Genomic DNA, 71,086 nt, shown 5'->3' with positions numbered 1-71,086 from the left:
GGTCGGCCTGCTCCGTCTCTGCCGCTTGCCAGCTATGCCTCGGCCGGCGCAGGGGGCGGAACCACGCATGCGCGGCACTCCCGGGCAGGGAAAGTCCTCGACTTACGACCGGTTGGGTAGTCCTCGACTTACGACCGGTTTAGTCCTCGACTTATGACCGGTTGGGGTCACGGCATTAAAAAGGTTGAGAACCACTGCTGTAGGGGGAAATGGATGACTTGTCTTGTTCATGGTCAATTTCCACCTGAGGAAATGGAGAGCCTCGATTGAATAACTTCACTGTACATGGAGGGCCAGTTTGTTGAAGAAAAAGAATGTTTTTCAAGTAAAAATACTACGTTGAACACATTATAATTGCACGTATTCTCAGTCTGCCAATCCTTGACTATGATATATTTTTAGCTAATTAATTTGCAGGGTCCTGTCAATTTGTCTTCACTAGTTGCAGTAATGCATTTGTCCCTAACAGATTGTTGGTGTTGGAGAAGCCTGGAAGACAAAACAATTTTCTATCTTCAAAATCCTGTATTAAACCCAGTCAGATCCTCAAGGAGGAATCTGTTCTTTGTCAGAACTGCCAGGAACATCAATGTAGAGATTTCACTCGTGTTATGACAAACCTGGATATTTGTATTTGTCAACTGGATAGGGGGGAAATATAGAATAAAAGTCTGCCAGTGAGATCAATCCTGGAGAATCTCCTGAGAACGAATGTGGTTGTTCTACAGGAAAAAAAATCCATCGAACTGAGCATGAAAGTATGCTCCCTTCAATTCCATACCTTGGGTGGAGATGTGCTAAAGCAGGAGGGATACTATTTTAAAGATAACAAAACAACTGTGGGTCAGAGACTTTTCCAAACAAGAATAGAAAGAAATACCTATAACTAGAGCCAGGTTATCAGAGATAAAAATGAGTATATTAACTTTAAGTAGATTCACAACTCCTTCTTTTATATTATCTTCCTTTAGTGATAGAATTTTGTTTGATATAGGAGATCTCTGAAAGAAATCTAGTTTTTATAAATATGTTTACTTATAAACAAGAAATGAAAAAGCAAAAATAAACTCATTAATTTTTTAAAAAGATTAAGAACCAATGGGTGAAATTTTAGTGGCAGTGGATTAATTAGCATATTTGAAGAAATCCAAAAGTAAGTTTCAAATTGTCCTACTCACATAGTTTCTGAATAGATAAGGTAGGGGTGGGAATGCAATTGTCACAAGAGTCTGGAAAAAAATATTTGTTTTGGCTGTTGGAATTCAAATTACTTTTAATCTGATTTATTGCAGAATACTAGGATATGTTCCAAGGTGCATAAAAGCAAACAATACCTTACTATTGTATATAAAGCAATCAAATGTCCAAATAAATATAAGTCAGAATAACAAAACAACAAACCAATGAAGCTTGCCTAACAGTTTATAATGCTTGGACAAATAAGGAAATTCTCACTTTTTTAAAAAAAAAAAAAATTTCATATGGCTATCCATCTCAAGAGTGACTCTGGATGGTGTACAATAAAACTATAAATATAAAACTAATATATTAATAAATATTAATATATATATTTCAGAAAATTTTAAAAATCATGGTTAAAGGCTAATGGAGGACAGCAGATGTCAACAATAATGGAGCTACCTCAGTGCCTGACTGGCCCCTGGTCTCTCCAGGCCTGATGGCATAACCGATTTTGATGGACTTCGAAAAGTCAATAGGGATGGAAACAGTCTCACTATAGGGGAGGGCAATGATATTCTATAAAGTGAGGATCATGGCAGAAAAGGCATGTCTTCTGGCTGGAATGTAGTCAGGATTCTGTTCTCTGAGCAGAAGTCACACGTCCAGGAGGACCCACCACCACCACACATACATGTTATGAACTGGGTCTGTTTGAGATAGTGAAACCCCATTCAGCACCAAAGATGTTAAAGTCCCAAATCTGGAAGGCCCTAAAACCCAAAAGTAAGTAAGTAATTCAGTGGCTAATATACTAGACTGGATGAGGAAGACCCAGATTTAAGTCTTCCATTCAACCAGAAGGTCAGAGAATGAGCCTGAAACAATCTCTTTGATCAATCTTTTTCTTTGGGTTGTTATGTGGATAAAATGAGATAACAACTCTCCCCATGTATGTTTATAAATGAAAGGTGGTGTAAAAATAAAGGTTCTACTGTAATATGTGACTTGCCATGTCCAACAGTATATATATGCAATAAATAGTCCATCTTTAGAGTCACTTCAGCAAAATGCCACTGCTGGTGGCATCAAAAGACATCAAAATACAAACCACTTCAGAAACACAAGGCACAACATAGGAGAGAACAAACCCATCAGGACAAGATTCAGCAGTCCATCTGCATTTGAAAGACAAATGTCATTATTTTGAAGACAGCAAAGTCCACATTCAGGACAGAGGACCACTGGTTTAAAAGAAGATCAAAGAGGCCATCTACTTAAGAATGGAGAGCCCTCTATCAACAGAGGGGTAGGGATACAACAGCATCCATCTCCTATTTACAACACAGTCCATTTGCACTATTCAGATGACCCTGAGGGCACAGATAAACCTCCAAATAGCCTCAAGGACTCTCAGAAAGAGTGCTAACAAGCAGATGACTGCAAGGAATATAAATCCTTCCATCTTCCTCTGTTCAGTGAGAACTGAAGATGCTCCTTGGATGAGAAGCAAAATGTCTTCAAGGAAAAATAAAGTCCAGTTGCCTTTTGAAAAAGCACCTTTGGGNTGACCCTGAGGGCACAGATAAACCTCCAAATAGCCTCAAGGACTCTCAGAAAGAGTGCTAACAAGCAGATGACTGCAAGGAATATAAATCCTTCCATCTTCCTCTGTTCAGTGAGAACTGAAGATGCTCCTTGGATGAGAAGCAAAATGTCTTCAAGGAAAAATAAAGTCCAGTTGCCTTTTGAAAAAGCACCTTTGGGACAACCATGACCTGGATGACTGAGAATCTCCATGGACAAAATACAAGCCACCTATTAGATCCCTTAGCTTGCTGTTAAAAACCAAGGCAGATAATAGTAAAAGGATAAAGAAGAAAGACTAAAATATACCAGTGAATGTCTGAGCTATCTACACTTTACACCCAAACAACTAAAACTAGACCAGATAATATAGTGTGGACCTTCGCAGAGATTGCAGAATAGCAGTGATTTCACCCTTAAAGTATTTTGGAAGATTGTCACAACAGACCTCAGAGAGCCCCAGCTTTTTCTATTACAACCCAATTGTAAAATTCTGGATGTATCAAATATTTTATTCTTACATAACATATTGATTCCAAAGTCCAAGATATCTCATTTTCCTTTTGTTACTTAAACTAAGCCATGGTTTGTTTAACTATAGTTTGTTAATTTAACTACAACTGGCTAGGGTCACACAATACTGTATGCTGTTATATGTTCATGTACCAGAAGTACGAATCATATGTTGCATTAGTGAAATATGTGAATGTTAATTAGCAACAAAAAAAGCACCTTTACTGGCCAAGAATCCTTGTGACTAAAATGGCTGCTTCTTATTTTTGGATCAATTTTTTTTATCTAATATACAACTTCGTGTGATATCTCTTATGCAATATATTAGTTGGGTTCTTTTCAGTTTGGGAGGACTATAAATTTGGAGGTGAAATTCTAAACTTCTGAAGTTACATATGATCCTGAAGTTAGTGTAAACATTAACATCTCTTGAGCTATGCTCACATGACATATAATCACAAATTAGCCACATGTGTGGGGTATAAGCCTAGAAAAGTTGGGTTAATTGAATAAATCATAGCTAGATTAATCACAGGTAAGCTCATCATGTAAAGCAGGGGTCTTCAAACTTGGCCCTTTTATGATTTGCGGACTTCAACTCCCAGAATTCCTCAGCCAGGCATGCTGGCTGAGGAATTCTGGGAGTTGAAGTCCACAAGTCATAAAAGGGCCAAGTTTGAAGACCGCTGATGTAAACTCAGCCTTTTCACCTAGAATAAGTTCCAAATAGCATCCCAAAGCATTTAAGAATGGGAGGTTGACTTCAATTCTCCAACAGCATGTTTGATATCAGAAACAGGGCAGTAGTCTGGCTGAGAGGAACCAGCCCCTGAACCTTGTAAGCTGCTGTGTCAAGATGGAAACCCGTAATCACAGAAATTCTACTTATACTTTGCTCCAGTGGCATGTATGTATAAGCAGGGCAGTTTAAAAACATTTCTTATTTTATGTGTGTATAGTAGGGGAGTGAACATGAATCTTCAGAATTTTCATACATGAAAACTGTGTCAGGATTAAACGTCAGGGCACCAGTATCCTGTGGTACTGGAACTGTACCAATTTCTATTGGTTATGTTTTCTCTTTCCAAAACAATCTTGCATTTCCTAACTCCACTGTCTGAACCTGCAGCTCTCTACCGTAGTAGGTTTCATGGGTTATATTTTAGCAAACTACATCATCTTAATGCTTAATTTCTCAGACTCAACAACTTTAAAATATAGGGATTTCAACTCCCAGAAATCCCCAGCCAGCCCTAGATGAAGTCCACACATCTTAAAGTTGCTGAGATTTAGAAATATTGTCAAGGCTTCTAATGAGTTTTCTAATCCCTATAAAAGAACTATTTACCTAACAGGTTATTGTTCTATCAGCAAACATGTTTTTGGAAAATTGAGAATGGTTTAATAATAGGAACCAGTAGGTGTCTCTCTAGAGTTTCTTTTTTCTGCTCTGGAAAATCATGGGAGGGGAGGAGGAGGAGAATGTTTCACATTTTAGGCATTGTGTGATATATAGAGAGTTTTTTTTAATACCGTTATGTCCTGCAGAAATCTGCAAATGAATAGAAGTTTTTTTCTTCCTCAAAATTTTATCCTACAATTCCTGATCTTCAGGGATATGATGCAGCTGAGGCGGCAGAACTCTGAATAGCCTCACAATTTCCGTCTTGTGCAGAAACAGGATGCTTAAAGAGCTTTCAGTTCCTGTGTAACATTGCATCTAAATACTGCCTAAATACTGCCTAGCGTATAGTTCCAATATTGGGGCTAATTCAAATATATGCCATACACTGTCAGCAAAGGTAAAAATGGGAAGACGTTCCAGGAATTCTTATAAATGAATGAATCCAAATATAGACTGCCTATCCTTTTCAATTGGTCTGCTTGCCTCAAGTTTCATAATGTTTGTTGATGTTTTCTTTTGGATCTCCTCAAAAACCCTGGTCCACATGCCTTAATTTATTTTAGATTTTTCTAATTAATAAATGGGAAGCTAGCTTGCCAAAAGGGAAAGCTTTTATTTCACCTTTATTTCCCAAATGGCTTATAAGGAATCTTTTAAACTAAAAATGCTGATTAATTTTCATAAGCCATGAAAAGCATATTGACCCATGTTTGGTATAGTGGTGGAGGGATGTGTCCGCTAGCCCAGAAAAATGATAATGCTACAACATATTGGTGGAAAGAGAAAGTGGGGTGAGGAAAGGTCATTGCATTTTACATTAAATGGGCATTTTGTGATTGGCCTTACATTCCATAACAACTGCTTTGTGAAAACACCCGTGATACACTCTCAAAATTCCAAAGGCATCCATTGTGCTCTGAAGGATATTTTTTCCTCTCAGCTCAGCCTATTTCACTTCCCTGTGCCTGCTTCATTCCTCTATGCTGTCCTTAAGCTCTCAAAGGATTATAGTGGCAGCATATAAGTATATAAACACAATTTTAAAAACAAGCAAGTTTAGGATGCATCTAAGTGTGTGCTTCAGGATACTACAAACAAAAAACATAATACAGGTCTGTTTTGATTTTAAATAAGAAAGAAGAAAAGATAGGTATGGACAAAATGAATGAGAGTAAAGCAACGCAAGAATTATTCATATTTTTACAGAAGTCTGAATCTCTGTTCTTGGTATGTCTCTGAACTCCATCTGTGGGGAAAGGGGAATAGACAAAAATTTTAAATATCAGTTAATGACTAAAGGGTGACATAATCTGGACATCCTATGTATTACCGTGATTAACCTCATCAATATACATGACTGCCCAAGGAATCAACATGACAACAACTTTACTATTAGTGCACTGTCTATTTTATAACAGTAATGTAAGTCAATAGCTTCTAGATGACCTTGATTGACTTTAAAAGAAAAATAAGCAAAATGAGATCTGGCTAAATGATTGATGGGAGATCACAAGGAAATTCCAAGGATGTAGTCTGGTGAGCTGAAAGAAGTTGGAAGAAGATAAAATAAATCACTTCCACATTGTTTGTAAGAAAACAGTATGGACATGTAGTCATCAGGAATTCTGTCTGATGAGAGATTCTTTATGGATCTCTTCTAGACATGAAAAAATGATAAATTACTCTGACTCACAGAACAATTGTGTGCCCATCCCCACTCCCACAGATTTTGCCACTTTGTAACTCCAAACATTCAATTGTTTAAAGGCAATTGTAAACTTTCCACAAAACCTGTGGAGCAATTATACCTTGAAATCTGTTTTTGTAGGTCTATTCAGCAACAGATATATAATATTTAAGCACACATTCATATATGCAATACTGTTCCCATATCAATCTTTCATCAACAAATTCACTATTTGCACATATCTGTAATCTTTAATTAGAGGAGCACTTCATTAAAAAGCAGGAATGTTTTATTAATTTCCAATGTGTTATTTTTATTCCAGTATTTTGTTTTGTTGACTTCAACTATAAAAATTCAGAATAGTTATGAGTCAAGAAACATGGAGCATATACCTGAAGGCACATATCACGTTTAGTACCAAAAATTATGAGCAAAGAATGACTTGGATTACAAGATGTTTGCTGTTGGTCTGACTTATACATATCTGTATAAGTCACATCTGACTTATACAGTTAAGTTGTGCTAAAACAAGGCAAGTTGAATTACTTTAGTAATCTACGAACAAAAATCTGACAAGCGTGCAACCACTCCCATCTTTTCAATCTATTACCTATTTTTCAACGGTACTTTAATATGGGTTAACAACTTCCTCTTTGCTATGCCCCCATATGGAACTTGAAATAACTGCTTTTTTCATCAGATAGAATAGAAAATGCTTCCTTGGGAAAGACTCTTCAAACACATTATTTCTGCTTGTTGAAATCCGTACATACAGCTTATACATTGTTTAAAAACTTACAATTTGTAAGAGTGTCAGACTTTCACAATTCTAGCTTCTGTAGTTTTCCCACCGATGAACAGCAAGGCTACAGGAGAACATAGCTTCAGTCTTGTTTAATTGCAAAATCTTGTGTACTTTCTCAGGAGTTGATTGTTGAATAATTGCTTTACAAAGCAGGCCATTGCTTCTGAACAAATGTACACTGTGTATAGAGTACAAAAGAATGTCAAGCCATATTTGGAAAAATGTGTGGGTGTTTGTTTTGATTTGTAACTTCTAAATAGAATGAGCTGCATTATAGCCAAGGAGACTGAGGTCAAGAAGGATAAATAGTTGCAATTCATGGAATTATAGTCTCATTCCATGTATCTGGATAATGTTATACTAAAAGAAATTTTAAAAGTTGGCTACATTTGAGAGTACTGTTCTGCATCCCCTCCCTTCTGGTAGGATCACACTATCCCTGGGGACAAAAAAAAGAGTACTCACCTTTAAAAGAAGCTATTTTTGAAAGGTTTGGGTAGTGAATTACACTGGAAGGGTGGAGGGTTTGCTATCCCTGCTAAAGCTCGGGAAATTTAGAGATGCCTATAAGGTCTGGCCAGTTGCTAATTCCATTGATGAATGTTCCAACATACTCCGACTATTGATTGACAATTAACTTTTTCACAGTTATCTTAGTGTATTTCATGCAACTTTGCAAAAGACAGAGAAACAGAGAGAGAGAGAGAATGCAACAAAACAATTGGAGAGGGTGGGATGCACTTTTCTAAAGGGGATTCTGGGATGTGCTCCCAGTAACAACCACATTTTTTTCAAACTGTAAATAATGTTCCAGAATGCATGGAGAAATGAAGAAAGCTTTTCCAGGAATCATTAAGTTGCGACACACATGTCCATGGACAAGCAGTATATATTTCCCCTCTTCTTTTCTTTCCCTATACAGAGAAGGAAACAATTAATTGAAATGAGGTAATGAATCTGAGGCTCCCAAATGGGAAATATCAGAAAGCTATCCCAATTTTATGGAGATGTAAGTTCTCAGATCTTGATTTCCTGGCAATACTTCCATGATGGCTTCTTTCCCTGATTTGAAGAAAGGCACTGGCCTGTAAACCAGTGAATTAATAAGAGGCAATGGAATGTGGTGACTGTTTCCTGCTCAGCTTATAATGAGCTGTGTTCTACGCATCAAACACAATTCCTCTTTCAGTGAGTTGATGCCTAGTTCTATGCAAACTCTTTTACTTTGACAAAGTATTACATTTAATTGAATACTTTAAAGCTGGGAGGGAGAGAGGAAGGGAGGGAGGCAGGGAGGGAGGTAACTAGATTTATTTTTGCAGCATTTATTTTATATTTTTCAGTCAGCTCAAAAATATATGCATTTCCCATTCTCAAGAGAATTTTCCATTACTGGCCAGCCGAGACAGCTGCAAATATACTTAGTAATTTTAAGTAATAAACATCATAATTTGGTTTTTGATTTTCTCTACAACAATCAAAATAGTCAAAATATGTGCTCAGAACTAATTTCCCCCCAAACAATTTAAAAACAATAACTTGAGAAGTAATGGGTTTTTTTCACTTCATTTTATTTAATCAAACTCTACTATAAAACTAAAAGTCCATGTCTTTATGTCTGCACACACAAAAGATGGGTGAATCATTTGACTAAGTTAAAAGGATAGGAGTAGGACAGACAAGACTTCAATCCACATGGGATTATCTGATAAACAACTAATTGGGGGCAAAGGAGACTGCAGAAGTCAGTAGATAAGGTTTAATCCTTTATTGCATCTGTATTTTGTCTGCTAAACTTTTAAGTATGTAATCTTTGATAAATCAAAGTATATTTCCATCTTAAAGCATCTCAGTTAGCTAAAGGAATAAATATGGACATAAATAGGGACACGCTTATTTGGTCTGTATGCTGCCTTTCCATTTGAAATGAACACCAAAGGTGAGTTGCAGTTTAAAACAATTAAAATAAGTATCTTTAAATAAAAATGATCGCCTTTTAAAGGCTTAACTTAAGAGGTATGTCTTCTTTAAAGGCAGAGTGAACGGGGAGCATCAAAGAGAATGCATTATTAGAAAGACGCAGGAGAAGGTGCCTTGGGTGAGGTTTTTTGAGAGTGAACATATTTAAAGGCTTCCCTCTTGCTGAAGATCTCTATTCCTGAGGTCCCTAACAGGAGGGGTGATTCTTCAGACAATGAGATCCAAGCTTTATAAGGCTTCAGAGGTCAGACCAACACTTTATGATGCCCAAACAGCATTTGGCAAGCTGTTAATTGCTTAGAACTGGTTAGCAGCTTAGATCCTAGACTTTGCAGCAGGTGAAACTTCCAAACACTTCCAGGGGGAAACCCTTGAAAGCACCCTACGATAACCAAGACAAGAAACAACTGAACATGAACAACTATTGCCAAATCCAACTGACTTGATATATTAGGATTAGTTGTGGAAATAACCTCCTTGCCACAACCACCACTGTTGCAAAAAATTTGATGACCATAAGATAGTGGCATGCTGTGACATCTAATACTGTCTTTATTTCTCAGGTCTGGAGATTAGGTAAGTCCATAAAATATTTGTCTTTTTGATGATTTAAGTTGGGTTTGTTTTTGGACACCATTATTACTTTCATTTTTGTTGAGTGTGTTTGATTTTATCTCTATGTGTGCTGCATAGACTCACAATTGTCAGATAGGCAGCTATGTAAATTGTTTTGATTTAATTAACTAATGTTTATTTCCAAATATTTATAGAGGACTTTATTGAATATAAAATAACTTAGTGAATGATTCACTGTATGGTATTTATACTGTGTATTCATTTCACTGGATGATGCTGAAAGTGGTCAATAAATTAATGTGATTCCAGCACAAAGATTAAACACATACAACTTACAATAATCATTTCCTTCCTCATTACAAACAATATAGTTTGTAATGTATACCTCCGAGACCGCCTTCTGCCACAGATTACCTCCCACCGGCCGATACGCTCCCACAGAGAGGGCCTCCTCAGGGTGCCGCCAACCAGACAGTGTCGGTTGGCGACCCCCAGGGTGAGAGCCTTCTCTGTCGGAGCGCCCACCCTCTGGAACGAGCTGCCCCCAGAGATCCGGGTGATTCCGGATCTCCCCTCCTTCCGCCGCGCCCTCAAGACCTGGCTGTTTCAGCAGGCAGGACTGGCCTAGGGGATATTTTAATTGGTTTTAACAAAATTTTAATAGAGCGGCCAATTCAAATATTTATTTTTAATTATTTTAGATTTGTATTGGGTATTTATGTGGTATTGTTTTAAACTGGCTGTGAGCCGCCCTGAGTCCTCCGGGAGAAGGGCGGGGTATAAATGAAATAAATAAATAAATAAATAGTGGATATTTAAAACTGTGTGCTTAATGCATTTTTAAGGATTTGATTATTTTGGGAGGACAGTTTACTGTCATACTATAACAAATAAATGCACAGGATCTCAAGATTACATAGTCAAAGTTGTTCTTTCATTGAGTCATAGATCTTTGCAGATTATGGTAGAAAAAGTCTGTCTGGCTGGAGAATTCTGAGAGTTGAAATCCAGAGATTTAAAGTTATTAAGATTTATCACAATACACACAATACATACAATAAGGTTATATCCAGCCTTAATACTTAAAATATTTTCTTTGAATTTAGGGAGTTCTGATTCCCAATTTTTTAACCATAATAACCACATGATTCCCAACCTCTGCTCTAAATTACACTGTTGAAATGAACAAAGACTGGAATAAAATTTATTACACTTTCTTGCAGAAGATTCATCAGCACTGGTCACTTTCTGATAGGCAGAACAAATGCCTGGGCTGAGAATTCTTTAATTTTAAGTGCGTGTCTTATTAGATACCAGAGTAGATTTCTCATGACTGGTAAGCTACCCAATATATGCTGTCTAAGATGATGGGTGCCCTTTTGTCTTCTTCCATGCAAGTTTCCTACACCATTCCAAAATCACCTATTGTTTCGCCATCAGCCAGTACATTTCTGGTTATGTTGAGGTACACACACACACACACACACACACTTTCTACAGTATTGGTAGAATGAATGTTTTGCAGCTTATGGACACTTGAGTGGAACTTGCCTCATCATGGTTCTAAATAACTAAATTTTCACCTTATGGTTCTAGAGATTCAGCTGCCATGGAGCCTTGACCTCTTACATTTCTCCCCTTTATAAGTAACAGCTACATGTGCAAGGAGGAAAATTACCTGGAAACGCAACCTGCATGAACTGAGGACTGAAGGGAGAACAGAAAGTGAACGCCATTCTTTACACCAGTGGTTCTCAACCTTTTTAATGCCGCGACCCCCAAGCGGTCGTAAGTCGAGGACTAAACCGGTCGTAAGTCGAGGACTACCCAACCGGTTGTAAGTCGAGGACTTTCCCTGCCCGGGAGCGCCGTGCATGCGTGGTTCCGCCCCCTGCGCCGGCCGAGGCGTAGCTGGCAAGCGGCAGAAACAGAGCAGGCCGACCACCAGCTGGCCCAGCTCAAGGGAGGTAAGGCACCTGCCGGAAAAGGGGAAAAAAATGGCGGACAGCCTTGCTTGGCGACCCCCGTGAAATGGTTGATCGACCCCAAATGGGGTCGCGACCCATAGGCTGAGAACCGCTGCTTTACACAATTCTACCTGTCAGCTGGAAGGAAGAAAGGGTTTGTTTGTCCTGTTTCTCATTTGTTTTTAGATTGGTGACCAAGGTGACAGTACCTTGGCTTCGAACCACTGATCAGGCTTTATTATGCACCCATTTCAGATGAAAGCGATTCTGGGCAGTGTGCACAGCGCTTAATTAAAAAAACAATAGTCAAATACTTTTCAAATACAACACTGTACGGTTGTCAAAGTGCCTCAAGTCTAAGCAGAGCACTTTTTCTACAATGGGATGCTTTTCCAGATGTGTTTTTTTTTTCTAAAAAGAAGGATGAAGCAAATCCCCAGGGGATGAATGATCATCCTAACCTGATCCGTTACACGGCTCATAATAGGGACGGTTACTTTATATATTGCAACCATTCACGCTCACGCGAGGCGAGTAAGAAACAGAAGGGCTCGTCTTACAGAACGTGACCATTGGAGCTCGTGGAAGAAGGCGGGAAAAGAGGACTGGGAAAGGGGAGGAAGCTAAGCGATCCCACGCTTCAAGCCTCTCTTTTATGGCTTGGGGTGAGGTGGGGGGGGGTGGGGGGAGGGAAGCCGAGGCAAGTCCTCGCCTTGCTATAGGGTAGCTTTCCCTCAACCCTCTATTGATTGGTCGGCTCCCCATTCTAGCGAGCGTGTCCCCCTCCTCTCTTTCCTTCGCAGCCCCGGCGGGGTTTAAAACTTGCAGCGCGTCCCGCCGCCTGTCGCCCTTGAGGGGACTCGAGAAAGCGCGGGATCATGACGGGGCTGAGTTTGTGGGCGCTGCTGGCGCTGCTGGCGCCGGGGGGCTGCTCCCCTCGCGAGGGCTTCCTCTTCCCTTTCGGCTCGGCTCGGGGCGACGAGGCGTTGGAAGCGGGGGACGATGTCAGCTCCGCGCCCCTCTTGCTCGACACGCCGCTGCACTTCTACGGCTCTAGCGTCCACTCCCTCTATGTAAGTGCCCGGGAGGTGAAAGGAAGGGATCGGGCTGGAGAGAGAGAGAGAGCTGGAAGAGGAAGGGAAGGAGGGGCCACGGCGAATGGATCCGGGCATGGACGAGATCCTGATCGGTTGTGGGGGGGGGGGNGGGGGGGGGGAAGCCGAGGCAAGTCCTCGCCTTGCTATAGGGTAGCTTTCCCTCAACCCTCTATTGATTGGTCGGCTCCCCATTCTAGCGAGCGTGTCCCCCTCCTCTCTTTCCTTCGCAGCCCCGGCGGGGTTTAAAACTTGCAGCGCGTCCCGCCGCCTCTCGCCCTTGAGGGGACTCGAGAAAGCGCGGGATCATGACGGGGCTGAGTTTGTGGGCGCTGCTGGCGCTGCTGGCGCCGGGGGGCTGCTCCCCTCGCGAGGGCTTCCTCTTCCCTTTCGGCTCGGCTCGGGGCGACGAGGCGTTGGAAGCGGGGGACGATGTCAGCTCCGCGCCCCTCTTGCTCGACACGCCGCTGCGCTTCTACGGCTCTAGCGTCCACTCCCTCTATGTAAGTGCCCGGGAGGTGAAAGGAAGGGATCGGGCTGGAGAGAGAGAGAGAGCTGGAAGAGGAAGGGAAGGAGGGGCCACGGCGAATGGATCCGGGCAAGGACGAGATCCTGATCGGTTGTGGGGGGGGGAGATCCTGGAATGTGATTTCCAAACAAGGAGCGCGTCAGGATAGAGAAAGGAGCGGGGGGGGGAGAGAAAGAGTGAACCGGAGTTGCTGTCACTACGTGTGGAAGTGTCTGCTGCTGCTGCTCGGGCCGCCAGCCAAGGAGGAGGAAGCTTGCTTTGATAAGCGGCTGCTTCATCCCTAAAAGGGAGAATTGCTGGCTTGGATGAAAGCATCGGGCTGGAAACTAGGAAGCTGAAATTCTTGTCCCGCTTTGGGCCGAAGCCAACTGGGTGATCCCTGGGCAGTCACTTTGCTAGTCAGCCCTAGCCAGCAGACCGTGCCAAACCCATTGCTGAAAAACTTTCCCAAGAAAACTGCAGGGACGAGTCCCAGGAGGGTTTCCAGGAGTCAAAAAAAACTGCCTGGAAACTGAAAAGTCTGAGAAATTGAAATCTTCCATGTTATCTTCCAGAAAGCTAGATAGATGTCTATCTCAACTCAAGAGAGACTTTTCCTTTGCTTGTTCCTTGAGTGAGATTCTCTTGATCCTGTTGTTGCAGAGGCATGACTGCAGTTGGATTGTGCCTTAGGCAAGGCACTCTGTCTATATTCAGGGCAATGTTATTCTTCCATCTGAATTGATTGTAATTCTGCATGATTACAAACTGATTCCCCGGGACAAAATCTGGAGTATGGATTTGTAAATAAGCATTCCTAATAAAGAACCAACTTCTACAGTCTTTGTAGTTATCCTCCATCGGGCTATTCTAAACTGAATGGGGTCCCCTGAATTTCTGTGAACCTGGGGTGATCTGATATAAGTAGAGTCTTTTCTATAAAATGTCAATGCCCGAGAAGTTGTATGGGATATCGGAAGACGAAATTATGCAGAAGGAAAGCAAGGAGATGTTTTGGGTGCGGTGGGAAGGATTTGTTCAGAGTTGTTTTGGCAATTAGGATAGACTCTTACTAATTCCAAACAAAATAGAAAGCAGATGGTCTTTGTTTTTTTCCAAGATTTACAATCCTAACTAGAAAAGGCATTGTTACTATCATTTCAGCTGTTGAATCCACTGGACTTGCAGGTCATGCAAATAAAATAATGATCATTGCACGTCAGGACAAAAACGCAGACCCTGTTCTGTTCTAAATATTTACATTCCTTTCTTAGTACTGTTCAAGCCACGGATCTAATCCATGATTACTCTTTCATGTTGATTACTGGTTTGATTTGATCTGATCTTGGTTTTTCTCAGCATGGTAGGGATTGGAACAATGATAAGGTTAGGTCATCTTGCTTTTCTTATTGTACTTAAAACTATGCATTGAAAGTTTTCAGAATATGTGGGTTGTGTTATATTTGGGCACATTTCTGATCTGTTCAAACAGCCAAATCCCATAAAATGCTTTCAAATGTGTGGTAACACCTATTGACTATGACTGTTCTTAAAAAACTTAAGCAGAGATGCACCTGGTTAATATTTGGATGGGAAGCCATTAGGAAATCCTAGGTTTGTAGGCTGGAGTTGGAAAAAAAATCCCCAGAAGTAGTTAAGCTCTTTCCATATTGCTGCCATATGGATGTATTGCTGAAGTCACCAGAAATTCAGCTTGATGATAAGGAAACTTTACAGTAGCAAGCAATGAAAGGCATTTATTTAGAGGTTGTGTATGTCATTTTCATAAAGCTGTGTCATTCATTCGTTCATTCATTTTTGGGCTAAATCTTCAGGAAATCTAAGGTTTACATCAGAGGTGTCAAACACTGGCAACCTTAAGACTTGTGGACCTCAACTCCAGAATTTCCCAGCCATCCATGCTAGTTGGGGAATTCTGGGAGTTGAAGTCCACAAGTCTTAAAGTTGCCAAGGTTAGACACCCTTGGTTACACTATTCTTCAAAGTAGTTTGGTAGACCCAACATGCCTGTATGTAAGTTAAATGTATCAGCCCCTCCTCTACTGGGAAGACTGTAAATCTTCCCAGGAGAGGAGGGGCTGATACATTACATACTGTATACCGGTCAAGACAGGGAAACGTTTTTGTTTTTTATGATAGTGGTTGCATTGCAGTTGAAGAATTATCTGCCAAAATTTGCTCACCAGGCATTTTCAGTACTTTTACATGCCATCAGATGAAGAATTCTTTTTTTTGCCTTACATTTCAATTGTTGAGGCTTTATGTTATTCCACGTTTTCATGTTGATTTATATTCTTAAATTATTCTTGGTTCTTTGAGTCCCTGTAATTTTGTGAGATATGCTGACCATTTATAAATCTGTTTTTTTAAATCTAGAAAAAAATAGAAATAGCGTATAAAATTATTGCAGGTCACAGCATTGCTGTAAAGCTCTCAACAGTTACCGGTACTACACATTATGTAGATACTGCATTGATATACAGGGAAGCTCCTAGAAGTTACAGTGAGTGATTCCTGGGGTAGAAGCTGCCTATGTACGCATGCAACAGCTGTTTGGCTTTAAGACCATAGAGCAGTTTGCCAGAATCCATTAATTCCAAAAGACAGGAGGAAGTAATAACAACTTTAAGGGTATACAAATTATTTATCTCTTTTTTCTGGTGGTAATTTATCAGCTATTGTGTACAGCTTCATTCTTGTTTCAACAAAGATTCTAATCTAGCTAAGCTATATCTTAGAGTCTTCTGCTGAGTGTGTACAAGCTAAATATTGAAAATATTAGGGGTGTGATTTACTGTTGATACTAGTTGGGGAGTCTCACAAAATGTTCTCCTGGTGTTTAGTGGGAAACACAAGCAGGATAATGTTGTTGAACTTGGAAGACCTACTTGGGAGTTTCTATAGCATGTGATTGATAATTTTAGGCCACACAATGCTGGGCTAGAGGGACTTTTCATTTCATTGGATATACTTCTGATGTTTGTGAATAATGATTTTCAATCTACATGTAAGCAGACAGCAACAACTAAAATCTCAGCTTTGGGTTTCTCGCCTGTGTTCTACTTAGTTAGCATGGGATACAATCAGACCAAAGTATCTATTAAACAGAGTATAGCAGACACAGTGCACCAAATGGACCTAGCTAGGACCCCAAATTCTATTTATTGTGAATCCAACAAGTACTTTGTCTCCCTTTTGGCATACCTTATTAAACTCAAAATACCTAAACACTGAAGGGCCTTTACTCTGGCACAGTGTCATGCCCTCCCCTCAAGATGTGGTCAAAGACCAATACAGAAAGATTCCTTACCCAGAGAGACAATGCCCCTGAGACTCTGGACACACAGAAACAACAGAGCATGTGCTCCTCCAGTGCATGTATTGCAGAGAAATTCATACTAGCTTCATCTCACCATTACTGCATAAATACCTAGGCTGTACGGGACAATTTTATGCCATCCTGCTGCTTTCAGCTCCTGCCCACCTAACAGTGTGAAAGCATGCAAATGCAAGTAGATTAATAGGTACCACTTCTGTGGGAAAGTAACAACGTTCTGTGTGTCTTTAGTATATAGCCTTGCTGGCCACATGACCATGGAATTGTCTTCTGAGAACACTGGCTTCCTTGGCCAAGAAACAGAGATAAGCACCGTGCCTTAGAGTTGGACACAACTGACAGATACTACTCCTGCTACAACGTACAAGGGTCTGTGCAGTATTGCTCAAAATTCATTAGATGATGACCTGTGCTATAAACTAAATTTAATGAGCACCTAGTTTTCCATATTAAGAATATTCTGTAACCTGCAGGCCACATTTTAAGAATTGCTGTGCTACAACTGAGTCCGCAAGGAGTCCGCAAGGAGTCCGCAAGGAGAAGGGCGGGATATAAATATAATAAACTATAACTATAACTATAACTGCAAGATGCATATCCATGTATAGAGGAACAGTGCTGAACTGATTAACTAATTAATCAGTCCTAGTAGCCAATCTCTCTATATCTCTCAAAGTCCAACTCCGGCCAACTCTGCAGGATGATCCTTCAAAAATATAATGTAGGAGATAATGTAAGAAGGACTTTCTCCTTTGCAGGTTATTGATGGCCTGTGGAAGTCTACCATTTGATCCTCCTCATGTTCCCTAGCCAGAGCCACCACCAATGCTCACTTAGCAGTCAGCTAGCCAGAGTCTGCTCACTACCTCACTTTTGCAATGGTTTCGTTCCGATCTTCAGAGAATGTTGACTGCTAAGTTGCCTCTTTTATATTAGCTATATGAGATTTAGATCATCAGGTGCCATCAATACTGAATTCCCTCCCTATCCGAGAGATCCAGGAGTCAATGTCAAATACTGGACAATTGTGTGTTGTGAACTGGCACTGAACCAGTAATGTGAAGCTGACTCCTGCAAAGAGGGGTCCTGTGAATTTGTGCTTCCCAGGTATTGGTATTGGGTAAATATTCTGTTCTGAATGGTATTCTTATTTAGGACAAGTACAAGGAAATTTTAGTTGATTATCTTGTTTCTGGAGGTTCCTACACATGAATAATCTGCTACACTAATTTTTCCTAATTAAGAGCCTCCATTTTAATACCTTAGTAGTAATGATAACAAAATTAACAATTTATCTTCTAGATTATTGGAATATGCGTTATGTGAAACAGCCCTTGAGGATTACACTAAAAGAAGCTAGTGCAAAATATAGCAGCTGGATACTCTCAGGATTAACTCATAAAACATAGATTCTAAAGGAGTTGGTTGCACTGCAGCAAGTTCAGAATTTTACAGATGGCATGTAAAGCACTGAATGAATTATGTTCTGGATTCTTGAGAGAATGGAGTTCTCTGTCTGCACATGCCTGTCCTGCTTCCTCCTACATTAAGATGTATTGAAGAGGCTCATTTATTTGGGCCACTATTGGGAATCATAAATTACACAGGGACACAGGAAGATAACAGATATGGAATATATTTGTTCTGAGTAAATCTTCGCCTTTATTCCTATTGGTCACTGATATAAAGTAGAATTTTCTAGAAGCCTTCCTCAGAAATCACTCCAGTGGAAACTTCTTGGGATCACTTATATTTTCTACAAAAGTAATAGTGTGTATTAGAATTGGTCTTTGGGTCAATAGATTTTAGAAAATCTATTCAGAATAATTGTTTTTCATTGTCACTGGAATTAAGTGGGACAATGGATATCATTACAAACAAACATGCATTCCAGAACAAGTTGTCAGTATATGGCAATATTTTATTTAATTGTTAATACATTAAATAACTATCCATCTGTAAAGCCCCTGCTCTGGAAATGCTCCTGTTCATGGAAAATGCAGATGAAGGGGGGAGTTCATTTCTCTGTTAAAGGGATAGCATTGTATTCAACTAAACAGGTTTTGAAAGCATTATATATTTCAAAATGTTACCTGCATTTTCAGCTACATTAACATTTTATAAGAATCTGTTCATTGTGAAAACAAACAGGAAACTGCTGTGCACTGAATGAGATAGCTGACCCATATAATCACTGTTATTTGTTCTGGTAAGCAGTAACTCTTCATAATTTGAGATAAAAACCTCTCCCCATCCTGTCTGCCCTGATTCTTGCAAGCTTTTTAATTGCCAAGTTTTAATTACAAGTTCTGCTGCATACAAAGTTATGGCCCTTCTGCCATAACCAAAGCTGCCATAGCTTCTTGATATTACAGTAATGAGATGTGGCTCATGTATATAGTAATGTCCCTCTACTGTGTGAGATGATTGACATTCATATGAAGAATATCATTGTTTGAAACACTGGACTTTCCCCCCTCAAATCTCTCTTTATCCTCTTGCTGCTTTTTACAAATTCTTCTAGCTAACTGAGGCAGAACTATGCATAATGTCTGCAAGAGATGTGTTTACTTATAAATGTAACTTACAGTAGTGCTTAAAAGTTTATGAACCCTTTTGAATGTTCAATATTTCTGCATAAATATGACCTAAAATGTGACCTGTTTTCTACACAAGCCCTAAAACTAGAGCATCCAATAAACAAATCAAAAACATCTTATTTGTCCATTTATTTATTGAGGAAAATGATCCAGGAAACAACTTGAAGACTAGCAGGGTTGGCACCATAAAGACATTAGAGGTAATGTTGTTCCATAAAGCAGAGACATCAACAAATGAGACATGCTTCACATCTATATACATGACATAGAATGGAATGAGAGAAATGTGAACATCTGTAGTTTGACTGGTTGTGCATTAAGATGAATTTAAATCTATTACGATCAAATCCAATTTATTACTCATCACATTGTTCTTTCAGGCCAGAAAAAAATGCAGCTGCTTTACTGCTTCAAAAGAAGCTGCTCACTTATTAAAAAATACCCCTTTCAAAATTTTTGAAGAGCCTTCAAAATATGTTGGTTTGTTTGTTTATTTTTACTTATTAAATTTATTGGCCATCCATCTTATTACATTGCAACTCTGACTTGCTTACAATGTTAAAAAAATAAAACTACAAAACCTATACACAAAACAAATACTATAAAAATACAAATACTCAATGTCTGTAAGTACACGAGTAATAACTGCTAAAATCATGATTGTATCTTTTTGATTGTAAAATTAAGTTTCAATATCTTAGTTCTTTTTGTGCTGCAGAATTTGGATTTGTGGCCTGGGTACAGAATTTTTATTTATTTATTTATTTTGTTTCTGGCACCACAGGACTCTGGGTGGACCACTATATAAAGCAGAAATTAGGTAACAGCAGCATATATTTAAAAAATACAATAAGAGAAATGACACATAAAATTGTGACTTTCTAAACATTATAGTTGGCCCTTTCCTTGTTCGATATGATCTCTTTCCACACCAGTGAATATTCTTTTGAAGAATCAGATTGAAGCATTTGACCAGCGACAGCACTTAGATTTTGACAGTAGAAAGCTTTGATAGTTATTTTCTTATCAGAAGCAAATTCTGCAATAGCAAATCTCATTTCAAAGCACAATTATTCTTTTGTGGCTAATCAGTATCTGATGATGAATAGGCAGAAGTTAATGTTTCAGTCTTTAGCTTTGATAAAACATAGTATTATATTAATGTTCTTGTTCTTCAGTCATATCTGATGAAAAGATGGATGAATATTAATTATTTTAGCTAGTTTACACAATTATAGCAAATTCTTTCTTAAATGTTTATTTGGTGGCATAAAATTATCTGTTTTACAACTTGTCAAATTTCTGAGTTTTTATTATTTGATCAACTTGAGTAAATTTTGTGATTTCGGATTAAATGGTTACACAAGTTGAGGAAGCTATATACTTAAGGGAAAATATGATCTTGTGAGCTGTTATGAATAATCGGCAAGCTAATTTTGGAATTGTGGGATCTATTTATTCCTATCTTCAGTTTGAAGTTAAGAAATCATTGCAAAATTCCCTTATGATGTCACTTCTACAATAATATGACCCCATCATAAATCAGCTAGACATGTGTAACAACAAGTGTTTCTGTTACTTACTAAATATTTCTACTCATTGATATCAGTGTTTTTAGAATGCTTTTTATAAATATCCTTGAATCAAAAATGCTGGTTTTTGAAAGATGTACCATTTGGTTATCTTACCAGACAACCTAACTGGTTTTTATCTGTTTGCATCCTGTATATATTTATCCAGAAGCATTACAGCTGCATCTGTTTGAGAAGGTTCTTCTCAGCCCTTCTGGGAAAGTATGACTATAGCAATTATCTTATCTTGGCAAGGAAATGCCGGAATTGTAAAGTAAATAGCAAATATGGAATCTGTTCTGTTTTCTTTTGACATCCTTGTAAGGTTTGTGCCTCATAGCCAAGTAGCAGAATATTGAAAAAACAAGCCTGTTAAATTAACATCTCTAGTGCGATATACACACAAAGCTAAGGAAAATAGTGGGATGGATTGTGCTGGGGGAGGTAGACATAGTGTGACCCAGAGGTCCCCAACCTTTTGGGCACCAAGGACCAGTTCCGTGGAGAAAGGTTTTTCCATGGACTGGAGAGTATGTGGTTTTCTGTGTTGCCTGCGTACCATGGAGTGGGCTTTGCTTGTTTGTGTGGACCAGTTGCTGATATGCTGTGGCCCGGTACTGGTCCACGGATTGGGGGTTGGGGACCCCTGGTGTGACCTATTTATGCTAAGTAAAAAACAGCACAACAAAGGCCAGGGTTCCACTCTAACCAACAGGAAAGCACACAAAATAAAAAATGTAAAAACAGGGATTTCTGGGAAGAGAAGGGAACAATCACATCACATCAAAGCAAATGAAGGCGAGGATTGCTTTAGCAGGATGTGTCAAAAGGTTCTCAATGGTTGGTGAGATAAAATGCCAGTTGTGTCATGCAGTTGCTTAAAAAAAAAGTAGAAATATTTTTAGGATTTGTTAACAGAAACATAGTGTCCATATCATGAATGCTTAAAATAATCAAGATGAATCAGAAATACTTAACTCATAGACTCCACCCTTCCTTTCATACCTTCATAGCTGAACCTGAGAAGTCTAAAGAGAAACCATAAAAGTGTCTTTTAACTAAGACACTTTAAACTAAATAAATCAACTTATAATCTAGTACACGATCCAAAGTCCTCTGAAATTAAAGTTTCCCTCAAACATATTTCATATCTCCTAAAAGCTCAGAATTTTGTAATATCTGAAAAGCGCTGGAGTTCCACTCTGATCAGATCAATGCTGAACTTTGTAGAATATAATTATTACATTCTACTCTTAACTGCAATTGTATTAAAGGATTTTATTTAATTTGACTTAGAGTAGATCCATACTGGTTTCTATTATTTGAGTCTAGCTATATATTTCCTGACTGCTTTATACATTTAATACTATAAGTGAAGTTGCTACCTAAGATACTGTAGTATCATACAAAAAATAAAAATAAAAGTGTTGTTGAGTGTTGTATCAACTAAATTAAAAAATCCATATTATGATAACCTTGTATCTTTATGCCAACCTGGAGAATACATTAAGATGTACAACTGCTTTTGACTCCTTCATCAAGCTAGATGATAAAAAGAACGTTGTCTGAATTACAGCAAAATGTGTCTGTTATGGCCCTAAGTTTTAATAAGGATTGCAGACATTCAAGTTAGGCTGTGCCAATGCTGTGATGGTTTCAGGCTGTATCTTGGACTGCCTTGAGAGCTCCAGCACCAATGGATGATCCCTTCATTTTGGAAAATACACAATCTGCCTTCAGATCTAGTAAATACACAATTTTCTTAGAAGTTTATATATTTATAAATGTATATAAAATACATTTTTATGTTTTCAAAATGGGAGGTAAGCATTGCTTGATTGCATTGTATTTGAGCATATTTTTTCTTTTAATTAGGTTCTTACTAATGGCATCATAGCAGTGAGTAAGCCATCAAGAGAAGATGACTATCTTGGTCAATTTCCTCTTAGTTTTGGAGGTCTTGCTCCCTTTTACGCTGACTTGGATACTACAGGTGGACATGGAAATGTGTATTACAGGGAAGATTCTTCCCCTGAGATCCTCCAACTTGCTGCCAAGTACATCAAAAGGGGCTTTCCAAATGCTACCTTTGATCCAGAGAGTGTTGTCATTGTTACCTGGGATTCTGTGGCTCCTTATGTAGGATCTAGACAAGATGCTACTTTACAGGTGAAGGTAAGCGAGTGACAGCCTACCACTGAAAAAAAATGCATTCAATGACTGTATTTTTAATGCTGAAACTCTAGATTATTCTGTTCATGTTTACTGAGAATTAATTCCCATTGAAACCACCTGGTTTTATCTCCTAGCAAATGGATTTAGGAGTGCAGCCTTAAAGTGGAATTTTATACATATTTCTCCAGAAAACAAGGCTCTCTTCATCTAAATGTGTTTTAATTAATTTAATTTTAATTACAATTTTATTCTGGCATTTGAATAATGTTTATTATTCAATAAATAATTGTTTATTAACAACCTGCCTCCAGAAGCGGTGAATGCGCCAACACTGGAAGTTTTTAAGAAAAAACTGGACAGCCATTTGTCCGAAATGGTATAGGGTTTCCTACCTGAGCAGGGGGTTGGACTAGATGACCTCCAAGGTCCCTTCCAACTTTATCATCATCATTATTATTATCATTATTTCTTTATTGCTCTGAGATATTTTGGAAGCAGAATAAAACAGTTTAATAAATAATGACTTATGAAAGGGAGTTTGTTGATCTGAAAAGTGGACCCTGCATCTGCAGGCAAATGCTAGGATAAAGGAGAAATTTAATAAATAATTAGTGGGACTCATTAACCACATCTAGGGATACATTCTAAGAATAACTAAAGAGACATGCTAAAAAAAAAATACAATTGTAAAAAATGACTCCTAGGCTAAATTTAGTCACATTTAGGGTCTTAGGACATATTCATTTCTGAATTATATGACTTTGTGATATTAGAGAAATACTTGCTTTGGCACGAACAATTTAATGTTTCTTCTGAAAATTCTAAATTTTCTAGCTTTCTTTCTTTAAAATCTTGATTCTGTATTCCAGCTTTTCTTAACTTGGAGCTTTCAGAAACTCCCAGAATTTCGAGCCTGCATTGGAATATGGAATTCCATGCTCACTAGGAATTCTGGGACTTGAAATTCAGTGGAACTGGAGCATAATAAGTTGGATAAGCTTATTGTATTCCGCAATAAATAATTAAGCAAGCTGACTTGTTTTATGGAATGTATATCATTCAGGTGTTTAATTATTATTATTTTTTAATTTTTTGCAAATGCAATTTAAATCTTCCCCACAGAGAAACACATTCCAGGCTGTTTTAGCGTCTTCTGATTCTAGTTCCTATGCGGTTTTCCTTTATCCAGAAGATGGCCTGCAGTTCTATAGTACACATTCCAAAAATGATAACACAGTTGTTCCAGCAACTGTTGGCTTCAGTCAACCTTCTACATATTATTTCCTATGGGTAAAAGCTGGATCGTACAATATAATTGCTAATGATGAAGAGATCCTTAGGAATCTGTGCAAGTATGTTGTTTTTATTATTTTTTCCAAAACAATTTTGTATTTTCTAGTAATTCTATAAATCTTGTTAGTGTTCTTCTATAAATAATATGTTACTCTTTTAAGTTGTAACACATGAAGGACTCAGAAATTGTAGATGGAGAGATAGCTGTGAATTTATAATGTGCCTAATCTTTTTCCTATTGTAAGAGACAGTTTTTTAAAGAATAGGCTAATGGACAACTAAGACAAGAAGAGGATAGAGGAGGAAGGGGTATGTGTGTGTGTGATTATATTAGATGTTCTTACATACATTACTTAGAAGTTACAGAACTTGTTCACAGTTAATACAATGCGAGTAGCTTTTCATATTGGAAACTGCAATATGACTCAGACCTCACCTGAAGCAATGCGCTGCTATAATAAGTGCCAGTATGGACCTTATGCAAGTTTATTGGGATAAAAGTTACAAGAGAACAAAATATATTTAGTTAGAAACTTTATACACAACTTGGATTATTTTTTTTTAATAAAAAAGCAATGCAAATTGATAGTTTTTCTTCATTCAAAGAGAGAAAGGCTTATAACATTTCCCAGTTGAAATGCTCCTTATCATTCTGGGAACTTCCGTTGCTCTTCCTCAGACAACACCAGTTCCAGGAAATAGAACAACAGTTGTAAGTTTCCAGCTTTTATTCTGCAGCTTGGAAGGCATGATTCTGAAATGAAAATATATATTAAATGGAAATGGATTTCCTATTCTCCACAATTCAGGTCTGTGGTGTGCTCTGTATATGTGTGTATGCTGTATGGATATATTTACTTTTTCTAAGGTCATAAGTACCCCTTAAATATTATTTAGTCTTGTCCAGCAACTCTTACCCTCAGATCTCCCCATTTAGGGTTGAACCAAACAGTTCATGAGGATTACCTTACCCCAGCTATTCTTATAATTTGTGGTGTGGAACATAATTTTTTTAAAAAAATAAAAAAAATATTTACAATGCTTGAGCATGCCTTGCTTAATGTATAGTTCAATTTTTTTTTGTTTCGGTTTTTAGGGCCAGCAATTTGGGACAACCTGGAGTTTGGGCATTTGAGATTGGTGGCTCAAATGATATCCTATCGGCCAAAGGTACTCATTCTCCTGCCAGTGTAGAATACAACGACTATGAGCAATTCCAGGATGTGACCATAGACCCTTCCATTCTCCAACAAGATCCCATTGAAATAAGCCATCCAGAAGTCTCCTATGAAGTTTCTGACAGAGGAGATAATTTTCAGACTGGATACATCTTACCTCAGCCAGCAATAGAAGATGATTTTCAGCTTCCATACCAAACTTTAACTGATCAACCTCCAGTTAAACTTCCACCCCCGACAGGGAAAAATCCACCTCTACAGTTTCCAATTCATCAATTTCCCAACCAGCATGCTCAGATTATTGAAGTAGAAGAAGATGATGAAACTGGAATTGGTAAGATCACCTAGCAAAATCTCTATTGATTATCTTTTGTAAATACTTTAGGCTGTTTCGTGAGATACAAAAGTATTTACAGCGTGTCCATTGTATGATGAACAACAGATATGAAGGAATCTCTCTCCCCACCCCCGGTTTCTAAATATGCATGGGCATAGGAAGTGTTAAAGGTCTCACAGCATATTTCTTTCACTTGCAAACATGCTAACTTTGCATCTTATAAAAAAGTCCTCATTTGGGTGTTGATGAACAAAACATGTCTCCTATATGAGCTGCCTTTAGTACATATTTACTAATTAGGCTAAGAGAGGCAACCTGCAGTTCAAAAACTGAATTCTTCCTCCTAAACATTAGGAATTGGCCATACTTGTTTATGCAAAGTACATTGTCACTGACTTACATCTTGTGGCCCTTAGCTGCCTAAGAAAATAACCCTTCTCCCCACACTGCAAATTCAAAAGTTGTTCAGGATATAGGGAATGGCTTTGAAGGCCAGGATGAAGAACCACTATCAAGACAATGGTCAGACAAGCTTGAACCCATTCCAGGAAGTCAGTTTGGGTAAATGTTTCAAAGAGGCCCCTCCGTGGTTCACGCAAATATAAAGTGAAGGAGGGGGAAGTACATTTAAACTTGCAAGATTTTGTTACTGAGACTGTTACAATAAAAGTAGTCCTGACCTAAATGGTTTTGTTTTTTTTTAGTCTAGTCTACCTTGTAGGGCTTATAAAACTTTTGCCATCCTTGTATCAGATAGAGAAAATATCATTGTTAACTGAAGGGAGAGAGCTGGAATATTCAATAGTGCACTGTGAACAATTTGTATTCTTCTTTGTGGTTAAAGTCTATTGAAACAATTCTGACATGAACATCAGAGTTGGGGCATGTCATAGAGATGTACCCTTGTCAAACATATGTATTCTAATTTTGGATGTATTTCTTATTGCTCAATGGAGGCAATATTGAAGATTAAAATTCATAATGAAAAAATACCAACACCACCTAACAATTCAAAATATGGTAAAACATTTTTAAAAGCTTGGAGAAGGAAGGCTAGATGAAGCTGCTGAAGGGACGACTGTCTGGGAGAAAGAGAAAGTCTGGTGCCTGGGATGAAAAAAGCATCTTGCTATCCACAAGTGAAAAATTGTAAAATTGGATTTTGCCATCTATCTGTTTCTTCTGGCTCTACCAGGCTGAATTTCTATTCTGTTTCACAACCAGCAGAGGTTCGGGTGCCAGAGAATTAAATGTGGCAATAGTAATTCAGGAGACATTACCTTTACAATAAGAAAGATATTCCTATATTATGTGGTTCTGCATTCTGACCATTTTGTAGCTAACAAATGGGGAGATAAAAGACACCATAACTGGCTTAAAATTCTGTGAGCCTAACCTACAGAAAGCACTGTATTTTTCCCCCCTATCTACAGTGTTCCGTTACAATACAGATGTCCAGCAAAGCTGTGCAAACAACCGCCATCAGTGTTCAGTTCATGCTGTTTGCAAAGACTACCCAAGTGGCTTTTGTTGCAGTTGTATTGTTGGCTACAAAGGAAATGGCAGGCAATGTGTAGCTGAAGGTAAACTGTTGGTTTCCAAGTTAAATATCTATAATATAGCACAGCATTTTTCTGAAGTCTCTTTTCTTTGGCAAATGTAAATGTTATTCTTTTGGAGCAGACTAGGCACTGTGCAAAATCTCATACAATATTCAATCCAGGATATAGTAGGATATAGTAGAGAACTCTGAAATACTTAACTTTCTGAAAGGATTAAAGAAAATGTTATTAGCTACTACAGTGTTTCATAATAATGCATAATTATTTTTAAAATTGTTAATCTGAAAAAGGGATTAATTCCACATTTTCCTGGTTTTCTTAAAGTTGTTATTATTATTATTATTATTATTATTATTATTAATAATAATAATAATAATAATAATAATAATAATAATAATAATAATAATAAAGTTGGAAGGGACTTTGGAGGTCATCGAGTCCAACCCCCTGCCCAGGCAGGAACCCTACACCATTTCAGACAAACGGCTGTCCAGTCTCTTCTTAAAAACTATTAAAAGAACACAACTTGCTAGTTGGTTAATAGCAATAGCAATAGTATTTAGACTTATAAACCGCTTCATAGTGCTTTATAGCACTCTTGGGGCAGTTTACAATGTCAGCATATTGCCCCCAACAATCTGTATCCTCATTTTAATGATTTCAGAAGGATGGAAGGCTGAATCAACCTTGAAGCCCCTCACATTAACCAAGGTCTACAATACTACAGGAATACAATATTTACATTTTACTGTTTTATTTTACTAGGTTCTCCTCAGCGAGTCAATGGAAAAGTCAAAGGACGGATCTTTGTTGGAAACAACCCAGTACCAGTTGTATTTGAGAACACTGACCTCCACTCATATGTTGTGATGAACCATGGGCGTGCATACACGGCCATTAGCACAATTCCAGAGACTTTGGGTTTCTCCTTGCTTCCTCTCGCTTCCATTGGGGGTATCATTGGATGGATGTTTGCCGTGGAACAGGAAGGTTACCAAAATGGATTCAGTGTTACTGGTAATTTTTAACATTTCTTCTTAAAATTATGTATTACTTATGTTATAATATTTGTTATGATTTCTACATTCCCATTGAGGAGGTTTTGTAAGCTTGTTTTGTAAGTTTATTATTTTCAGAAGAAGACAAGCAGCAAAATCACACCATAATATATTGTCTTTTCTTTCATGAACTATTTTTGCATCTTTCCCCCCATCCTATTAATAAAAATATAATAATCATAATATACTGGGAGGGGGGAAATCACAAAATATAAAAACTGGCAAATAAAAATGAACCAACTGTAGCAAAACAAAATAAAAATACTGTCAATAGTAATAGGCATCTTGGGTGCAGACCCAAAACATCAGGAGCACTACTCAAACTCCATCAGATTGACAAAATCACCATCAGCCAATTGCAAAAGGCAGCTTTACTTTGGAACAGCTTACAACCAGTGATGACACCTTTAATGACATCAAACAACATCTGTCTATCCCAGGTCCTTGGGAAGGATTCAGTAGGTGGATAAAATGCCAAATCCAGTCTAAACATCTGGCTGATTATGCAACAAGCCACACAATAAAAAAAGCAAGGAGACACCAAAAGCAGAAAATGAGATTGTGGACGCCAAGGATGAGCAAGAAAAATAGACCATAGGTTGTGTGGTTTGTTTAAACAATTGTTAAAAAAAATTCTTAGAATTCAGACATAGTTTTTTTAAACTATAGCTTGTTAACAAACTCACAGTTAGCTGGGTATATACATAATACTAAACCAAAAGCAAGCAGTCCACATAAGGTTTGGCTGGCTAGGTGAACCTAGGCTAAAGGTTAATATTTCAACATAGAAGATGACTCTTCCAACAGATAAATAAAACGTAATTTATCTTCTAGGTGGCGAGTTTACAAGGCAAGCAGAAGTTACATTCCTCAGCAACAATGAAAAGCTGATCATTAAGCAGAAGTTCAGTGGGATTGATGAACATGGGCATCTTACAATCAGCACGGAACTTGAAGGCAAAGTACCTGAGATCCCTTTTGGCTCATCCGTCCATATAGAACCCTACACTGAGATCTATCATTCTTCTAGTTCAGGTAAGTTAAATATATTTGCACGCTTATTGCTTGGAAAGCCTGCAGCCAAATCGATTAATGCAGGATGAAATCATCTATTCAGGCTCTGGTCTCCTTTAACCAAAGGAGGTATATCACACCACTTATGAAACTAATTGACATTAAGTGGCTAGAACTCAGATCAACACATGCAAAATATAGGTGTTCAAAGCTAACTTCTCATCACTTCCCCCTTCACAGCAGCTCTTTCAGCTTGTCCTTCAGGAAACAGTCTTAAGGAGTGTTGAAGAAAGGAGATAACTGATGTTGATTCATGACAACCATTTTTAATTCAAAGATTTTGCTAACTAGTCAGGCATTTAGTAGTTTCAGAACTCTTGGTAGAGTTGTTGGATTGGGGGAGCGTGGGGGTTGCTGGGTGGAAATGGGATAGGTAAGTCAGTTTCTGCCAACTCCGTTAAACATGTATTTTGTTTCATTGTTTCCCCCCCTCATATGTATGTATTGTATCTGCAGGCCAGCACAATGCATCATGTACAGTATAATTATATCATTGGTATCATGTATCTTAGATTTGTAGCAACATACTTGAAATTTTCTAATTTATTGCAGTGTTTTAGCCAACAAATTACCTTTATATTTGGCTAAAAAAAATCTCATCAAAATGATTAGTTTCCAGCCATATGCTCAAAATGAGGGATTATCTTGATTGACATTTTGAGTGACATGCTAAGGACTACACTCCACAAATACAGTTATTTCAGCACAGTTTGTATTTAATAGTTTCCCCTTTTTCTCTCATGAACCCTTTCAATTTGGTTGGCAGCCTTTGTAGAGATTACGAAAACTTCAATCAAAGCTTTGGGAGAGCCACATTTTTTTTTATTTTCCCAGCTTATATTTCAGGAAACCTTATGCAGTCATTTATAATTACCAATAAAGAAGATACTTCACATTGTTTTTACTATATTTAAATGTAAACATCCATTGTGTAGATTATACTTTACTGAAAAGACTTTGCTAGATAAATCTTTCTGTAATGAAATTGTTCAGTGCTCAAGTCTTATTAATTTGCACTCAGATAAATGAGGATGTGACTTGCTAGGCTGACCAGATGTGGGCTGCAAAAATCCAGATAACCTCTAAATGACAACAGAGTGTTGAGTTCTCTGTGCTTCTTGGTTGACAGCTAGTAGTTGCCCCAATTTTTGTAGTCTAACTCTGTAAGACCAATTGATTAATTGTTCAGTGTTGTTTATGATTTCATAGACTTTAAGAGCTTGCTCTCAAACAAATCCATTTGTTTGATGGATGGAATTTAAGATTGCAAAACAAGAAATGATACAAAAATTGAATTGTGTGATGCAATGGGAAATATTTTTGATTTATTATGAAATCTGATGGAAAAAAATGGATCATTTTAAGATTTTAAGATTTAAATACTGAGATTGGGAAACACTGCTCTCAGGAGATTTGCTGCTTTCCTTCAGCCTAATTCAACATTTTGAACAAGACAGCTGTAGTCTTTAGTTACACAATATAAAAAGTTAGATTTTTCAATCTTTCAAAGTTAACATCTTCAGTTGAAGAAAAGTAAATTGAATATAAATTAAACATAAGCTGATTGATATTGTACGAGACTTGGCTTAAACTATTGCATAAATATATAAAAAGATAAAATAAACAATAGCCTTTTATGAAGGAATGAATTGAACCCCTCCAAAATAGTATTCAATTCATAGTGGAGAAACAGTGAAACCATTTCTGTTATTCACATTCCTCCCCTGTGACTCCTAAAAAGCTGTTCTAAAGAAGCAAAATAGCTCCAAAGCAGCATGAAATGTGACTAAAGATCACAAAGGCATGAGAAAATAAATAAGTCCCCCACCCCATTTCCTCTGTAAGTAGGAAAATGTCTTTTGGAGTCTTCTGTGAATGAATTATCAAGAGTCAGCCCCATTATTCTAGGGCTAAATTATTTATATTTTAATATTGTTGTGTTAAATGAAATATATTCAAGTATGGCTAATTTATATTTATTAATACGAATGTATTTCATTATTTCAGTTATCACATCATCTTCTACCAGAGAGTACACTGTGACGGAGCCAGAAAGAAATGGAGTATCACCAACATATACAGTTTCTTATCAATGGCGACAAACGATTTCATTTGATGAATGCATCTATGATGATTCTCATCATTCTGGGTCAGCCACTCAGCAGCTATCAGTGGACAGTGTCTTTGTCTTATACAACAAAGAGGAGCAGATTTTGCGATATGCGATGAGCAATTCAATTGGCCCAATTGGTACGTTTGGTGACAATTAGCCTGGTTTACTTCCACTGCCTTTGCATAGAAGCCTGTCTTTGATTTTACATTTGTGGATTTTCAGACGGAACAGTCCATATGAAAGAGCCCTTCGCTTTGCTGATCCACCATCCTGCTTCCAACAACATCTCCAGGATGCAATAACTGAAAGCAGCAGTCAGCCACCTGCTGTTCATTTCTAAAAACCCTTTCTGACATATTGACTTTGATCCTAGAAGTTCCATTAACAGTTCTATTCTTTATGAATTTCACAAATCTTTGCTTAAAGCAGGGGTCTTCAAACTTGGCCCTTTTATGACTTGTGGATTTCAACTCCCAGAATTCCTCAACCAGTGTGCCTGGCTGAGGAATTCTGGGAGTTGAAGTCCACAAGTCATAAAAGGGCCAAGTTTGAAGACCACTGGCTTAAAGTAACTTAAGCTAGTGACCATCACTGTGTAAATGTGCCAATGAATTCCATACATACTTTAGTGAAGAATTACTTTCTTGTGCCTGCCTTGAGCTACCTGTGCCATCTGGTATCAATGAAGGACCCTGAGTGCTAGTAATATAAGAAAAAAGTATTCACTATCCATCCTCCATATATCAATTCACACATTGTTATTATTTGTTCCTTTAGTGATATTTTTTGTAGCTAGAAAACCCAAACATTCAACCTTTCTTCAAAAGGAGAATTTTTTTTTCTTCTGTTCTCTGATATTCATTTCAGAATGGGGTGATTCATGAATAGCGCTATTGATTACCTGATCTTCTAAGAACAGACATAAAAGCAATTTGTTTTTTTAAAGGATCTATTACACTGACAATACAAACCTATATATAGCTATTCGAAAGTAAGCTTCAGTGATTTCAGTAAGGCTTATTTCCATGTAAGTGCATATGGATTACTTTCTTAAATGAGAAATACCTTACTGTTTGGGTATAGCTAAAGAATATTTTCTTTGTGAATATTTGCTATATGATTTATTAACATTCTACCATGAAATTTCATAAGTAAGATAACTCATTTATTAAATGTCTGCTTAAGATCACTTATGAAGTGATCACTCATTCCATAGCACAATTTGACTAGAATGATATACTATTATTAAAATGATTGCATTTTAAAATGATTAAAATTGTTAAGAAGCCAGGCTGAGTTATGACTGGAAGATAGGTAGGCAGGCAGGCAGGCAGGCAGGCAGGCAGGCAGGCAGGCAGACAGATAGATAGATAGATAGATATCACATTCTAAAAGCTGGATTTCAAATTTCAAAGCTGGATGATAAATCATCCATACGGGTTAGGTAACAAAACTGATCTGCAGAAAAGCTGAGTAGAAATACAGTATGCTGTTTGTGAATACAGCTATAATTCACTCTTATTATGTCATAGTTATTATTTATTAAATTTATATTCATAGTTATTCTGAATTGAGAGAAATGCTTAGAGTTTCTATATGTAGAAATAATATATGGGCCTAGAAGAACTTAGAGCTTCTGTTCATTACCTTTAAGATACATTTCCACAGTTTGTCTGTGGAAACATGAGGAGTATAAACATTTTTTACTGAGTATTTAAAAGCTATGCTGTCCAGATTTTACAGACCCATCAGCATCTTATTGACCTGGAAACCATTCAATTTTAACTTAAGCCACGTTTTCAAGAGCACAAATATAGATAATGTTTTCAGACAATCTTCTTTAAAAGTATCTTCTATGGTCTTTTGGCAGATGGTTCGGGTGATGTAAGCCGCAATCCTTGTTACACAGGCAGCCATGGCTGTGATATTAATGCAGTTTGTCGTCCAGGAACAGGCAATCAATTTACCTGTGAATGCTCGGTGGGTTTCCGGGGAGATGGACGGACATGTTATGGTAGGAATTTTATTTTTAATAGAAAATAAAGTATTCACTTTCAGAATCTATGTTTTGCTGTTTGATATACTATTTGTTATAAACTTGCTATACATGACAAATTCTGGTATATTTCCCTCTTGTATATGTGTGCCAACAGAAAGACACCTGACTTCATCAGCAGAAATAGCAGTATGATCAAATTGTACTCTATTCAGTATCTTTTTATAGCATTTCTGCTTGCCCTGAAGTTCTGCAAATTAGGGCAGAACTATATGTGAAGTATACACATATAGGTTATTTGTATCATCTGATTTGTTCCTGCTGGGATTTTTTTTTTAACTAGAAGGGGGCAAGACCCAGATTGGGAATGTAGAGCCAAAGAAGACATTTTTAATCCTTTGTTCCAATTGGAAATGGTCTTTTGCACATAGCCATAAGGAAAGTAATCCAAATGGGAACCACAATAAAAATGCTGATAAAGCTTGATTCCTACCTATCAACTGCAGAAATGGCAGATGCAGGGCGGGACCCAAGCCAATCCATACAATTAATACTACCTTGACGTTAGCTCGTAGTTTCTCAGAGCCAAATTAAAGGTGATTTGTAATAATAGCTATTACGCCAATTGTTGATGTTTTAAGAAAACAAAAATGCTGTTGTGGGAGGTTGTGTATCAAAGCTGAGGGGTGGCAGTACAGAATTGCTGCTGACCTGCTTGAGTTATGTTTATGTTTAAAATTTTTCACAACAACTACACAGCAATCTGAAGATAATTTTGAACAGCAAGGCAGCTAGGGATTAGCTATATCCCTCCACAATTTATTTATCTTCTGCAAGCCTGCAATCTTCTGAGGTATTTTGGGTTTAAAAATAAACACCCATCCCCTCTTGTGCAGACCTTGATGTTGCCGTGATACTAAATTACTGTGCTGTAAGAATCAGATGGAATAAAAACACACCAATATCCTAATCTGGCAAAATCAGATACTAGGTTCTTCATCACTTACGTCTTGACAAGTCATTTGCCTGGTGCTTCTAATCTCTGTTGTAACAGGTTTGCTTGGAAGACAGAGATGGCCTTTCAGCTGAACTAAAGCTAAACACAGATATGTCATGTTCTTCCTTTAAAGAATTGTGAGTGACAGTCGTATAATAATGTTGCTTTTCTACACAGATGTAGATGAATGCCAGGAGCAGCCAACTGTGTGTGGCAGTAATGCTGTGTGTAATAATCAGCCAGGAACTTTCCGATGTGAATGTTTAGAGGGTTATCAGTTTTCAGATGATGGGCGAACATGCATAGGTGAGTTTACTTCAAAACCTCCTTTATTGTTTTGGGAAATCCAGAACAGTTTAAGAGATTACTACAATGAGTCCTTGACTTACAACCATTAGTTTAATGACTGTTCGAAGTTATGATGCCTTGGAAAAAGTGGCTTATGACTTGAACTCGCGTTTATGACACTCATGGTCACATAATTCCAATTCAGGCATTTGGCAACTGGCTTGCGTTTACAACTGGTTGCAGCATCCTGTGATCACATGATTGTGATTTGCAAACTTTTTGCCAATTTTCAGCAAAAAAAACCCGCCCATTGGGAAAACTGCATGCACTTAATGAATACCCGATTCATTCAACAACTGCTGTAAAAATTGTCGCACAATTGGGTTCAACTTGATGAACAACAGAAATTCTGGTCCCAGTTGTAGGTCACTTGGCAACAGATGCTTCAGCCAGGAGCTCCCCAAATGAGAGGGAGAAGATAGCCAAGGTTAGCCGGAAGTGGTGGGTGGTGGAGTGTAGGGTGACCAAAAGGGCAGAGGAGGGAAGAGATGGGAGGTGGGCGAACTGAAGTGGAGATGAGCATGGCAGGGTAGGAGAAACATAAGGTCCTCGCCTAACAATGGTCTGCAATCCTGACTTATTGGCCACAACCGGGACTAATGGAATAGCTTTTGCTAGGCAGTGCAGTCACATGATGTTTTGCCTAATGTCCGTTTTGCTTAGCAATGAAAATTTTAGTCCCAATTATGGTTATTAAGCAAGGACTACCTGTACAATAAAAGTAGTCTTCACCTCTATGGCATTGGTTTCCTGATCTGGTGTACCATGTACCTTTCATTATATAATTCCATCCTTCCATGCTTGCACTTATAGATAAGTAGATAAGAGGCAGAAATTTTATTGTGACACATATTATGAGATACCTCCCCCTTGCTCCCCTTATGGATGACTATGGTCTTTGGTCTGCTGTCATTTATGTGTAAAAATACCCCATCCTGCTATGTGGCTCTGGGTCATTTCCACAGTGCTAGAAAAGATGAGGACCCTTGGCAAAGAGCAGGTAGGAGATTTTTACAGCTAAATAATAGAAAATGGAAGGTGCTCAATCAACAAAAGCATGTAAAAAAGTAGAGCCAATACATGTGCCCTTTTTTGACTTTTTAAGTGGGGAAAATTAATATAGTCTTGGATTGCATAGCTAGTGACATGTGTTCTGTCATTTATTCACTAATAGAAAAGCATCCAGATGAGATCCCAGCAGAATCTTTTTAACCTTTACAGAATAAATTATTTGCTGTATTAAAAATGTCCTAATGAAGCATATTGAGGAAAGAGGAGAGACATAAAACTGTGGCTGAGTTAAGACTAAACTTGTAATAAAGGGAAACTGAATAGTTTATAGTGAAGGCATGTAATTTAATAAGGTTTCTAAAGTTTTAATCTGATAATTTTTTTATTGTCTGCCAAACAGCTGTATTAAACATTTCCTTTCTTATATTTTAGTAGCTTCAACATCTGTTTGGAAGAAAGTTTAGTGCTTGGCTGTAGCTCGGCATGTCTTTAATTTGTTTTTTCTTTCTCCCTGTCAAATGCAATTGTTTAGTTAACTGTATCTCTAGTAAAGGAGAAGGGAGTAAAAAAAAATCCTTTGAAATCTGGAGATAGTTTTGGGATTTAATGCAGATTCCACTGAGCTACAGTAGATGCAGTATGAGACAACTTGTATTCTGTATATAGATAATTCTTGACTTAAAGACTGTAATTGACCCCGGAAGTCATTACAGTTGTTAAGCAGGTCACTATCTGGCCTCACCTGATTTTACAACCTTTTTCGGTGTGGCTCTTAAGTGAATCCATTTTATCCAATGACAGCTTTTTGGCCAAAAACTGAGAGTAAATGCTAGGAACTAGCAAAAAATGTAGAAAGGTATGATCCTGTGACCATGGGATGCTGCAAACAGCCATAAAGATGAACTGGTTGCCCAGTGCCCAAAAGGCAATCATGTGATCTATGTCTGCAGATGTCAGCACTTCAAAGTTGGGTTGTAAGAATCCATTGTAACATTGAACAATTGCTAAATGACCAGTCATAAGTTGAGGACTCTCTGTACAGTATATGTCTAAAGAGGGAGAAAGGGATATAACATCCTATACATCCATTTATGCCTCTCAGGGCACCAAATAATTTGGGCCTTAAAATGACTCAGCTTTTGTTATTATCATTATTTGAGGAGCAACAAATAACTGCACATAGTTTAAAAAGTACTTCTTGTAAATTGAAGTGTTTTATACTGTCAAGCCCTATTCAGCAGGACATGATCAAGAATTTAGAATAGAATAGAATAGAATAGAATAGAGTAGAATTGGAAGGGACCTTGGAGATCTTCTAGTCCAACCCCCTGCTCAGGCAGGAAACCCTATACCCTTTCAGACAAATGGTTGTCCAATCTCTTCTTTAAAAACTGCCAGACTTTAATCAGGAATTTTAGTATAGGAATTAGGAATTTGGTACAGACTCCTAGAAATGCAATAGGAACTTCCAGCCCTCTTCTACCACTAAGGTAGAAGGTAACACTACTACTACTACTACTACTACTACTACTACTACTACTACTACTACTAATAATAATAATAATAATAATAATAATAATAATAATAATAAAGTTGGAAGGGACCTTGGAGGTCATCGAGTCCAACCCCCTGCTCAGGCAGGAACCCTACACCATTTCAGACAAATGGCTGTCCAGTCTCTTCTTAAAAACTTCCAGTGTTGGAGCCTGTACCCTGGACTGAACTGTCATTAATTTGATAGCCCTCTATTACACTGCAATATCTATTAGTTACTGATGTCCAGAGTTCCTCCCACTTCTTACTCAGCGTCTTCACTCTCTTCACACATAGTTTTCCTCTTTTCATTTAAAGCTGATTTGCTTTGTTCCCAGAGTTATATCCATCTACTCTGTAAGGGGAAAAATGTTTCCAATTTTTCCAGCAGTTGTATCAGAAAAGTATGACCTTGAGACTGTCCAGACGAAAGATAAGATCGGTATAAGGAACAGATCTTCTATCCTTAGCTTATGCAAAAGTGAATGAGCAGCTGCGTCAAATAATGAGAAAAACAAAGAAGGAAAAATATTTGAAGAGGAAAGGATCCAAGTGTCCATCAAAAGATGCTATTATTATAGTCAGAGAAGAGACAGAGGATGAAAGTTGTGCAATGACTGAATGTAGCATTTTAAAGTGTAAACAAAAAAGCACAAGGAAATACATCTTAATTAAGAACTCAAAGGAATAAAAGAAAATAGCTAAAAAGAAAGAGAGCTGTTTTATAAGAAAATCAGAAGAAAATTTACAAAATAGGATTATTAAAGAGAAAGTATAGAAGAAATGAAAAAGAGTTTGCAAATGAATGCAAAAAAAGCAGAAGGACAATATTGAAACCATTTAGAAATAGCTTTATAGAATGACATAAATATTGTGTAGTGGGTTCCGTAGGCAATAACCAGACCGGCATGGTACAACAGTATTTATTAACTCAGAACAGAACTGTCTAAAACCAGCAACATGCCTGCAATTTATACTTTCCGCCTCTAGGGCATCAGCCAATCACAACGTTAGCTTGCTCCCACCTAAACTTGAATTCTGAATCTTCCCTCCAAAACAGTTGGAGTTTCGTTAGTTGCATAATACATTAAGATTCGTTCTTAATACATAACAATAAACATTTGCAGAGACAGTGTGCGTAAGTTCAGAACCTATTCCATCACAAGGTGGACTTAACTAGAGGCAGCACCTGCTGTCATGTAGGAAAACCCATGGTGCAAGTGAAAATGCCCATTAAACTGTTTAAAGCTGCAAGAGAAAAGGCAGTCAACGAGCTAACTGTGTCAAAAGATTTCAGACAAAACCGGGTGGTTCTGAGGTTGGTGTCTATTCAATACCAAAGTAAGAACTTGCAAAAGAATGTGCAAATCACTCATTCCTAATACAGGCAACATTTTGCTTAAGATCTTACAAAGGAAAATAGAACCATGTGTAGAGCTACTTACCGCTGACAGCAGATCAGATAGTTAAAATAAAATATGTAATGGAGAATATATGAAATAATGATTTACTATTTATACTTAGCAACAATAAAGAATGAGAATATAGATAGATAGAATCCCAAAGTAAAGTGAGATTAATTATGAGAAGATATGAAAGTTAAAGATATTTTAAGAAAGCAAAAACAAAAAACAAAAAAACCCACCCCTGAATAGTTGAAGCAGTGGTTTCTGAGTAGTAAAGAAGAAAGATGGATGCCTTTGAATTATGTCCCTGAAGTTGGTACCATTGGCTGCACAAAGTAGTCAATCAAATGGTCTTGGATTAAATAGAGACTGACTGTTTCAAGCAGAAACTCACAGATTTTGGGGATATGATTTGAGTGATTGACACAACAAACTATTATGCTTGCTCATGTTGAGGGAAGTAGAGAAAGAGAAACACACTGGATTAAAGGTTGAGGAATCAAGGTCCCTGGATGACTTTGGAAATACTGTGGGCTATAACAAGTGGAGATTGTATCATTTGTCCATCTATTCACGAGGAATCAGGCCCAATAGATTCATAGCTCTGAAGGAAAGGAAAACAGTTAGATATCCTTTGCATTATTGTGTAGGAAACTCATACAATTTTGTCTTATTTGGAGAATACGTCAAATTTTACCAGAAGTCATGGAGAATTGCAGGAGAGAAATCTGTGTTATATGCACTGTATATTTTCCTTGTGTACAGCCAACATTGGACATAGCCTTATTTGTTGCCAGTATCATACAAAATATTTTGGAAATAATAATTGATTTAATTATTAATTAATTATAGGATATATTTATGTGCTTAATTATTTTAATTGGAAAATTGTTTTCATAGTAGAAGAAATTAAGTGAGGTTCAATGTGCCTTTGGATATTTTACAACATGGACGAAGATTTTCAGAATGTTAAAAAGAATGTTAATGACATGTTCCTTAAATATATCATTTTATGAATAGTATAGTTTCTCTCATGTTTTAGAGATCATTTAATTCCCAAATGAGTATACTTAGTGATGACTATTCAGTTTGGTAATGTTCTGTATTTGTTTAAAACTCATTAATCTGCCAACGTTTTTATAACTCACTGAGTTGCAGATACAATCAGTTGCCAAATAGTAATTCTGGGTCAGCGGTGGCTTAAATTTTAGTAAGATAGTAAATCATTCTTTGTATAAGCAACCAGAGTTTGCAATGAGGCCTTTCATGGTTTTATTGTTTCTCCACATGGAGCCATTGCTAACCAGCAATTATGTAAAAAAAGTGCTGCATTTGAAGCTATGATTATGTACTGAATTATACATAGTTGATTAATTTCTAGGATCTAAATGTTGTACACAGTAGTGCAGAATTTCAAGAACATATTCCACTCTGTAGCTGCTGCCATAAAATATATTTGAGCAAAAATAGGTTGTAAACTTGTGCTGTATACTGTGTGCATATCTATCTGTCTGTCTTCCCCAGATGTAAAACAGGAGCTGGTAGTAAACTCCACTGGAATGGTTTTGAGTAAATGCTAATATGAGTACAAACACAAACACACACACACACACACAAATTACTATTTTATTTGGGTTTTTTTCTCTTTGTTCAAGATATAACTTTTATAATGTAAGATAAAGCTGACATTGTCCTTTCCCCCCATTCATTTTCAAGCAGAAATAGGATACTGTCTAAGAATTCATGCCTAGATGTCATGGGAAAAGGAAGGTGGGAGAGATAATTTAGAAAGTAAGATGAAAAATTCTTCATAACACATTATGAATGGCAAATGTTGAATTCTCTGAGATCTCTGGTCCTTGTTAATGACAAATCAGTAGGCTAGAAGTATGAGACAAACAAAATTTGCCAAGCTTCTTTTTCTCTATGTCTGGAAATTGCCATCTTGACTATTGTCTCAAACAGCAAAATGTATGGAATTGCGTTGAATTGTAGAGAAGTAAATTTGTATAACATAATGAACTAAAAAGATGGAAAATGCCACCATGATTGTGAGAATCTTTGCTTGAGAAAAAGCAGAATGCAGGAAATGTGGTCAGGGTTTGCTAAAAAGAAGCAGCTAAACCAATGAAACCAAAAGATGACTCTAGCATCTATATATAAACTGCAAGACTGATAGGAAGGAAACCAAAATATATTTGATAAACACAAGAAAATAAATAAATACAGAGTACTGATGACATGGGCACTAGCTAGATGTCATACACACGGTACTCCTCTAAGTAACAATTTGGCTACCCAGTATTTTTATGATTTCTCCCAAATTTTGCAACATTCTAAGGTATAAAATCAATAATACCTTGAAATCCTAGTATGGAAAGATTATTTTTAAAAAATCTGCTCAGTTTTTTCTCAATTCTCACCATCTCCTCAGAATATATTTTTTTGTTGTTGAAAAATAAAAAGCTTAAACTTTAATATTCTTTGCATATGCATATCTGATTTACAGCTGTTGACCGTGAAGTGAATCATTGTTTGATGGGTTCACACACCTGTGATATCCCCCAACGTGCCCGCTGCATCTACTCTGGTGGATCTTCTTATATCTGTGCGTGTATTCCGGGATTTTCTGGAGATGGACGCTCCTGCATAGGTGAGGGTTAGCATTGTTCCCTTTCCTCTTTGTCCTTCTTGATCTTTATGCAAATCTGTTACACAGTAAATGTGTGCAATTCCTTTTATCATAGTAATTTTTAGGTGCTGAAGAAAATAACTTTTTTGGAAGTGAAATTGACCGAAAGAAGCTTTTTTTTTATTGCTGGGGTCAAATATTCTACAATACATATTTTTTAAAAGTTATTTTTTTCATATTAATTTTTTGAAAGCAAATGTGAACAGTATTGTGCAATGAGAATTTGTATGAAAATATTATTAATTACAAATATACCTTCAGAAATCCTAAAAAGGCAGAAATAACCAATTATTAACAGTATGCACTTATCAAAAGTTGACAGATTCCATCTAGAATACTCAAGATTTGCAGGCAAATAGCAATTGTTTATTTCAGTATTAACAATGATAAAATAATCTGATTGTGAAATATTATGCTATTACTAGAAATGCATATTTTATGTTGATGGAAGATATTAAATGTTTCTCTGATATTTGATTCCCATTGAATTTCCTGTGCCATTTATAATTTATTTATTTATATATGAGATGCATGGGATACTGATATGTTCCAACTTCGTATTTTTTTTCTATTTAAATTGTTCATTAAATTGTTAATTGTTCATTCAAATAGTTACAACTATCTTGGAACCATTTAGCATGCTCACAATCTATATGCATAAATGTTGCTTGTGAATGATCAAACAAATAGTTATTATTTGACTCAGCAGGAACTTGCCTTGATTCATCACACAGAAAAGAGGATGGGGTTGCAGACTCAAATATTTTGCAGAGGATTTACAATAAGATACTGAATGGAAGAGTCTTAAATCCCATATTCCTTTTCTCTACCCTTACAAAAATAGATGTAGATGAATGTCAACAGAACCGCTGCCATCCAGATGCTGTCTGCTACAACAGCCCAGGGTCCTTCAGCTGCCAGTGCAAAGCAGGTTATTATGGAGATGGCTTCCACTGTGTACCACAAGGTAAACTTTTGGAATGATATGTAAAATATTCTTAGAGAGCAAACACTAAAGAGTAGTTCCATGGAATAGTAGATGGGCAGCAATTATGTTTTGCATTCAGTGACTAATCAAGCTTTGATCAAGCTATAATTATTTGATACTGCTTTTTGCTTTTCAAATCTGTTGTTGTTCCTTGTAGTTAAGGAAGGGATAAGACAGCCATCCAACTCTTGACATATATATAGCTGTAAGATAGAACTACAAGGTCATATTCTATACTTGTATTATCTATTTTTTTTACAGGTTTTTTTATCAGTATTACAGCTGAAGTATTTTAAGACAGCTTTCTGCATCTTTAAATTTAAGCAAAAATATTTATTCCACAATGCAGAAATTGTTTTTATTTAACAAATTCATTTTTTAAAGAAGCTGCAGAATTTTGCATAACTTCGGGACATACCCAGCTTGCCAGTAAAAAAGGTACTGATGTAAGAGTAGCGCTCTAAAAAAGTACTAAGTACTAAGAGTATCTATAATTCATTATATCTTCACACTCCGCTGTTTTATTTCAAAAAGAAAAAAATGTCTGAATTCTGTCACCCCTTTCCCTTCATAGGCTTTATTTACCATACAGAAACAAACGCAGACACTCTGGCTAGAGGCTATTATCAATAAGCATCATTCACCAACTGTTAAAGTCTGTTATCCTTCACAAAGGAAATGAATTGCTGATAAAAATTGGCAACAGATTGGTAATGCTTTGTAACAGAAGTAAAAGTGAATGGATTACAAGTACAACCTCCTAATATTGAAGTGTTAATTAACTTTTCTTTGAACTTCTCTTCAAAATATCACTTTAAACTGACATGTTACTTCCCAGAGCTATCTTAAAAAAAATGACTCATCTTACAGCAATCTGCCTCAACCCAATGCCCTCCAGAAGGGTTGGACTACATCTGTAGAATACACAGCTATGCTGCTGGGATCTTTTCATCTAAATACCTTTAGGGGACACATAGTTAAAAACATAGGAACAGCCTTACTGGATCTCTATCTCTCTTGAGTATCTTTGTAGCCTAATACTCAAATGTTTTCTGCATTCAATTTATTCAAATACATTATTTATAGCTGTGGGGAAAAATGACCATTGGTTTGATTCTGCTCCCTCAAAACTCAAAATAACACAATGATAGCTACTTGAAAACACTATTCCTGCAGAAAAAGACAAGGATTAAGACATAAGCAAGGTACTGGCTGGATTGGGTCTCTGGCCCATCTAGTTCTGTAATCTGTTCTTACAGTGGCCAAATAATTGCACAAGGTAGCCAGCAGATGGCCTTCAGAAGCCATCACACTACTACGAAAGGTAGTAACCACTGATCCCCATGACTTCCTTGTGTAGTGAATCCAAAGTTTAAAGACATATTGTGTCAAGAAAAAAAAAGAAGTTTGTATCTTTTCACTGAAATTCTAAACACAGTGATTAGTCTGAATCACCAACCATTTCTGATGCAATCTGTATGGGTTCCAGTTGACTTTGAAGAACTCGCGTGGGTAGAATATGGGCTTGGGTAACTGACCCAATAGAAATAAAATTAAAGAATTTTTTGCATTTTTTTCTTCTTTTTATTACAGAAGTAGAAAAGACCAAATGTCAAAGAGAACAAGAACAAATTCTGGCTTTGAGCCCAAGAGGACCTAGGCCAATTGGCCAATTTATTCCCCAGTGTGATATCTATGGGAATTACTTGCCAACCCAGTGCCATCCTAGCACTGGCTATTGCTGGTGTGTGGATAGAGATGGTAATGAGATGGATGGCACTAGAAGTGGCCCAGGTATCCAGCCTCCATGTAAGTTGCTTCTAAGTTAATAAGTTAGTGCAATATTTTTTCTTCATTTAGATTTTTCCTATTCTTACTTTCAATTTAACTAAGAAGATTGATATGAATGAACTCGAGATATTTGCAGTTATTTGTATATCAAAGTTCTATGATTAAATGAAAGATATATTTATACTATAAATGTGATTTGAATTATCTGGTTTTATATTAGGTTTGTGTTTCCAATGAAAGAAACTGTTTTGGACACATTTTCCGGTCAACACTGCATTTTACCCTAGTTCAGTGTTTCTCAATCTTAGCAACTTTTAAGATGCGTGGACTTCAACTCTCAGAATTCCTCTGGGAATGGAAGTCTACACATCTTAAAGTTGCCAAGGTTGAGAAACACTGCCCTAGTTGGCAACAGAAAGTGAAAGCATAGGCCCCTGGTATAAACCCACAATGATGAAACATGTATCGACACATCACATACCAAACTGATTCTTTGGACTTGCTTCCTGATGCCAGACACAAATATATACCGTAACTCATGTGGTTTGTATTGAGATATCACAACGTACGTTTCATCACTTGATTCCCTATGTTTCTCCCATGGATGTCTAAGGAGTGTACATTGCTTGGGGAAGTTCTTGGTTTTTCTGGTTTGTTCAATGATTTTAACATTGTTAAATTGTTAACAATTTAACATGCATGATTGGAATCACAGGAACGTAACTTTTGACCTAAAGTGTATTGCTGTATATGTATGTGTGTATAAATAAATCATCAAGTGTAAGAGAAATAAAATAAGTTTTCAACATTGTACATGAATGTGTGGATTGGCTACCTTTGCTTTTTAATAGCTGCATCTCTTAAGCAAGAAGTGTAGTATGCAATGAACATTTATATGCTATAGGTTTGTATGTGTGCATGTTTGATGATGCATGCATACAATGGTGTAATCATGATTAAGTTTTGCATTTAGAATCTGATCACTTTTTGTGGAGGAGACATGCATTGCAATCTGAGACTAGGGCAGGTAAGGTCATTGGACCTAAATCTCAAATAACAATGCACCAAACTGTAATCTCTTATGCATGTATTTTAGTGATATCTTAAATGTGTTAAATTGCCAGGCTTGTACAGAATCAGTAAGATTACCTGGCCTTGTAGATACGGCAAGTCTTGTGTCTGAGTAACCTGATAATGTATGTTTTATATTATTGGTCAATAAGGTCTGGGCACAGTTGCTCCTCCTGTTACAATGGGACCCACGGTAAAACCAGATGCAATTCCCTTGCCTCCAGGAAGCCACTTACTCATTGCTCAAAGTGGGAAGATTGACCATGTCCCTATGGAGGGGAATGTTATGAAGAAATCAGATGCAAAAGCTTTGCTGCACGTGCCGGTAAGTACATGATACATTTTTTAAAATGTTTTCTCTATAACCTATTGTTTTTATTCTAATCTTCAAAACCATATATTCTTTTTTTTCCCCACAAAAAGTCAATAAGAAGTTTCCAATCATCCTTAAATTTAGACAATGTGTCTGGTACATTTTTTGAACCCTGACCTTAAAAAATAAATTGTGGCATGTATTTTTTATTTGTAATTTGTGGTTAAAGGTAGGGATATCTAAAGGAATAAAATGTTCCTGAAGCATTGTATTTTGTAAGGTTCCTTGCTTCTGAGATAATCAGGCCCAACTTTTAGAAACAAACATACTTTATGTGGAGCTAATTTTTATTGGCTTTCTAAGCAAGTCAGGATCTCCTGTAAAATTTCCATTGTTTGGGACTTTTGGATTTTAACTGCCATTGTAGATATCTATAAAAATTTATGGGACATATAAGCTTCTTCCCAATTGCTTCCTTTCTTGGTGCACTTACGTTTCTACTGTTAATGTGATAATTTCCTGATAATTTCCAGTAAAGTGGTCAGTGTCTATATTCTGTCAAAGATTTCTTTTTCATCTCTTCTCTGTGTCTGACCTGAGTTAAGTATTTCACTATTCTCCCATTTTCTTCTGCAATTACTCTGTGTTTCTTGGTATGTAGTAGGGTCTTAATCTTTTAAAATAGTTCAGATCCTCTGAATGGGTAGCTTAGCAATGCATTTGTTTGAAAAGGTAATAGAAATCATTGATCCTGCATGTTCAACCAATGCTGCATTTTTCTCCTTAATTCCTATTACTCCTATTACATTCATGCCACATTTGTACATATCTTTTTTTTTCAAAGTTGAGAGGCTAATTAAATATTAAATTTAAATTTAGTTGACTGCAGTGTTGTTTCAGTGACAAAAGGTGTTAGAATGACAAATTTGGATACGGAGAAGACAAGACAAACAATATAAAGATAGTAACATCTGGTCAACTAAAGGATAGAATCAAACTAGAATTTCATCAAGCACAGAGATTGAGGGGAATGGATGTTTATGCTCAAATTAATATTAATTAGAATAGTTATTCTTTCATGACTCTGTGTAATATATTTTGATTCTTCCAGAAGCCTAATCTATCTATAATTGGTATTTGGCACTTAAATATGTGAACCTGCCCTGTAGAGGGTCAGACAATTGACTTCACACATTCTGGCAGATGGCGACACCCTAAGGCCCCATCATGAGATTTTTTTTCAAAGCTCAGATGAGGTCCTTTTTAACTACACAGAGCAGAAATTTGGGGCTTCTGCATGCAACTGAATTGCAATCTTTCCCTAAAAGAAAAAAAAAATGTTGAATATTATGTCTGTAAGTGATTCAGTGACATTTTGTTTCCTTTGGTGAAAGCTGTAGGCTTGGATTTTAGAAATGGGAATGGAATAAATATAGCCCAGTGTGAATTTCCAAATATCAAATTGGGAAAGACTGAAATAATTATTAGATAGAATAGTCCTACTGTGCTATTACGGTATTCAGTTTTTTAGCTGGGATTACAGAAGTCCCAAGCTTTAAATGACAATCTATTCCTTTTCTATTGCTGCAATGCAATTTGCTTCTGATCTTGGGTATCACCTTAAGCCAGAAGGCAGCACTTAACCCACCTGGACTGATCCCTAAATGGTAAAGAAAATCAGACTTGATTAGAACTAGGACGTAAGGCTTTACTTTTGAATTTCCTCATTACTATTGATTGTAGAATTTTCAAGCCACTAAATTCTTAGCCATTTCTTTAGCATTACAAATGTGATATAATAGTTTGTAATAGTTTGTCTAAAATGCAGGATAAAGTTGTTATTGGAGTTGCTTATGACTGCTTGGAGAAGATGGTTTATTGGACAGATATCAGCAGCCCATCCATCAGTAGAGCAAGCCTTGGTGGAGGAGAGCCAGTAGCCATCATAAAGACAGGTAGGAATTATAGATTTCCTTCCTCACCATGTCATAATGAACCCAATGTATATTTCCAAATGGAAAAAAGATGGAAGATGATTTTCGGCAGTTAACACTGAAGTCTTCAACATAACCTCTCACATTGTCTTGAAAAAAAAACATCAGCCCTATGGGGTACATTTGAAATTAGAGCACAGATAGAAAATTGCAGTACTTGTCTCTTTTTGCTGAAAAATTGCTCGACATTCTGCTGCATCAAAAAGCTTTTTAGTTGCAGAAAAATACCTAATCAATTATTTCGAATCTCTAGATTCACTTGGTCTATTACTACTACTATCCAAGTTCTCATACAGGCAACCAGACCTAGGATACTTAGGAAAGATACTTTAGTGTAGAATGATATTAATGCTATCTATTCAAAGAATGTATTGATTGTTATGTTTATTAGGTACAGTCAAGAAATATGAAAAATTGTGTAGATTTGAATGGACATGTTGATAATGTTGATAAACCAGACTGTTTTGATCCTGATGGTACAGATGAATGTTGGGATAACATTGTTCCCAAATCAGTAAATACCGATTTGATTTGCTATTTTTAAAAATATTTTGGAATAAAACGCTATTATGTATTGTATTTTTCAACTTGTGATAGTTTTCAACGTTACTTATTTTAGTATAACGGGCAAATGAAGACATGTATAATTTATTTCATTAAAGCGATGTGTATTAAGCTAATTTTGTTATAATATTTTGCATATCCTTTTGATTGCATCTGTTGCTACAGGGGCTTATTTTATTATCCGTCATTTGTATGTACAGTGCACTCTCTTTATATATAACTTAGAAGCAAGTATCCCCGAGCTCAGTGAGATTTACTGCCCTAGAATGGAGGTTTCAATCTCAATGAGAAAAAATAACCTCCTGATTGTTTAGAAGAATTATTTAAAATGTACGTAAGGGACACACCAACTTGGATGAAGCTCTTCTGGCTGCTCATATCTCACAAGGCCACAGAGCAACAGCACAGCTGCCTCTGTGAAAGAGTTTTCACAGGGAAGTCTGCATGCTTAACCATTAACCCCTTCTAAGGCCTATTGAGTAAAAGTGGCTTTGCATATTGTGAAATCCCATTAAAATCTATATTCCGTGTCAGTCGAGTAGCCTGTGACCTTTATAATCATCTGCTCAATTTAACAGCTGCAGAAGCTACCCCACGGGGAGAAATGCTGTCTCCTACCCTGAACTTTCCATTCTTGCATAATCTCAACATTACAATCAAATGGGGGAACGGTTATAATGTTATAAATGTCACCCCATTAAAACCTGTGTGGATTATGCCTGACTGATTATGAGGTGGTCCGATAATCAAACATCATTCAAATTTTGCAACAGTATGTGAAGAGCTACATACTGTAATGAGTGTCTTAAAATGGTTACATTCATTTCACTAACTATGTGGGCAGAGTCATGTAACTTAGTGGCTTTCAATGGCTTGTTTAATCTGCTAGAAATTTTTCATCACAAGACATAGGTTTGAAAACCTGAAAAAAAGAAAAGTTCAGTATTCTTTTTATCTTATTTAAAATATCTTATTTAAAATGGAGCAGGGAGCAGGAGTGAGGAATAGTCCTGGGGTTTATAATTATAATTTAAAAACAATGTGCTCCCACTCTTGGCCTAAATTTTGGTCAGTCTGTCTTGAATAGAACAAAACCCTTTTTGAGTTAAAAAAAATAAATCCAGCACAGTTGAATGAATACTGAACTTTTAAAAAGATGCCTATACTCAGTCTGTGTGTGTGATCAGTCCTTGGAGCCAGTGTAGAGGTTATCATCTGCTATTTCCTGTTGCCTTGGGCCTGGTCACTGTCCAAGAAAAACTAGCTACATACATTTTTAAGAGTTCTTCTAAAGCTGAAATCTCTTTTCCAAAACATTAGTTACTTGGAGCTCTAAATTTTCTCCTTATGACTAAAAACCAATTGATTTTTAAAAGTTCTCAAAATAGGTTCTTCTCTGTTTGTTTTACAGTCAATAGTTTAAAGTCATAGCATTGTACCTTTATCAGAAAAGTGTATATCTTTTATTGACATACTTACTGTAAGTATTTATAAGTTCACCCCAATTTTGTTTCTTTTACTAAAAAACAATATAGACTTTGTCATATTTGTGAAATTATGCATGCACCCAGTGTAGATATTTTCTTGTAGGTGTCTATATGGAATGAATCCACAGTATTTATTTTGATTAGAATGTTAAGAGTCACAATATGATAAGTACTAATGGGTATAGTGACTTATACTGTATCACAATATATTATACCATTATAACTTAGAGTTAGGGGAGACCTACATTTAAAGTCTCATTGAATCTTGGAATTTATTAGGTGACTTTGGGCCAGTGACACTCTTTAGCTCAACCTATTCAACAGGGATGTTGTGAGAGAGCAATTGTGTTATTCACTATGTGAGCTCCTGAGGAAATGCAGAACAAAATTGTATCAGTCAATTAACAAAAGAAATATATTCTTCCCAACACTGTATTTATATTACTTATAGTAATTGACTTGAAGATTAGGACAAGTGGTCCAACAACTATTGTAAATCCATAACTAAGAATCTTTATATTGAAATAACAGTTGAAATCCACCAATCCATTTGCTAGTTTCCTTTTACCTTCCCTTCAACAGAATGGATATTTTTGTTTCATAATTTCTCCCTCGTAGTTTCTCAATACCTTTAAGCATAATAGTCGGCCTTTGCCTTACCACTAAAGAGTTATTACAATAGCAAACCCTATTTACTTTCCTTGAATTTGCCTGGAGCAAGATGAGATATTCCACGGCACTAGGTAGGTCTCAGTATTTTGCTCATTATTCGGTACCCCTGCATTTCTGGTATTTGAGGTACTGTATTACCATTGTAACATTAGATGCTTCAAGCCCTCTTCAGAAGTTTGAGACCAAATGTGGAAGGGAGATCTCATGAACAAAATAAACTTCCTCAGAACTTAGGAATGGCTTTGAATGTTAGCCAAGCTCTTTGATTGATGTTTTCTTTTTATATCTCTTTCTTCAAGATTTGGAAAGTCCTGAAGGAATAACACTGGATCACCTTGGTCGCACGATCTTCTGGACTGATTCTCAGCTTGACAGAATAGAGGTAGCCAGAGTAGATGGCACCCATCGACGTGTATTGTTTGACACTGAGCTGGTGAATCCTCGAGCGATTGTTGCAGATCCTGTGAGGGGGTAAGGATGTATAAATATCCTGTTATATTATTTCCCATATTTTCCTATTCCTATAGCCCATGCTGTCCCAGTACCTATATCAGATTCTTTACCCATGCTAAAACTATTAGTCCATAACATTTTATAGCCAAATAGACTGTATTGTAGCTTAATATGATGCATGAATCACACGTCATAGTAAGACAATAGTAGGATCTCATAACAACCTTACTACAAATTATCCAATCCATTATAGTTTACTCTAATATGTTGTGTGAACCCAGCCTCTGAGTGTTGAATTTCTTTCAGTTTAGGAAGCACCTTGGGGATTTCCTGTTATATTTATTTATTTGATTTATGTGCCACACATCTCATCTAGAGGTGACTCTGGGCAGCTTATAAAAATGAATATTGTATCCAAGCTGAAGTTGCCAGTATGAGATCCTGTTTTCTATGCAAATGAACTTAATTTGAAATCTAGCAGTAACCTAAGACTAGAAAAGGTGGGAAGGGTATCTCACATCAGGTACGACCTGATGAAAATGGAGCAGTGTTGCATGGAATAGTAGAGAAATCAAATTGACTATGTTAATGGTACAAGAAGTGGAAGAGCTCAGTTATAATAGCAAAGGCATGGCCAGGGGCTGATTGTGGAACAGATCATGTGCAAGTTCCAAGTCAAGCTAAAGTGGGAGAATAAAACCAAGCAGTTTCCACATTATGATCTTGACCCTATAGGCAGCATTTTCAAGAAGATCAGGAATTGCTTCTACGTCCCAAACCTCATTGAGAGAGAACCAAATAAACCATGTAGTGAAATTGAAGAAGTCATTAAGGATGAATGTGAAAAATAACTGCCAAACACTAAGAAAAACAAGAGTCCAAACTGAATGTCAAAATAGATTATAGAGATTGCCAAGAGAAGAGAAGCCAATGCTGAGAAAGACTGATTTCAGGAAGGAATTTAACAATAACAACAACAAAAAAAACCCAGAGAGCTATTTAAAAAAACATTGGTTATAGAAAGGCATTCAATTGTGTGAACTATGTCGAAGAGTGGAATTTTTCTTAGGAAGATAGGAATCCCAGGTGAAACCTACATTCAGGATAGGATAAAATATGAGGAAACAGGCTGGCTTCAGATCAGCTGAGGAATGAATCGTGGCTCTATATCTTGTATTTATTTATTCAAATTATATGCTATGTATTAAGGGAGGCTGTGCATGCACTAGCTTTAACTGTGTATATGCCAGCCTCATACTAACTGAATTTTGGCTCACGTTAAACATACCTGTTATCAATTTATAAATTGCACTAAATTGAATATCACACTACAGTACTTGAACTCACACTAATCACAACCTACCTTATACAGTACACTAGTAAAGTATACTGAATTCATGAACTCAAATGAAAACCTAAATTGAAGCCAGAGACAACATTCCCATAGTGTGCTATAATTCTAACTGTAATTCTGGTGCAAAAAAAGGAAGAAGGATTAAGCTATAAAGGTAAAGAAAAATGTAGGATGAAAGTAATATACTAAATTAACAAATAATACGAAACTGTATAATATTTTCACTGCTTGGTATATAGTGCTTATTGCTTATTGGAAAAACTTTACATGTGTTTTGGTAGGCAAGTAACTTTTTAAAGGTCTGATCCTTTTTCCTTGGGAAGAAAACTTATATTCACATGAAAAGCTTACTTACTATTCACTGAGCTACCGGTTTACTCCAAATTTCTAGTTTTCCACAACATACTGACTGAGATCATGCAACATATTAAGCACATTAAAATCTAAATATGAATTAATATCACACAACTGGCTAAATATAATATGCTGTGTCATTTTTTTTAAAGAACATGTAATGGCTTAAGGGGAAAAATAACATTGCCATAGGTGTATACTATAGGCCCGTGGTGGTGAACCTATGGCACGCGTGCCACAGGCGGCACGTGGAGCCGTCTCTGGTGGCACGCGAGCCATTGCTGGGCTGAGCTGTTCCCTCCTCCTCTCCGCGCATGCGCAGCTCTCCGCGCATGCGCAGTCTGGGAATAGGCGAGAGACTATAAAAGGAGCAACTTTTGGCGGAAGCAGCATTTGCCTCAGACAGCGAGAGAGCAAGCACAAGTCGGAGCGGAAAGCGAACGAGCAAGCGAGTGAGCACGAGCTGACAGCTTGGTGGCCACGCCCACTCAGTGGCCACACCCACCCGGCACCCGGCGATGCATAAGTGGGTTTTGGGTTGCAGTTTGGGCACTCAGTCTCTAAAAGGTTCGCCACCACTGCTATAGGCCACCCAACCAAACAGAGGAAATAGATGAACTAGTCAGTTAACTAAGGTATGTAGGAAGCACACCATAATAGTAATGGGGGACTTTAACTACCCTGACATCAGCTGGGAGACAAACTCTGCACCAAGTGGAAAATCAGACATATTCCTGACAAACTTAGCAGACAGCTTTGTCTGCCAAAAAGTAGAGAAGGGAACTAGGGGATCAGCCATATTTCTTAATTCTCACCAACAGAGAGGAAATGATAGTAGGTGCTGAAGCTACAGGAACCTTGCGGGGGGGGAGTGATCATGCAATATTGGAATGCAACATTATGCAAACACAAGCAATAGAACATAGTCAAACTAGAGTCTTGGACTTTAAGAGAGCTAATTTCAATAAACGTAGAAAGAGCTTGGGAATGATTCCATGGATGAGAATCCTCAAGGGGAAAACAAGAAATTTGTGAAATTTTGAAAAGTGAGATTATAAAAGCCCAGTCTAGCACAATACCAATGAAGAAGAAAAATAACACCTCTCAAAAGAAACCAGCATGGATTCATGAAGAACTCTCTGATAAATTGAAAGACAAAAAAGACAAGTATAAAAAGTGGAAAGAGGGGCACATAAATAAGGCAGAATATCAGCAAATAGCCCGAGCTTGCAAAGTTGAAGTGAGGAAAGTTAAGGCTCAAAATGAACTAAGGCTTATGACAAAAGTAAAAAATAACAAAAAAAGAGCTTCTTTCAACATGTAAAAAACAAGAAAAAGGTCAAGGAAACAATTGGTCCATTAGTGTGAGAAAATGGCAAGAAGGTGACAAGTAACAGGGAGAAAGCAGAACTACTTAATTTGTTTTTTGCATCCGTCTTTACACAAAGGGAAAAAACAGTCCAACCTATCAACAACAGTACCATTAAAAACACAAATTAAAATAGGCAAGAAAATGGTAAGTCCACCCTAGAAGAGTTCAAATCACAAGGACCAGATAGATCACACTCCAGGTTTCTGAAGGAACTGGCGGGGGTTGAACTAGAAGACCTCCAAGGTCCCTTTCAACTATGTTATTCTATTCTATTCTATTCTATTCTATTCTATTCCATTCCATTCCATTCCATTCCATTCCATTCCATTCTACTGTATATGGACTGTTTACTCAGTATGCTGACATAATAACTGTCTCCTTATGATATGTTGAACTATAAAATACCCAGCATTATTCAGATTCAATGTATAAACTAACTGTCTGACTTACTGTATTTTCCGTCTATGAGACGCATCCTTGTATAAGACGCTCTGGCATGTGAGTTTCTCCATGCCGATCAGCTGTTCGGCAGAGTGCCGAACAGCTGAACCAGCAAATCCAGAAGTTCAGCCGGCTGACGATCTTATCCCCTCCCCCCTCACATTAGTGGCAAGCCCATGGGCTTGACACCTACACCAGGCAGCATGGCAACCCACACAGGCATGCCCTGGGCTATGGAGATTATCATTAGTTTTCCGTGTATAAGATGCTGCACTTGTATAAGATGCACCTGATTTTTGAACAGGGTGTTTGCAGGAAAAAAATAGTGTCTTATACACGGAAAAATATGGTATGTTTGCACAATGCCTTTGATTAGAAAGTGATTGAGTGATTGAAGGTTCGCTGTGTTATGTAAATAGCAGGTAAATCTTGAATTTTATAATATTAGTGCTCAAATTATTAACAAAACAAAAAGGAGAGAGAAATACTGTGCAAAGATATATTTCCCCCCAGACAAGCTTGACTTCTCGTGCCTTGATGCAAATATCCATGTAATTTTATTAGGAATAACACCAATGTGATATTTCTTTTCAGGACACCCTCCTTATGCACAGTTTTATTTATTTATTTATTTGTATATGTGTCTTTATCAATACACTCAGAAATCTTTATTGGACAGACTGGAACAGAGAAGCTCCTAAAATTGAAACCTCATATATGGATGGTACCAATAGAAGAATTCTTGTTAAGGATGATTTGGGACTGCCAAATGGGCTGACATTTGACACCTATTCTTCATTGTTGTGCTGGGTAGATGCAGGTAAAGTCTTACACTGTAGAACGAACTAAACTGATGAAATAAATGAACAACTGGATGCTAAAAATATCAGGGGGCCCCTGTAGTTATGACAGTGCTACTTCTCTATATAGAAAGTACTCAACAATTACTACCATTTGTCTTTTTCTCTACTGTTTCAAAATAGCATTGGTCACTCCTAACCTCTCATCATAGTCCAGTTTTAATTTTTCATGTCTGAAAGCACAGCTGTGAAAGTCTGCTGTCTGAAATTCTCAGGACTAGCAATAGGACTAGCAATAGCAATAGTACTTAGACTTATATACCGCTTCACAGTGCTTTACAACCCTCTCTAAGCGGTTTACAGAGTCAGCATATTGCCCCCAACAATCTGGGTCCTCATTTTACTGACCTCAGAAGGATGGAAGACTGAGTCAACCTTGAGCCGGTGAGACTCGAACTGCCGGCAGCTGGCAGTCAGCAGAATTAGCCTGCAGTACTGTATTCTAACCACTGTGCCACCATGGCTATATACTTTATTATTAGTATTATGTTAAATTACCCATGATCTGAGTGTAATGGTTAGCCCTAGAATGGAATGGGACAACTCACCTCAGCCAACTCGCCACGGCCAATTCGCCACGGCCAACTCACCATGGGCAACTTTCCACAGGACAACTCACTATGGGACAATTCAACAATTCAAATTAATTATATAAAATTATTTTAAAAATTTATTTTAATTTTTGTCATTCACCTTTGATTTTGTCCCTCCTTTGGCATCCTTTTTTTAATGATTCTGTTTGACTATTTCTTTGATAGTAGTGTAACTCTGGTCCTGTGGTGAGTTGTTCCACTGCAAGTTGGCCATGGTGAGTTGTCCTGCGGCGAGTTGACTGTGGCGAATTGGCCGTGGTGAGTTGTCATAGACCAGGGGTAGGCAACCTTGGCTCTTTTATGACTCGTGGACTTCAACTCCCAGAATTCCTGAGCCAGCATGGGAGTTGAAGTCCACGAGTCATAAAAGAGCCAAGGTTGCCTACCCCTGTCATAGACATGACTCAAGAATGACTTATAGAATGACTCAAGCATACAGAAAGAGGCAAGGAAAGCAAATGTTAAGAATGGTTGTTTTATTTACATTGGTCTTTGGGTATCCAACACAAAACAATTTGTCAACAGCAAACAAACCTTGTAATTATAGTTTTCAAAATGAATGTCTGGAAAAAAATATGGGCAGGGTTAGACATGGGCTAATATAAAAGAATTGAAAAGGAAAATAATCGTGTACAAATTATATGTGGAGAAGTTATCTTCTTTAACTGAGAATATATGAATGCTAAATTAAAACCTTAGAAAGAAAAGAGTCATCAGTTTCTTGCAAAGTCCAGCTTATTTTTTTTTCACATGCAGGAACCAAAAGAGTAGAATGTATGGATGTCAATCGGCATAGCCGTCGAAAGATCCTTGAAGGAATTCAATATCCTTTTAGTGTTACAAGCTATGGGAAGAATTTATTTTACACTGACTGGAGAAGGTATGATTACCTGTTTTTGTTTGTTGTGTATTGTTTACAAAAAAGCTGTTGCTTTACTCATAGTCTCCACTCCCCCACAAATACAGGTAGTTCTCAAGGTACGAGCTTAATGGAGCCTGGCCATTAGGCTCGTGAGTCAAAAAACTCGTCAAATGAATCAGACTTAATTTTACATATTTTTAAAATCAAATTCATTAATTAAGTCAAATGAGTTGTTAAATGAACAAAGATCTGACTTAGTATTACTTGCAATAGCTGCCATGTTAACTGAACTGGGGGTGTTTCCCGCCAACTGCCGATCAGCTGTTTCCAGTGAGCTGGCTCAGGAACTAAATTGTCTCCAAGCAGGGCTTGCAGCCATGAGTTATTTAAAAAAAAAAAAAAAAACTGCTGCTAGCCAGCTCAAGCGTTTTCACATGGCTACAGAGGCCTCTTTTTGGTCGCAATTTTGAATTTCTAATATAAGTACCGGTACCCTTTCTGAATTAATTCGTTTTTGTGAAAACTTGCTAAATAAAGGTTCGTACCTGGGGGATTACCTGTATTCTTTAGGCAAGTCTGTATACTAAAAAAAACTCCTGCATCCCCTACAGGCAGGTAACTGAACTGATTTTCTGAGGTGTCAGTGCGTGTGGGGTGTATATGGGGGTGTTTGTGTGACACTAAAAAGTTTTGGTTTATTTAGGTCTATTTTTTTCTCTCTCTCTTTCTTTCTCCATTATCTTATTTACGTTATTGTTTTGTGTGCCATAGAGATGCTGTGGTAGCAGTGGATCGCACAATCTCTAAAGAGAATGATAACTTTCAACCCTATAAGCGCACTCGTCTTTATGGAATAACGACTGCCTTGGCCCAATGTCCAGCAGGTAATGGTGTGAGGTTTTTTTTAAAAGTTTATAACAAACCATAGAGGCTGAAATACGAAAGGAGATATACCACGGATTTCAGAAAATTTTCTAAAGAAATTCCACTACCAATAAAAATCAGCCTAATTCCTAATAGTACAAATTTAATTAACTTATTGCATTTCTTTCTTTCGATTGCTTTAGAAGAGCTAAAACAAACAGAAAATAGTAGATTTTCCTGCTTGGTAATATATTTTTAGTAGAGTATATCTTTGTAAATTTAGTCAGTTTTTCTGACTGATCAGTGCCATCAAGAATTTAGCGCTATCAAGAATAAAAAGCTTTTGGCATGCTTTCTGCTGAAATTAGAAATAAAGAACGATCTTAAATTATTCCTTGCTTATCCTATTTCTTACCTTGTTTGTGCAATTGTTAAACAAGCAGAAGAGCTAAAACAGAAGGTAGATTGAATGAAGTCAATTATTATAGAAACAAACACAAAGCTCTTGCTTAACATTTTGGAAACTTGAGTATTGGTTATAGCAATTTTATACAAATTTGCCAAATTTGTAAATTGTAAAAAAGATGCTGAGACTCTAGAAAGAGTACAGAGAAGAGCAACAAAGATGATTAGGGGACTGGAGGCTAAAACATATAAGGAACGGTTGCTGGAATTGGGTATGTCTAGTTTAACGAAGAGAAGGACGAGGGGGGATATGATAGCAGTATTCCAATATCTCAGGGGCTGCCACAAAGAAGAGGGAATCAAGCTATTCTCCAAAGCGCCTGAAGGCAGGACAAGAAGCAATGGATGGAAACTAATCCTAGGAGAGAAGCAACCTAGAACTAAGGAGAAACTTCCTGACAGTTAGAACAATTAACCAATGAAACAACCTGCCTCCAGAAGCAGTGAATGCTCCAACACTGGAAGTTTTTAAGAAGAGATTGGACAGCCATTTGTCCGAAATGGTGTAGGGTTTCCTGCCTGAGCAGGGGATTGGACTCGATGACCTCCAAGGCCCCTTCCAACTTTATTATTATTATTATTATTATTATTATTATTATTATTATTATTATTATTATTATTATTATTATTAAAAGTTAATAGAATTTTTGGCAAGTATTATTCAAGGATACTGAGAAGAATTCTAGGAAAAGAACTGCACAAGTTATTTTTAACTTTCCCTGTGATAGACAAAATACACAAGAATGTCCAGTCTATTATTATTATAGTTTGTCATATAGTCAGTGAGATATTTAGGCTGGATTCTCTGAAAGAACCAATGTCCCCACTTTTGTATTGCAAAAGGAGGACATAACTGAAGGAATGAATGATTCATCCTAGGGTATATCATGGCTTATGTCTCCAGGCTGGTCTAATGTTTGTTTTACCTAAAAATGTTTTGAGGGCAGAGGTTCGTTCTCTGAGCTTTTGGGTTGGTTTCTGAACATTTCACTACCAGGCTGGGTAACATCTTCAGCAGAGTTTAGGGGATGTCAGTGTCAAGAAGCAACGGGTGGAAACTAATCAAGGAGAGAAGCAACCTAGAACTAAGGAGAAACTTCCTGAGAATTAGAACAATTAACCAGTGGAACAACCTGCCTCCAGAAGTGGTGAATGCTCCAACACTGGAAGTTTTTAAGAAGAGACTGGACAGCCCTTTTTCTGAAATAGTATAGGGCTTCCTGCCTGAGCAGGGGGTTGGACTAGATGACCTCCAAGGTCCCTTCCAACTTTACTACTACTACTACTACTACTACTACTACTACTACTACTACTACTACTACTATTATTATTATTATTATTATTATTATTATTATCAATGTTCCTCTGTTTATAAGGGCTTCATGTGGTCAATAGGCCACTGAAGATATTACCTAGCCTGGTAATGAAACGTTCGGAAACCAACCCACAAGCTTGGAGAACGAACCTCCACCCTCATCCTACACCTGAGCTACAGATATTTGCCACCATTGTAAAAAGGTTTTATTTAATACATAAAGCACTTGGATTCATTAAGCTGGCATGTGTTATTTTGCAGGACATAACTACTGTTCCGTGAATAATGGAGGCTGTACCCATCTATGTCTGGCTACCCCAGGAGGCCGTTCTTGCCGATGCCCAGATAACATCATTGGAGTGGATTGTATAGAAAGGAACTGATAACTGTAGCTCCCACCTTGGGGAACTGCACTGCCACTAAGTAAGCAGCCAGTTTCCTTAAGATAATGGAAAGATCCTTAAGATAATTACTGCTGTTTCCCCTGGAGCTGGAAGCACACTGCAATCGGATATTGGCACTTCTTTGCAGCCATTTGTTATGCATTTCTTTTTTTAAAAGAAACAAAAGAACACAAAATGTAACAACTATCTGTAACTGTGCCAATTAAATAAAAACTCCTAAATCATGTATTGTATGAATTATGGTAACAAGCTGTTACAAAGAGCAAGAGAATCAAATATTAAACATCCATGTTTATTTAGTATGCAATCATATTTTGGCAATTCATGTATAACTTATAATTAGTACAACAGAATGCCGGGCAGTAAAACACCAAGCAGGAATTTAATGAAATGACTTGAAGCCCAAAATGTAGGAGTTTATTTGTAATGATAATCAGCTACCTAAGCCAAAGAGAATCTCATTTTTTTATGCCAAATATCTTAAGTACAATCACTTTTCCACAAAACCCTTGAGAATATAAATAATATTAGATGCTCTATTAAGAAGAATGAAAGATAACATTTTTTTTCTAGTAGAAGTAGTCCTCGCTTAGCAACTGTCGTGGATAGCTATTATTCATAAATATGATGGTAATAAATGGTAATTAAAAATCATTTTCCAACCAATGCACGCATTTATGACCAAAAGAAACCCTCTTTAGTTTAGAAACTGATTAAAGTCTGGTCAGTTTCAGACAGCAACTGCCAGCATTGGAGGGGAAGAGCTTGTTAACTTGGGGGTTAGCACTTTTTAGGCAAGTGCTGGGCTGTGGATAAAAGTAACTCAGTAATAGCTTGTTTAAGCAATCTCTCTGCAAGAGGGGGGAAAAAGGAAAAAATCAGGCATAGGGCACTGTATGAGACACCTTTTCTGAAGGAGAAGGCAGCAACGAGTGATCTTTGCAGTGTCTCTTCTTTCTGTCATACATCCACTTAGTGTCCATTTCACTTAACAACTGATTCGTTGGAACCAATAGCTGTCTCTGAATGAGGACTACTAGTAGTTTCTTTGTGTCCAATTTAGATGTGCTTTTTAATTACATATGGCAAGACCAATTGCTATTGTGAAACAACCCACTAGGTAGATGGATTGTTTTCTTTAGTCATTGTGTTTATTCTACGATTTCCTTGATATTAAGAAAAAAAGGAGTAGAGTTTCTGTGCCACTTCCTAGCATTCAAATTAACAAAGTAGAGTCTTATAACCCACAATGTCTCGGGTTAATAAAAATGTTTCCAAATGGTTTAGGAAGATTTGCTTCTGTGGTAAAGTATATGTACAGCCCAACAAGCAAATCAAATTTGTCAAGATAGCTGTTCTAAAAGGCAGCAATTTATTTTTTTAAGAAAATAAAATGTGCATCAGAAATAATAGCTCACCAGACTTCCATGTAAGGAAAGCAGAGCCAATATTAAGTCTCTGATTACATTTTCATGTTATATTTATCATTGAAATATAAAATACAGTATTAAATGTTTAAATTTGATATAACTTTTGTATAACTTTAATACATTTAATTTTTTTTATTCTGTTAGAAATATCTGAAACTGTAAATCAAAAAAAAAAACTGCTGAAACAAACAAAAGGTGCTTTTTAAAAATAGTAACCAGTGTTATTTCAAGTTCAGGTGACAAAGAAAGTTTACACTGTAATGAAATAATTTTTACACTGCCAATAAAATAATATTTTGTAAAAAATATTGCCTTTGGAGTATAATACTGTGTCTAAATATTTTTTTTCTGAGAAAGATTTAGATTATTTTTTTAACTCACCTATTACTTTTGTTTCCATATAGTTGAGATCTCTGTCTCTGTTCTTAAATTTCTGCCAATCCAATTTACAGACAGAAAGTTTTTTCAACCAGAGATTTATACACTACACGTAGTCCTCGACTTTTAGCAGCTCACTTAGTGACTATTCAAAGTTACAACAGCACTGAAAAAAGTGACTTATGAACATTTTTCACACTTACAACTCTTGCAGTATCCCCGTGGTCACGTGATCAAAATTCAGACACTTGGCAATTAACTCATATTTATGACCGTTGCGGTATCCCAAGGGCACTTGATCAGATTTTGTGACCTTCTGGTATGCAAGTCAATGGGGAAGCCAAATTCATTTAACAACTGTGTCACTAATTTAACCACTACAGCAATTCACTAAACAATTGTGGCCAAGAAAGGTCGTAAAATCTCACTTAGCAACAGAAATTTTGGGCTCAATTGTGCCTTTAAGGCCTTGCAAAAGGCCAGCAGAGTTGGGTTAAATTTAATATTAGATTAGATAACCTTTATTGTCATTTTTTACTGTGGGCACAACGGCACACATTAAAAATGAAATTTAGTTGCTTGTTCTCACAGTGTACACATACATAACACACATTTAAACATGCTATACACAACATTATAAACCTACATCCTTACATATAAATAACATATAAATATTAATCAACTGTCCATCTTGAATACCTAGCAGAAAGAGGAAGCTTTAGAGTTCACAAGGTTAATACTGTATGGAGCAAAACTGTGACTGAATCTGGATGTTCTGCTTCGGATACCACAAAGCCTCCTCCCAGAAGGTAACAAGGAAAGCAGGTCGTGAAGAGGATGTGTAGCGTCCCAGACAATCTTGTGGACCTTGCTCAAGCAACACTTATAAGCTATGTCCTGGATGGAAGGGAGGGAACTGCCAATGATCTTTTCAGCCATCCTCACCACTCTCTGTACCACCTTTCTGTCTGAAGCAGTGATGCTTCTAAACCAGACTGTGATGCTGTATGACAGGATGCTGTCGATCGTCCCTCTGTAGAAAGTGGTCAGGACAGGGGAAGGAAGATGTGCTTTTCTCATGCGATGCAGAAAATGCAGGCGCTGCTATGCCCGCTTCACCAGTGTCTCACTGTCGAGCGACCAAGCGAACATCAGGTAGATAATGTTCCAAAGGGCAGGCAGGATGACAGAAAACGCTCTCTTCCTTGGGTCTTGCTAGATGGATGGAAACTGGAGCATTCCCCTCCTACTCGACTTGATGGGATGGGCAAGTGGAACTGAGGAGAGGCGATAAATCAAACAACCTGGTCATGCAATGAAGGGCTTTTAGAGTTACAACCAAGATCTTGACCTGCATGCAGAAGCAAACAGGCAACCAAAGCTGTTCACGGACCCAGAGGTGTAATGTGCACATCCAGGAGTGCACATAACTGCTACATTCTGTAGCATCTGTAGCTTCTGTGTTCGAGGGCAGCCCCATGTAAGGCACATTGCAGTAATCCATGTAAAGCCTGCCTGCTTGTCTCCCATGTTTTTAAGACTTGCTCTTCTAGCTATTAGCTTAGATAAGAGGATTGCTGCTGTTGCATATTCTTTTCTGCACTTAATTTTCCATTTTACTTTTGTTCTAACTCACTCACATCTCATTTATAAACAAATATTTATACACACACCCAGCCTGCATCTGTTTTGCAGAGAAGGCATTTCTCACTTTTCTTTTTATTTTGTTCCTATTGTGTATCGTTCTTCACTGATACTAGCATTTTCAAAAGCTAGTATCAGTGCAGCCTTTTATTTGCTAAGGCTTCATCACATCTACCAGTAGAGGGCACTGTAGTTCTAGAAATTAAGACATCCTCTGTTTTTCTATCCATTTTTTCTATAATTACTCTTCTTATATAAATAATGTTTTAATTTGTCTCACACTGGCCCCTTTCTCATTTTTATCCTTTCTGTTGCTATTCATAGATTTCCAGAGGATTATAAGAGAATGACAAAATAACTGCTTTGGCCAAAAAAAGAGAAGAAAGAAAAATAGTCAAGAGGACAAAAGAGATTGGCTAATTTTTATAACTAACAACACATGTAAATTATATTCACATGATGTACATGATCTCCCAATCATTGCTAGTAACCAACAACTTATCTTGTATACAGCCCATGATCCAGATGGTTGCCATTTTTAGACATCCCAGCTCCTGCAAGGGCAGATAAGTAGCTGCAAAATACATAAAATGGCAATCTATTACACTGTAGCAGCAACTTGGCGATTTGTAGGCCTGCACGGTCTGCTGCCCAGATCCCCCACTGTGGATGGCACCTTCAAGGCTCTGCTTCTCCCGGTTCATAACTCTTTCTCTTTAAAACAGGCTTGGTCTGGAAAGGCTTTTCAACAGTGGACATCTATTGGCACTGTAAGAAACAAGAAACAGAAATAGGATATCCAGAAAGAGAAAGTACAATTTCTGGAAGAGTTGCCAGTCAGAAGTTCTTTTCTGAGGCACTGATTCTAGAAACATCCAATGATGCCAAGCCTTGACATCAAGATAATGACTTCCCTTGAATCTGTATCCTCCCTCCACATTTCAATAATAAGACATTTACCGTGCAACTAAAACGAGTCATTTTCAGCACAGTTCAGTGCATCCCTATTCCAAAGAATTGAGTGTGATAAGACTTACTCTCAGAGAAACACTACAAGTAGTCCTCATTTACTGACCCAAACTGGGACTGGCAACTTAGTCATGAAACAAAATGGTCACTAAATGAAACCACCATTGCGCTTATGATCTTAGTATAGTTTTCCTTTGTTTTACAGACCTGCGAAGATTGTGAATGTGGCACTCATCACAATGCTGCTTTTTCATCATTATTGTAACTATCAATAGTCACTATATGAGGCAGTGGCTAAACAGTGGCTACCTCTAACCTTAATCATTCACAGTAGGAACGAGATTGTAAAATGGCTGTAATGCAAAAGCAATCCCTGTTGGTTTCCTAGCTATTAATACTGGAGAGGTGAGATTGTAGAACCATTTGTCTGAAATGGTAGATAGGGTTTCTTGAGTGTTGGTTGGACTAGAAGACCTCCAAGGTCCCTTCCAACTCTGTTATTTTGTTATTCTATCTTATTTCTTTAAACTGCCAACGGAGCCAATTCTAACATTTGTCTTACGTAATTATTACGCGGCCAAGTTTTAAAAAAGTGAAGTATTAAATGAATGAAAAAAGATGAATCCCTCCACAAGATGAAACTGAACTAAATATGCCACCTTTAAAAAAAGAAAAGATTATCAATATTGTGCCAGCCCATCTGTTATATTGCCTTGCTTTGCTGAGAGATCACATCCCCGTATGTGTCATTGCAAAGGAAAGCCAAGAAGATCCTTTGCAAAATAGAGTTATAATATGTAGAGTATGAAATACGCACAAAAATAAAACAGCATATAGTGCAACATGAAACCAATTGAAAAAGCAAAACAAAACAAATGTTTGCTGTCTTCAGATTCCTTTGCCAATCTGCATATTATACAGGAAAGAAGCAAAATATAGAAATAATTTATTGTTAAGGTTGCTGCCAAATACCGCAGTATTCTCTCTGGAACTCAGTTCTATCTAAGAGATCTAGGATTGCAATGTAAAATTCTTTCACTGTACTCACAGCAACCCAAATGAGATGAACCTTAGAGGCATAAGGTGTAATGCAGAATTAAATCCCAGGTTTCATTTCTTGCCTTCCTCTTTCTCAGAGAACTAGTAGCCACCATTTCCTCAGGTATTTTCCTCTTTCAGTTAACACAAATGTGACAGTTGTCAGCAAAGCCACAAAGTAGCTGCATCCTTTCCTAGTAGGTGTACAGGTAGCCAAATAATCCTAGGAGAAGATTAAGCTTTTAAATTACCGTAATTTAATGTTTGAAGCCTGATTCTGAAGCACTGCCCAGTCCTCTAGTCTAGTACATTTTCCGTAAATAGCATTATCCACGCAATTTCAAGATGTAACACATTGTTAACTATTATCTTGGAGATAAATCTAGGTAACCCTTTATTGGCACACCTGAGATGTTCCACCTTGATGTTGTTTTATAAGGCTGCATAAGTTATGAGCTAAATGACGTTCACTCAGTGGGTACCACTGGAATTATTTTACATCTGCATGAAAGCATGCCTGTGTGATATCCAGGATTCTGAGGTATTTCTGACCTTATGAAGATCCTTATGACTGAAGAGCTGGTTCACCAACTATTTATTGATTGAGATATATAATTTATATGCTATGTTCTTGTGAGTTGAGCCTTTTAACTTTTAACATACAGGTTTGCACAAGAAAAATACTCTGCTCTTTCTGTCCTTTTGGTGTGTGAAAGAACGGGTGAGAACATAAAACAGCTCATCTCTCTGGTGCAACATTAAACTTCATATGGAATTTCCAGTTTTTCAGGAAATATTGTAAGAATAAAGATCATTGCTTATACTCTTTAGCTTAAACAATTTATTTTCTTTCAATCACTTGTAGAAAATCCTGCTTCTAAAACACCCAAAAGAAAGTACTTCCTTGTGAGTAAGGTGTGTTTTGGAAAAGGCTGACATGAAGAAATAAACACTATTCCATCACAATAAAGCAGACCATTGTCAAGAGATAACAGAGCCAAACCCATTTTTCTGTGATCAAATAAAGGGCTTAAAGTCAAAGGGCTTGGCTTGGCAAGCTCTGGCATGCCGTAGCATAGCAATAGACAGAAATAGGATCCATTTTAGGATGGGATTTCACAAGTTTTAATGGGGAAATTGCTGCCTTAAATTTCAGCAAGGCCTAAGACATCCATATTGTGTTCTACCCAATTAGAATTTCTATAGCCAAGATGCAAAAATCTGTGTGGCCACTATATACCGAGATACAGAAAGCTATTTGCAGTCCAAATATGGCAATCGTACTCTTATTCCCCATCTACAAAAATGAAGCCAAATATAGTTAGTTATTAATTTCTAAAAGTCATTCAATACATTTTCTTCAATTCTTCAACTGGAATTATTTGTAATAGAAACCTGATTCCTGGTAGAATATTTGTTTTCACTGTTTATGTTCTTCATAACCAGGACAAGTTTGACTTTTTTTGTCTTACAATCTGAAATTATACTTTTTTGAAATTAGTAAATAGTTGTTCTTGAATAAAGTTTTACTATACTTTGTTAGGTAGATTCCCAAGTACTTAGAATAACAGTCGGGCTTAATTGACAATATTTTTTTTATTATCAGTATTGTTATTAATATTGCTGATCTACCTGTCTTGAATGACAGAGCTCTTCTGAGTAATATGATGGTGTTTTCAGCACAACCTCTGCACTGTTGAATCTTCTGAGAGCTGCAGTATAGTATACTATGGACACTGGGCAAGCCTGCCTTAGAAGCATCATGTTCAACTGAGCAAGTGTTAGAGGAGCTTTTAACCACTGCCTGATATTTTGCTAATCATCTGCCCAATTTATATCTTATATTTGTCTGACAACAAATTCTTGAGGAAGCTGGGAGAACTGTCAGAGAGAAGCTAGCCATATCAGATGAATATGTTGTTTCAGGGCCTAGGGGTATTTCTCCATAGAAACAACACACCACCTTTCCAACCATACTAGAACTTGGAGCCAGACCTTCCCAGAGATTTTCCTGGCAAAGCCTTAATTACCGTAATGCCTTCATACCATCTAGCTCCCTTGAAGTGAGAAATTCTGCAATATTACCCTTTGGGATGTGGAAATGAACAATTGCATTTCTTTGTGCTGAGTTGACTGAGGGCCAGTACTTTAAGTCCCGACATGGAGAAATTTCCAGTAGTTTCCACATGACTAAACTACTGTGCACTTCATTGGTTCCAGGTCAGCCATGTTTCTTTGAAGACTTCTCATGTACAATAGACTGCAAGTGGTTCAGATCACTAATGGGATAATGTACGAGGCATGAATGTTGAAAAAGAATATAAGGAAAAAAACACATCTTATAAACACAAAACTAGTATATCATGAATAAATTACTACACTCAAAATCTTCCCCATATCTGTAAGCATTCTGTGTGAAATGATATATTGGAGAAAAGAAAATTCCAATTACGTACTTGGATGGAAAATCTATGATCCTCCAATTACTCCAACTGCTATCAATTCCAGCCAGAATGACTACAGGTAGTCCTTGACTTTTGACCACAATTGGGATCACTAAGCAAAGTAGTTGCTAAGTGAGTTGCAGTTGATTTTATGACCTTTTTTGCCATGGTCATTAAGTAAATCACAGCAGTTGTTGACCAAATCCAGCTTCCCCCACTGACTTTGCTTGTCAGAAGCCTCCTGGAAAGGTTACAAATGGGAATCATGTAACTCCAGAATTCCGTCGTAAAAAGATGCGGATTGCCAACCCCCCAAATTTTGACCATATGACCACAAGGACACTGCAATGGTTTTAAGTCTTCAGTCAGGTCATAAGTCACTTTTCAGCACTGTCGTAACATTGATTGGTCACTAAACAAATAGCTGTAAGTAAAGACTACTTGTAACGGGGAATTTATCAACATTTGGATGTGTACAAGTTTCCCATCCCTAAACTAAATCCCTACTGTTGTGTCCTGAGCCTGCAGAAGCAGGCTCGGGATGATGCAAGAGTCCTGGGCATTTGCAAAAGCTGCCCGGGACCAGACTGAGCGGTGCCGGCAGGCGGGAAAAGACTGCCTGCTATTGGTTGGGATTGCCCGGGGATCAGAGGGTATAAATAGAGGCCTGCGTGCCTCTGCTCTTGTTGGTTGTTAGTTGTAGAGAGCGAATAAAGATCTGTTAGCACAATGCATTGCTTCATTCGCCATTATTCTCCGGACTTAACACCTACCATAGCATGAACTGTTGCAGTATGCAAATTCAGATGCAAATGTATTGTATTGTTTGTGAATTTTTTCAATACAGTATAATAGCTATTATATTTCTCCACTTTTTGTACTGATTTTAACACAATTGAAGGAGATGTATGTTATGAATGCAGTAGTTGTGTTACAGCAGTGGTGGCGAACCTATGGCATGTGGGCCATAGGTGGCACTCAGAGCCCTCTCTGTGGGCACATGCACCATCGCCCCAGCCCCGCCTCCCCCCACGGCCTCTCCTCCTCACCAGCAGCCCCCCCAGAGGAGAGTTGCCCTCGAGCGCAGTCCGCACAGAGCAGCACAGCCAAGGGCATGGCAGCCAGGCAGCGGGGACAAGACTCTGCCCTCGTACCCTGTCATGTGCAGTTGATGCTGTGGGGCATGGGCGGAGGGTGTGGTCGCCATGGCGCTGCTGGGCTGCCTGGGCAATCTGATGCGGTGGGCTGTGGAGGCAGTGGGTGGCCATGTGGGTGGGCGGGCCGCAGAGCAGAGGTGGGCAGGGAGACGGGGGCGGTTTTGGGGCACTCGGTCTCTAAAAGGTTCGCCATCACTGTGTTACAGCTTCCAGAGGAAGAAATGGCAACTGAAAGTGATGCTGAGAAAAGCAGAACTGAAACCACAATGAAGAACAAAGAATTGGCAAGTAGACTGGCTCTCAAACCTCTCTGAACAAAAAGAGGTTGGAAGATTGCCCACAAATGCTTCCAACATTTGCTTCTCATGATCAGATCACAAGATAGTAAGCAGTACATTTGAGGAGATGAGGAATAGCAATCTTGCTCAAATCACAATTGGTGTCTAAAAGAACTACCATGTTTGCATACTTCCTTTTCTAACTATATTGACAAAATGCTTATTAATTAGTTTTCAATTCTTAGAAACCCTTGGATCCATATGTCTGAAAAGACTGGGTCAGTTTGCCTTAATTACAAGCTTAAGAACTTAATTTTTTTTAATAAACAGTAAAATGCTAATTAGAATTTTAGTTCTAGAAAGTTATAAACAGACTAGATTCAAATCAGATAAATTTGAAATAATACTTTGGAATGAATTATGAAGAATCCTTCCTGAGGGAAAGTTGTTTTGTTTTGAATTGTTTCTATGAATAAGAAGAGTTCCTTGCCTTCTCTTTTGTACAGTTAATAGTAAACAAGCATTTATTAATGACAATTGCAAAAAAAAAAAAGCTGGCTAGAAATATAATCTCTGGGCATCTGTGGAATCAGTAATCGCTATAAAATGTAAATGAATGCAGGAGATGAGCTAATTCTTTTAAAAATTCCCCTGTGATTTCCTTTTTGTGTCCATGGCACAGAAATGGAGCATATTTTGAATGCCTTGAGTTAGCCACAGGCAGCTTTGGATAATGAATCTTGCTGTTTGAGTGAATTAATTTTATGATCCATGTGAATGATGGTAACTAAGCTGTCTTCAATAAATAATTGACAAAGGCATTCTCTTCATTATGATGAGCATGGAAGCTGGCACACTGAATAATGCAAAACCTCAAACATAGTCTACTATTTTCTCTTAGCTTCATCAGGGCGGTCTATTTGGACCATGACAAACTGAGCTTAGTTGAAACAGGGAGAATGAACTTCAGTCAACTAAAACATATGTGCATTATTCCAAATCAGATGGACTAATATGAATTGCACAACACTCATTAATGTACAAGGCTTAGCAAATCTATTTTTCACACAAATAAAGATCCTGTATTAGAATTACTAAAACTTATCCATATTCTTAAATCTTATCAATACACTGAATAGAAAATAGATATACAGTGAATTCTCATTGGATCAACTATTCTACCTGCTGAACTGTATTTAGAACTTAACTTTTAATTTTTCAAATGATTATGCTGGCTGGGGATAATGAGAGTTGTATTCCCACAAATGATAACATGTTAGAAAAAATAGATTTTTGGATACTGTACCATAAAGTGGCTTGACATTAATGTTAAAAAATGGTGGCTGCTTACTTTATTGCTTATTCTTCCAATGTCAGTTTCTTAAATAATTTTGTAATAAGTGGTCCCACAACAAGTACCTCAATTTTTCCTCTAAATTGTGTTTAATGGTGCCATTGTTGTTGTTACTCTGGTTTGCCCCTATTATCATTGTTTCTTTGTTTGCTTTCCATTTTCAAGTTCAATAGAAAATTTATAAATTTTCTTAGTTAATTTCTCATCAGAAGTTAATAATATCTTATCAAACAAGGTTTGCTCCTTATAGAATGCATACAGTTTAACATCTTTATCATATCTAACTTGCATTTGTAAGTATGCCTACCATGATAGATTAATACCCTGATTTTCCATTTCTTGTTTAGATTTTAAGTTCCTTTCAGAATTTAGAATATCTCTGTATGTCCAATTTTTTTTCAAACTTAACTAAATTTGGATGTACAAATGTCTCCATTGTTGAAAGCCATCCTGGAATTTTCAAGTATATTTTACATTTTATTTTTTCCCATGTTAATGATAATGAGTTTCTTATATAGTGGTTTTGAAAGTACTTATGGATTTTGTTTTTCCCATAGCATAAAAAAGCGTGCCA

The 71,086-nt window shown here is 37.3% G+C and overlaps 1 protein-coding gene across 1 annotated transcript; it reads left to right on the top strand.

Annotated features, from left to right (window-relative positions):
* The first annotated feature begins 12,577 nt into the window (after positions 1–12,577).
* On the top strand, positions 12,578–61,522 carry NID1 (nidogen 1). The gene is made up of 20 exons (XM_015827212.1): positions 12,578–12,772; positions 22,706–23,005; positions 24,128–24,357; positions 25,395–25,810; positions 27,247–27,396; positions 28,141–28,392; positions 29,268–29,468; positions 31,515–31,757; positions 33,491–33,634; positions 34,791–34,919; positions 41,421–41,564; positions 42,448–42,570; positions 44,185–44,400; positions 45,606–45,778; positions 47,595–47,721; positions 50,783–50,954; positions 55,120–55,277; positions 56,667–56,790; positions 57,544–57,656; positions 59,678–61,522. The coding sequence occupies exons 1-20, from the start codon at positions 12,578–12,580 to the stop codon at positions 59,797–59,799; spliced, it is 3,732 nt and encodes a 1,243-aa protein (XP_015682698.1). The 3' UTR covers positions 59,800–61,522.
* Positions 61,523–71,086: the final 9,564 nt, after the last annotated feature.

The sequence above is a fragment of the Protobothrops mucrosquamatus genome, unplaced genomic scaffold (assembly GCF_001527695.2).
Source record: "Protobothrops mucrosquamatus isolate PMUCROS unplaced genomic scaffold, P.Mucros_1.0 scaffold3565, whole genome shotgun sequence".
Classification (NCBI taxonomy): Eukaryota; Metazoa; Chordata; class Lepidosauria; order Squamata; family Viperidae; genus Protobothrops; species Protobothrops mucrosquamatus.
The sequence above is the reverse complement of the archived record's forward strand: the minus strand, read 5'-3'. Positions and strand labels throughout refer to the sequence as shown.

Excerpts from the sequence above, each read along its gene's own strand:
- NID1 (XM_015827212.1), top strand. The coding sequence starts at position 12,578 with ATGACGGGGCTGAGTTTGTGGGCGCTGCTGGCGCTGCTGGCGCCGGGG. Across the intron at positions 31,758-33,490 it reads CAATTCAATTGGCCCAATTG|ATGGTTCGGGTGATGTAAGC; the intron begins GTACGTTTGGTG and ends GTCTTTTGGCAG. Across the intron at positions 34,920-41,420 it reads TGATGGGCGAACATGCATAG|CTGTTGACCGTGAAGTGAAT; the intron begins GTGAGTTTACTT and ends TCTGATTTACAG.